This window comes from Acanthochromis polyacanthus, chromosome 12 (genome assembly GCF_021347895.1).
Source record: "Acanthochromis polyacanthus isolate Apoly-LR-REF ecotype Palm Island chromosome 12, KAUST_Apoly_ChrSc, whole genome shotgun sequence".
Classification (NCBI taxonomy): Eukaryota; Metazoa; Chordata; class Actinopteri; family Pomacentridae; genus Acanthochromis; species Acanthochromis polyacanthus.
In genome coordinates, this window is record NC_067124.1 from 14,468,662 (window position 1) to 14,523,010 (window position 54,349).

The 54,349-nt window shown below is 40.0% G+C and overlaps 2 protein-coding genes across 4 annotated transcripts; one reads left to right on the top strand and one right to left on the bottom strand.

Annotated features, from left to right (window-relative positions):
* Window positions 1-1,545: 1,545 nt before the first annotated feature.
* Window positions 1,546-10,748, top strand: cmc1 (C-x(9)-C motif containing 1). Its single transcript, XM_022205192.2, has 4 exons — window positions 1,546-1,663; window positions 2,072-2,164; window positions 9,806-9,896; window positions 10,077-10,748. Exons 1-4 carry the CDS (start codon window positions 1,627-1,629, stop codon window positions 10,195-10,197), a joined length of 342 nt encoding a protein of 113 aa, XP_022060884.2. The 5' UTR covers window positions 1,546-1,626; the 3' UTR covers window positions 10,198-10,748.
* Window positions 10,749-12,409: 1,661 nt separating this feature from the next.
* On the bottom strand, window positions 12,410-25,316 carry azi2 (5-azacytidine induced 2). Of its 3 annotated transcripts, none has more exons than XM_022205190.2 (8): window positions 25,153-25,316; window positions 23,334-23,564; window positions 22,432-22,548; window positions 22,019-22,124; window positions 20,079-20,215; window positions 19,668-19,732; window positions 18,101-18,225; window positions 12,410-14,711 (listed from the first exon to the last, which is right to left on the bottom strand). In XM_022205190.2, exons 2-8 carry the CDS (start codon window positions 23,550-23,552, stop codon window positions 14,275-14,277), a joined length of 1,206 nt encoding a protein of 401 aa, XP_022060882.1. In that variant the 5' UTR covers window positions 23,553-23,564; window positions 25,153-25,316; the 3' UTR covers window positions 12,410-14,274. The 3 variants fall into 3 exon arrangements, with proteins under 3 accessions (XP_022060882.1, XP_022060883.1, XP_022060881.1); XM_022205191.2 differs by having other exon boundaries at window positions 22,025-22,124; window positions 23,334-23,587; XM_022205189.2 differs by having other exon boundaries at window positions 23,334-23,587.
* Between the last annotated feature and the right edge of the window lie 29,033 nt (window positions 25,317-54,349).

Below are 54,349 nucleotides of genomic sequence, written 5' to 3' on the forward strand. Positions count from 1 at the left end.
TTTTTTTTTTTTTTTTTACAGCTTACAGCCTGCTGTACATATGGGCGTAACATAAAAAAACTGTGACATTTTGCTCCAGTGATCTCCTCTGCTATTTCATAATAACTTTTATCTGCCATAACAGGAAAAGCACATATGTTACCAATAACATTATGTTCTTTTCAGACCTTGAAACTGAAGTAAAAAGTCGCCTAGTGAGTAGGCACACAACAAACAACAACATTTCAGCATATTAAGCAGTCTGTACAAACACATGCAAACTTACAGGTTGAAATATTTTCACAGTTGAATCTAAAGCTCTTGGATACAGTCTCCACAAAAAGTACAGATTTGAAGTTTTACATGGGTTAGGGTTACATGTATTTTTTGCAGGAATATTGCATTTTGTTATGTTCAGGGAGTTATGTGCTTTTGGAGGAGTTACATGCAGGGACTACTATTGTTCTGGCAGAACCTTTTTTGTGGTGACGTTCCTTTGCAGCCATTGTTTCCATACAGATGCATTTTAACATGCAACTGTATGGGACAATGATTTAGCATATTGTCTCTGGAATCATAGTTATTCTTTTTAATATATGCAGAATCTGTTTGTGCATGTTTTTTTTTTAGGTTTTGCTGTAGATTTATCTGAAGCTTGAAGCTTAAATACTGCAGGGGCTTTGAAGAAATCTGGAAAGAAATGGTTTAAACTCCAAGACTGACCCAGAACCTGCATGAAAAAGAAAGAAACAAAAAGCTGGGTAGACGTACTGTGATGTCTCAACATGGTGGGTGCCCTGAGCAGAATAAGGGACATTTTTCACACAAATGTCTGTACATTGTAAATTGTAATGATTTTTATCAACAATGGAAAAGCAAACTAATTTAATCAATTGAGGATTATATCAAAAAAGGTAATTACACTGTATACGAGCTCTTATGCTTTACCTCTACACGTTATTGTTGCTGCAAAAGCAAACAGTGAAAGTGAGTGGCTCTGTTTGCCCTATAATAACCTGTCATGCAGAAAAAAAAGACAAAGGAAGAGACATTATGCCACCCTAATGTGAGAAGTAATCTCTGCCTGGTCGCATCTGTAAATTGTCTGACTATAGCACTTGTCAGATGACTGATTTAGGCATTAATACTTTAAATTAAAATAAGCAACCAAAACAAACAAACAAAAAAAACCCCAACAACCACAAAACAAACAAAAACCCCGAAATCCCTCTCTTGCATAAAAATGGAACAAGAATAACAATAACAACAATAATATGTAATAATATAATAAAAATTGTAATCTTGATCATAATTGTTATTGCTTTTAATAAATTATTTTAATATATATTTTTAAATGAATCTGTCTTGCCTGACAGAAGATAATAGCAAGAAGAAGAACTTAGGTTTATTGCTATTATTATTATTATTATTATTATTATTAGTAGTAGTAGTAGTAGTAGTGGCAGTAGCAGTAGCAGTGGCAGTAACAGTAGAAGCGTCATTTTGGCAGGTTAACTCATACATACAGCTGAGGTTGAGGCCGTGAGGGACTCTGGGATTTGTAGTCTCTTAGTCTGCCTCATTACGTCGGCGGAAGCGTTTTGAACGTTCGTGAGCGAGGTCACATTGGTTGAGTTTTGTAATGTTATGAGAATCATGGCCACAATGGAGGCAACAAACACAGGTATTAGGCATCGCTACTCTTTTAAATGCATTTCATATCGGACCTTAATGTTAAATATCGAAATTAAATCTATCGCTAAATATCCGGGTTGTGTCGCCGCTCATATTATGCAGTTCTATGTGGACTCATGTAGCTATAGCAGTGTTAGCTAAGTGAACTAAAGTGTCTATATCTGTGTGAAAGTAAATCATGAATAATTGTTGGTCTTTGAATAAGGTTCTGGGTACTTCACCTTCTTTAATCGTTTGACTGTATCCACCTTGTTCGTGTAACCGCATGGACGAAAACAGCAAAGATTGAGCCTCAGTTTGCACAAGTGTGAACCAGAAGCCTCTGATAGTTAAGAGGAAAAGACACAACCTGATGATAATGTTAAGGATTTGTTTCCTTGTGCTCGTGTATTTCCAGATGAGATTAAGCTGAGACATGTGGAGACAGATGTTCTGATCCCCAAGATGATGAGGGAGAAAGCCAAGGAGCGCTGTGCTGACAAGGTGGAAGGTGTGTTTGTGTGCATGAGGGGGGTGGCACAATGTTCCCATTGCTTTTATTTTCTAGCAAATTACTGTAGAACAAATGTTTTTTTTTTGAGTCACTCACTCTTATTAACTGATGTAGTTTATAGTACCAAAGCACTCTTTGGAAAAACAAACAGCCCTCAAAATTTAAACTTGATATTTAGCTTAAATCTGCTTCGAACAGACATTTTGATTTGTCACTGCAAGACAATTACAGGTGGAATTAATAAAATTCAGGGTAGCTCAGTTCCATTAAGTTTGTTAACAAGTGAACAATTATGCACAATGATACAGTGTCCCCTAAATGTCTGCTTTAAAAATGATCTTTAAGACACAAAATATTGAGAGGCATGTGTTGCATCTGTAATATTTTGACCATTAGTTGACTAAGAAATGTACTTTGTAAAGGGGTAAAGCACATCTAAAAATTTAACTAATGATGGGTAGATTCTATTTAACTGCTTTTATTTAAGGTATTTTTAATGCTGAGTATAAAGACTGACATGCTGACCTGGCATGTGCAGTATTGTCTATTATCTGTTCTTTAGCTCAGCTCACTCTTAAACACAGGCATGTTTATATGATGAGAAATTAGTTATTCTTTTAAAAATCCCAGCTCAATGAGTTTGTTTTTGTGGGTCTTATTAAACTAAACGGTGTATATATTCTAGAAAAAACACACACAAATTCATACCTTGCATTTTCTGAAATATCAAAATTTAATAAAAAGCAAAAACAAACAAACAAACAAACAATGACAAGACTACTATTTACAGTAGCAAAGCACTCTTTGGAAGGCTGAAAAACAAAGTCAACCCTTAAAATTTGAACTTTGTGTCAGAAATTAGAATGAATTTTAGCTTAAATCTCATCCAAACAGGCATTTTGACTTTTCACAGCGAGAACATTACAGGTGGAATTAATAAATATCAATGAGGGCTCAGTTCCATTCCATTTCCCAGTGACCTATGACAGTGAACCAATATGCGCGATAGTACAGCCTGCACTAAAAGTAGTGAAAAAATAGCCATAAAACCAGAGATTCTTAGGCAGGCAGGTGTTTATTTTTGGATCTTCAACTTTTTTTAAAAATAGTGAGTAAAGGATAAATAATAAACTATGCAACCACACTACTTCTTTTTAGGAGTTTGTTGTACAAAGCATTAATATTGAATTTAAAATCTGCTTTTAATAGCGTCACACCACACAGTCATTCTTAATATGAAGGCAGTTTATTTGAAAAACAACCTCAACCGTAATGCATGTTGATTTATTTTAATTCCAAACCGTTTGTCTGCGCCTGTAAAAATCTCACTTTTCATTTGGGAACTTTAAAGCTGCATTATTAAGGCATTTGACGTGACTTGTTTTTTAAATAATCGCTTAATACGATGCTCTCATATTGCTGCCCTTCATCAGTTTTGTAAAGATCAAACTTTTGGTCTCTTCCTTCTAAGTATTTTCATTTAGTCTTGTTCCCGTGCCTTGATCTTTAGACTCATTCTTGCTTAAATCGTCTTTAGGGTCATTCCAGGTGAAATGACCAGATATTCCCTGGGGGTGTTGCTGCACCATCTTCAAATTAGTCCTAAATTTGCATGTCAATAGATCGTCACAAAGGTACTTTCTATGCAAAATTGTAGGCCTGTAGCTCTGTTTCTGAGTTGTGGGGGTCTGAAATTTTCAGAATTTGGGCTATAAAAAGCCTTGCCAGCGTTTTTTTTTTCCATCTTTCAGTGGTTATTTCTCAGTCTCTAGACATACCAGAGAGCTGTGAGTTGGTAGACAAGGCCTCTGCATGTAGCTAGTGCCCCACAAACATCCCCAGGTGTTTCCCTACACTCTGCAGGCCATGGGGGCTTGCTAAAAATGCTCAAAATTAAGAGATACCTACTCACGAGTGGGGTTTGGGACCTTAAAAGTACTAGAAATACTGCACAGAAGTGTTCTAACACCCTTGGGTTCCATTCTACACAAACTTGTGTGATAACTTAGCAAACTGGAGCTTTCTAGGTACCTCAGTTTGGAAAATGGTTGATGCTACATGTACGGACCCGTACCTGTAGCATCTGTACTAGAGGTACGGACCCGTTAAGGTCACTGAAGAGCTGGCGCCGGTTAACTACTATTTGCTGCACATTACAGGCAGTTTATATGAATGACTTTGACGGCGAACATTGTATAATTTAACCAAAAATACACCGTCTCCTCTCACACTTTAGACATTGCAGTTTTTACGCTTTTAGACGCCGTGTCTAAATTGTTTGAAGTCCAGTTCCTATTAATTAGTTTACCGCGTTCAGTGGTGGAAGCGGCTGACGAACTCCATTGCAAATGTTCCCATTTAATTTTGGACGCTAATTTACAAGATAAAGTTAAGGATGTCGAATATGAAACAAACACTCGTGAATGGTGAGGAGCAGCTCTTTAATTCGGCATGAATTAAAAAAAACCACAAACTCGATTTACTGTGATATTGTGAGATTTGTTTGTGGTTATGTAACTTAGCCATTCAACAGAGTCCGCTAACATTAAAGTGACTGACGTGCAGTGTCTGTGTTGACAGACGTAGAAAATACGTCAGGGTTTTGTTTAGGTTGTTAATATGTAATAGTCTGTCTACTTTTGAAGGTAAAAAAAATACTTGTAGTTTGCTGGCTGTTAGTTCCGCCATTTGTTTTGTTTGCTGTTTGTGTTTTATTAGAACAGGGTCACGTGAATAAAAAGTTTTGCTATTTTTAATAGTAGTGCTGATTTCAACCCCCAAATCGCTGTCTGTGAAAAAGTCAGATAGAACTGATAACAGATTAACAGATTTTTAATTGGCTATTTTTGGTGGCAAAAATCTCAGTGTGGGACAGGTACCAGAGACCCCACATTTTTCTACAAGACAGTTCCATCTGTCTTCTATCACTGTACAAAAAAGCAGCAGGGTTATATTTGTAGTTACTGAGATATTCTTACTCAAAATGGCATGGGTAATGTCAAAATCGTTTTTTGCTTTTCAGTACTTTAAATTGGGATACCAGTAGTCATTCCAATGGTAGTATTATGTATGTTTTGTTCTTTTTGAAATGTTAGTTGTTAAAGGTGACTACCTTCAAAAAGTGTAATGTTATAACTTAGGTATACCAAAGTTATAACTTAGGTATACCTATAAATATAATAAATAACAGTGAGCTCATCAAACTGTCCTAATGACTACTAGCTGCGAGCTGCTACTACTACTTAAATTCAGTCGCTTAGTCATTATAATGTAGCTAATGAACAGTAGAGGAGAAGAACAGAATCGGAATCAGAATCAGAATCATTTTACTCATCCCTGAAGGGAAATTCAGTTGTCAGGGTTCTTATCTGTTTAATTTTGAATTGAATAGCCTGACTGCTGATGGCAAGAAAGGTTTCCTAAATCTTTCCAGCTTGCAGTGCAGGGATAGGAGCCGTCCACTGATGTTTCGTTGTTCATTGAGGCAGATGTGAAGTGGATGATCCATGTTTGTCAGAATGGCCTCCATCTTGCTCAGTGCCCGTCTCTCCACCTCATCCTCCAATGTGTTCAATCTGATTCCAACCACAGAGCCAGCTTTTTTAATCAGTTTGTTCAGACACCTTGCATCCTTCTGTTTTATGCTGCCTCCCCAGCAGACTGCAACATAAAACAGGGCACTTGCTACCACAGACTGATAAAACATCTGCAGATGTCTAGTGATCGAAGTCTTCTGAGGCAATAAAGTCGGCTCTGGCCCTTTTTGTAGATGAAGTCTACGTTTGTAGACCAGTCCAACTTATTATCAAGGTGGACACCTAAATATTTATATGATGTCACCATCTTGATGTCCACGCCACAAGTGTTCACTGGAAGAAGAGGGGGTTTGGATCTGCGGAAATCGATGATCATTTCCTTTGTCTTTGAGGCGTTGAGTAGCAGGCAGTTTTTGTGACTCCAGTCACTGAAGGCACTTATCAGATCTCTGTATTCAGCTTCATGTCCATTTCTGATACATGCCACGATAGCAGTGTCATCAGAATATTTCTGAATGTGGCAGGACTCAGTGCTGTATTTGAAGTCAGATGTATACAGAGTGAACAGGAATGGAGCCAGGACTGTTCCTTGTGGAGCCCCAGTACTACTCATTAATGTCCCAGAAACACAGTTCCCCAGCCTGACAAACTGTGGCCTTCCTGTCAGGTAATCTGTAATCCATGAAACACAGGAAGGATCCACTCCCATCTCTGTGAGCTTGTCTTTGAGGATGGTGGGTTGGATGGAGTTGAATGCATTTGAAAAATCAAAGAACGTGATTCTCACATAAACTCCAGGTTCCTCCAGATGAGACAGGGCATGGTGAAGCATGAAGAGGATGGCATCATCCACTCCAATGTGTTCTTTGTATGCAAACTGCAAGGAATCGAGTTTGTCTTTGACCTCAAGCCTCAGTAGACGTAAAACCAGCCGCTCCAGAGTTTTCATGATGTGTGAGGTCAGAGCAATAGGTCTGTAGTCATTTAGTTCAGCCGGACATTTGATTTTTGGTACTGGTACAATACAGGATGTATTAGAGCAGGCACCCGCCCCAGCTGTAGACTCAGGTTGAAGATTCTGTGGAGAGGTTGACACAGATGTGCAGCACAGTCTTTAAGCAGTCTTGGACATACATCATCTGGGCCAGCTGATGGTGTATGTCCAGTCTCTGAAGCTCCAACATCACCCCTGTCTCTGTGACAGAGACGGATACAGGTGCTGGAACGGAAGTGGCTGCAGCTGTGGAGACATGTGTAGGAGACAGAGGAGAAGAAGGAGGACCTATGGTGGGGATTTCCATATGTTGAGGAGAAGAAGGAGGAGTAGCAGTGGAAGTAGGTGTGTCCACAGTGTCAAATCTGTTGAAGAACAAGTTGAACGTCATCAGCTGTGATGCAGCCCAAGTTGGGATCATTTATACTTAAATGAGTTAACCTGTACTGCATGTGTGGATGCTTATATGGAAACTGCTGCTCTCAGTGCAGCAAGTTTGCAATAAATTCAGAGGAGAAACTGCTATGAACAGCTGGAAGAAACAGACTAAACTTTAGCTCCTGTTCACCTTTAATCTGACACTAATATTTAAATTTTATGGACATTTTAGTTTGTAATTTTTCTGACATTGTAGAGTAAAGTTGACTTAAAAGGTGTTTTGGCACAGAAACTGTGTCCTTTGGCGTGCTCTGTGTTGCTTTGGGGCCAGCATTGGCCCTGAAATCTCAAAAGTAAACCTTCCCCACATTTCTTTACACGGTTTGCAGTACTGTTGATTGTACAGACCTATTTGTTAATAGGCTAGTATGCAGTTCAGACTTGTAGCATGTTACTATCCAGTGAGATTGTTGTTACAGAAAAATGACCGTAGTGCTCCTTCGTACACGAAAGTAATAAGTTTAGATGCTGCCAGATTAACGGAAAGCAGTGCATGTCTGAAAGGCCGTTGTTTTGAAGAACAGGCCAGCTGGCATGACCGTGGTTACCACTTCTGTATGGAACTGCTGCCTGCACCTCTGCTCAAGTATGTCCTGTGTGCTGCAGCAACACATCGGCCTAGTAGTGACTCGATGATGTGGTTTCCAGAAATATGATGGCAACCTGCATGAGCCAGGGTTCACTGCTCACGAGGAGAGACAGTGCACACGCAGGCTGAGGTGATGGGACAGACAGTGGCTGTGTGGGTAGTGGAAACCCCCCTCACTATACAAGCTTCTCGTCCCACTCGTTTTCACACCTTCACCCTCCACCCTCCATCATCTCATGCTGTATGTTTGTGTCTGCGCTGGGCTGCTGCATGTTTCTCTGATTGGGTTTCACAAAGAAAAGTGGAAAAAAAAAACCCACCCCAACACAATCTACAAGCAGGTTTTCCTGTGTTATCTGTCTCTGCAGATATACCGCTACACATCTCACACTTGTATATTGTGGGCTTTGTTGTTCAAGCAAACAAGCACTACTGACCTGCACTCATCGTCTTTGAAGATTTACCTGACATGATTTTTCCCACTGCACTGATGATTCATGCTGGTACTCACATGTCTTTCAGAACCATTTGAACAGCCCACATGCTCATTTAACTCTTACTTTCATATTGACATCTTTCATACTGCCTACTGTTGTGTTTTTGCAAGACTTTGATTTGCAGAAATATAACTGGTTGTAAATTGAGCTCTTTAGATCTGTTTCTGAAATCTAAAATATGAAAGCAAAAAAATAAATAAATTCAAATGGCTGTAACTTATTTTAAGTTAGTGCTTCATGATTAATAAATCCTCCCTTTAAATCTTGGCATTTAATTTCTGTTATAGCTAATTATGTATCGCCTTATATTTTCCTTTTAAGCACCAAATCTTCCTAAAGGCTTTAAACCTTCTGCTTCTGCTTTCCACTAACAGTGAAATGACACTTCTGCGTCTTCAAAAATGGCAGACCAAACAGCTCAAAGTGAAGGTGGCATCACACTCGTCTTTAGAAGGGCCTCTTCTGACATAAGAATAGTGTCGTGGATTTGCCTTCGGCGTCGCTGCTGATGTGTGATCAGAAAGGCAACCCTCTGCAGCCTCCATTAGTACCATGGGACAAGGATGAGGCGTTTGTTGATTAGATTAGTCGCACTGTTCTGCTTCTCTAAATTGGTTTTGGAGGTTTTTTTTTTCACATCTGCATCCTGATGAAAGTGTCTGTGTGATAACCATACTGATGCCACTGATAAAGGTAATTATGATGTCAGCTGTTTGAAAGGGGACACGGGAGGGCAGTGGTTTTAATTACAGCCCTGAGAAGGAGCTTGCTAACAAGGTGAGGACTCGTTCTTCAACACCTTGTTTATGATGAGGACCTTGCATGGTTCACATTGGAGCACACTGTTAGTGAGGGCACCGTGTCGCTGGTGCACACTGGCTAGAAGAGCTTGTTTGTATCTTAAAGAGTCCAGTTTAATAGATGTTATGATAAGATTCAATTGCAGCCTATATAGGAGACAGAATTTGAACTTGTATGTAATAAAAATTAACACTAACTTGCAACCAGTAGGAGATATTTTCCAGTCTGTAAGAATGCTCTGAGTTCTATCTTGTCTGTTAAAGACACCAGGAGCCTTAATGTCACATCTGTCCTGCTCCTGATGAGGCTGTGATTTCTGGGAAAAGCTCCTCTTTCTGGCTTGGTTATTGTAAATAGCCCCGCCTATCCCCAAGCCTCATTTGGCTCCGTGATCGGTGAAGCACAACCTATATTTAATTCTCGAGGGCACAGACGTGTGCATATTTGCGGGTGGTGGGATGACTGTTACAGGGTCAATGTAGAAGCACGGCAACCGCAGAAGCAGCCAGTCTGTGGCCAGTACAGTTAGCTCAGTGCCGGTCTGAACAAGGAAACACGGGTTTCAGTCTGATAAGAGACTTCGTACTGAGGCCTGTGACCACGTTCCTTCACGTGCTGATAAGGCCCATTTTGGTTTGCTCGTTGATTCTTGTTTTATTTATGCAGGCTTTTCATTTTGAAGCATATTGTATTAATGCCGTTTTGTACCTTTGACAGCCTGTTCTCCTTTTATTCGGCTAATTTCTTCCCCTTTCTGCCGCCGTCTTCCCCACCTCCATGCAGCCTTCAACCACTGCTGTAAAGACTCGGGTTTCTTCATGGTGTTTAAGTGTCAAGAGGAGAATGCAGCGCTGAAGGAATGTCTGACGCTACAGTGAGTATTTTGCAGCACCTTCTGCAACACTTACCACTCGCACAGAAAGGTGGCTCCCCATGTGTTATTCCACCAATAGCTTCCACAGGGGGTTTACCCGCTGTCTGCCACCCTCCCCGTGTCACCGTGTCAACAGCATGCAGTCAGACTCTGATTCTTTTTGTTCTGTCTGCCAAACAGCTACAAGGACCCTACGTTTTTTGAAGAATGCAAACAGGAGTACATCCGAGAAAAACTGGAGTTTGAGAGGACAGGAATCCCAACCAAGAACAGGACACAGAAGCTTCCGACTAGCATGTGATAACCACTCGTCTCCGGAGGTGTGCAGCCTCAGACTGCCACTGAACCTGCTTCACATCCTGCACCAAGACAGAGTGGCAGTAAGCCTGTGTGTTTGATTTAAATCTGTGGAATTAATTCGGTGTATAGGAGTGGCATATAATCAAAATGTTTTTTAATGTTTGGTTCATTTGCAAAACATCAGACTGTCACAAATGTTTCAATTAAATTCCCTCACTTGACTGAATCAACAAGTGTAGTCAAAGCAGGAAGAACTGCACCATGATACAGCCAGACTTCTGGAAGAAAAGTGCAGTTCTTGGGCTTTGGTGGCCGCCGACTGCTTTGTCACGTGTTTATTTACATGCAATGACGGCAGAACTGGTTATGAAGAGTTGACTTTGCGGCTTTTGTTTTGCCGCGGAGCTTTAAAAAAATCACCTGCTGAAGAATTGTGTATTAATTTACAGTGAATCTGAAGACTCGGGGACTGGTACAGTGAGAGAATTCTGACGTTTAACCGAGAATGTGATCATGTTGGGTTGTAAATAATAAAATTTCAATAGCAGTAAATTATGTGTCGGTTGTACAACATGTTATGAATGAATGAATCTGCTCCTTCTTGTCAACATTAATGGGTACCTTTAGCTTATAATTTTGCTGCCTGCAGTGCCCTGTGTAAATAAATTCAATTTGCACATTTTCGTGCTTTTAAAAGTAGATCAGTATTGCTGAACATTTTCAGATTTAATGTGGTACTTTAATTGGTTTCTGTGTTTTAGTATGTTTTATATTTTGACATTGACTAGAGCCTTAAATTCAGATGACACTAACAAAACAACCACATTTACTGTTAATTCAATAATGGGTACAATTAACTCCTCTGTCGTCACACTGGCTTTACCTTTTTAAGCCTTTCATACCTTTGCTTTATGTACCGACTGTTCTGACCAGCTCATCTGCTTTGTTGTCACATTATGAGGAACAATGTTAGGGAGCTATCATATGGAGTTATCACTGTCATAAATAGCGTAAGTGTACTCCTCGCCTGGTTTTCAAGCATCCTTTTGGCAAGACGCTGAACCTGAAGTTGCTCCTGAGCAGGTGAGCAGCTTGTGTGGAAACTCCACCACCGTTGTTGTGTCTGTGTGTTTGTGACAGAAACACATTGTAAGGTTGTTTGCAGAGAACCCAGCTCAGGTTAAAAATCTCTATACAAGTGCAGATCATTCATTTTACGTTCTTAATGAACATTACAGGAGAAGTGAAGTGAGGGGCTGGGTTTTTAGTATTTTCAATCTTTTAAGAAAATAAAACCCCAGCTCTTCACTGAACACCTTTGCACTTGACATACTGCAAATAAACAACAAAAATCTCATTGCCTGTAGACACTACAGTCCTATTATGACTCTTGGACTTGTTTTATGGCACTTATCCAGGTTGTTTTCTCCTGACTAGATCTTTGCTTGTGCTGTATCCACTCTCAGACGTATGTCGCTTCAGATAGAAATGCTAAATGAAATTGCAGATTTGTAGAAATTATACTGAACTACAAATAATGGGGCTGCTTGGTGGTTAGCACTTTTGCCTGGCAGCTAAAAGATCCCTGGTTCACATCCTTGCCTGGAAATTGCATGTTCACCCTGTGCATGCATGGGCTTCCTCCCACAGTCCAAAAACATGCTGAGGTTAATTGGTAACTAAATTGTCTGTAGGTGTGAGTGTGATCGTGTTTTTATGTAGCTCTGATAGACTGGTGACCTGTCCAGGGTGTCTCCTGCCTTCACCGTAAGTCAGCTGGGATAGGCTGACTCCCATCTGTGACCTTAATGAGGATTAAGTGGTGTGTAGATAATGGATGGAGAGAAATGATGTGTGGGTATTTTGTAGTTACATTCTGATTTCAAGTGGACCTCAAATTTGCTTAAAATTGCTTATCTGGAACATTTTTATAAACAAAGTATTCTAATTTATAATAGTATGAAAAGCAGCAAAATTTGAAGTCGATTAATGCAGTGTTTGGGCCTTGAGATTTATGATAAAGATAGTTGTTCTGTTGCAGGGATATTAGGTGTAGCCCAAAAATCTCAACAGTGTCTGTAGACAAGAAATGACACCATTAGTGCTAGTTTTAACATGATTGTAGATAGATTTACTTGAAGTACGATGAAATTATACCAAAGAACTTTGTTGCTAAAAATGAGAACAGACACAGAGCAACCTCACACAGTTGCTTCCTTTCATTCATTTATTTGATCATATTTACAAACAGTCTGAAGTGCAGTAAATCTAAAATATAATCCATATCTACTGTACATTGCATTTTGGTTTGCAAAGTGTTTACAGAAGTATGAAACTACTGCTGTAAAATAAGATTTCTTAGAAATTAGGAACAAAAAGACCACAGTCATGAAACAGATTGAAGAAAAATGGGAAAAACAAAAAAACTTTTCGACAACCATGGGCCTTTGTGCTTTGTGCACGACATTTGTCGAGTCACAGCTCACATTTCTTCAAGTTAAAACATCAGTGTCCTGTCACCATCGCAGGCAGCTCTTAAGCACATCAGAAGTCTCGGGGAACAAGGAGGAAAAGCAAAACTTATGTTCTGGGAGTGCAAAACCACGTTTGGAAGAGTACTGAAGCCCACCATATACATTTATACAGATATGCACATTCTTTTTTCTGTCTATCTTGGAAACTAACATATTTGCGTTTGTACATCCTTCAGCTTTTGCTCATCTGACTCCTAAAGGCAAATCAGTGAGAAGCTTCCACCATCACTTAACAGCAAGATTAACATCAGCACAGTGCAGCGTTTAGGTACATTTTTTATTGTTCAAAATATCCACTAACCTTATCCCAACTTTATCAGATTTCCAAAACAGAGGAGTGTATGGGTTCTGTTCCACAAGTTCGTCAAATGAAAAGGCCTAAGTATCCGACAACGCACATCTTTACATCAACGTGTCCCTTTAAAGCCGAGGAAAGAAAATGTAACGCATAATGTTGTACAGCAGGTCTAAGAAAACAGGCAGGCTCAGGGAGGTTTGCTAGAGTTGTGAACTTAATGTGAAATCATAAACAGTTGAATCTTTTCTGGTGCAGATGATTGTGATGAATGTATTTCAGAAAGCAATACATTTTTAGATTAAAGTTATGATTTCTTTCACATTATACAACCCCCCCCAAAAAAAAAAAAAAATCTAAATACTGCATTCTCAAAAATGATTGACTAAGCATGGATAGATTGGCAGCCTACTTTGAGATTGTCCAAAAGAACTTCAACGAAAATAATTTTAGGAAAAAAAACGTCAAAGATTTCTTTTGGTAGCTTTTAAAGTTTGGAACAGAATTCTGCAATTATCCTACAGTTACTGTATGTCTGTCTCATCACGGTACAAAAACAAACACAGTCCTCACCTCGACACCTTCTTCACACGATCATGAGACAAACATGGGACTACATACCTTGTATAATTTACAGTGATCAAATGTAAAAAGACTTGCATTGGAGGGAGTACAGGTATACAAATTCTAGTACTATGCTGTGGCTGCAGTGATTACTGGCCACAGTTTATGGAGAAAGAGGCCCTTGGAGCCCTATTAGGTTTATTATGATGAGATACAGATACAGGCAGGCCAGAGATGCCCACACACTGATCTGCACACACAGGCACACTGTTTGATGTGCGTATATATACACACACACACACAAATTAAACTGCTTGTATGCATGCTTGCACACACTTATGCATGTGCATACAAGGACACATACACATGGACAAACTATTTATTCAGCTGAAGGTTTCCGATCAACGTTTTTCCTCTGCAAAGTCAGATATGTTCACCGATGCGGTGTGCAGGGTTGGCAAAATAAAGAGTTGACAGTCTTTACCTTGAAAAAAGGCCTCTTCTGGCCTCACTTAGATCCCACAACCAGTAAGTCCAGTCTAGTTCACCCCAGCAGAGTGGTCTCGTCATCTTAAGGCAGGTTAGGTGGTAGCTATGTGGCAGGGTTTGGAGAGTTTATTCATTCCTTCATCTGATTATTTTTGACCTAATTACTATTCATCTCTTCTCCCTGTCAAAGTTCATCTTAAAAGGGCTTGACCCACTCTGTGTTGGGAGGGCTCCGAGGACTGCAGTTTCCCATCGACGACGAGGAGTTGGACGCAGCGGAGTGTCCCTCCCAGAACATGGCGTCACTGGGTTTGGGTGGGCTGGGGAAGGAGCGGGAGCTGTCGTCCAGAGAGGCCTGGTTCAGGGGAGGCGGCGGCAGCACCACGGAGCAGGCGTCGCTGCCGACCAGAGCCTCTCCTGAGCAGCTCTGAGAGGGCCAGGGCCCATCGTACCAGCAGTCCTCCCTCAGACTGTCTGGCAGCAGGGCGCCTGACGGGCCGCTGACAGGGGGCCGGCCAGAGCACGAGGGGAGTGGGGGGGCACTGGGAGGACGAGGCACTGACGCCCGAGGAACTGGGTGGTTGTTGTTCTTTTCCACATCGTCCAGACACTGGATTGGAACTGTTGAGGCAGCTAGAGACAGAGAGAGGGGCAAAATGATGAAAAAAGGGAGGAAAGAGGAGAATAATAGGAGTAAAAAAAAAGATAGAAGTAGTTCTACAAATGCTTTAATCTTGTGATCACGCAGACTGTTGGCACATTGCGCTTCATCATTGCATTTCTTTCCAAGAATCTTTTTAAAACTATTTCTGTCACTGTGTAATATTTTTGCACCCAATTTTATATTCCTATAATAATTAAAGTAGTTGTACCTTTTTAGTTTTATACTATATTGTGCTTAGATCAGTTTCCATTTAATTATCACTTCTTATTACTTGCTCTACATTTGTACATATATTTATCTCCTATTCCTTATTATGTCATTGTTGCACTGACTGCTCTATGTGCCTTTTTAATCGCCCCCTGGGGACAAATAAAGTTTTCTGAATCTGAAACTCAATTGTTAAGAGTGCGGACCCCTGGTAAGGATTAATACAATCGGCATTCGAAACAGATTTTAGTCCTTTGCTTGTTAAGAAATTGCAGATTTACAAAGTATTGCTAAGAAGACTGTTTGTTTGCTAAAAAAAATGTAATATAGTTAAATTTCAGTATATTTAAACCACAATTGTAGACATATATTTAGAGCAAAGAGGATTATGAGTGCAACATGCTGAATAACAGTTTATTATCTCTATGTTTTATGATTAGCATTAACGACTTCTAAGTGTATTCAGCAGTTGTATGTTGCAGTGTTGAATCAGTCAATATTAGTTTGTCAGGTAATCTGTACCATTTTTAGTAGACAGTAAATTAAGTGATATACCGAGCAAATGCTGTTTATAAATTCATTTTTTGTTTCACTTTGTGTTTAAAATATGAAAACAGATTGATTATTTTTGTCTTTGGCACCACGGTCGCTCTTCTGTACTTTACACATTGATTAAACTTTGGTTTGGAGACAGACTAAATAAACTGAATAATGGACCTCACAGTGTAAAAAGCCAGCAGTAAGGTAAATCTCCATGCAGCAGGCTATATATTGTACAATAAAACCTCTGCACCATGTAATTTTCACTGCCTGGGATTTCAGTAAATATCCAAAATAATATCATGCGAACAAAAACCTAATCAAACAAAGCTGTACGCATAAACAAAGCCACTCTTCGATTTCATACAAAGCAGATCTACACACAAATCAGACGTCCTAATCTCGCACACTCGTCTCTGCTATCAAATCATCATCTTGAGCGAATAATAAAGTTTAAATGAGAGTATCTGCTCCGGCGTTTTTTCCCCCCGCCGCTCTCCATCCACACATCATCAATCCATCCATCCCTCCCCGCTATGCTTCCATGAGATGGTCTCCTGAGTCCAGGATTTGAATAAAAGTGATTCCAAAGGAGGAACATTAGAAGAATACAGATGCACAGTGTGACTGAATAAATACATAGCACGCTCTCCTCCTCCTCCCTCTGCCTTTCTTTACCACTCCTACTTCCCTGATTTCACTCCATCTGCCTCATCTAAGTTACAGGATTACCCTCTTATTCAGTGGAATAAACAGGCCAAGATTTATTTTCTTGCCATATTTCATTCTAATTTTCACCTCCTGGTCTCCTCTTCTGACATACGGAGGGGATCGACAACAGAGGTAATCTCTCCTGAGGTAGCGTACATCAGCCCAGAGGGAGGGAAATGGAAGGACAGACCGTTTCATGATGTCCTTTACCAAAATGTTTGAGTATTTTGATAATATCCACAGTCTTATCACACGCTCACACAGACTGCAATGAGGAGCAGCAGGAGAAATCTCCTTAGTGAGCAGTGCTTCTTTAGAAAAGCAGCGCCTTAACTGAGCAGAGGCAGTAGTAACCACCTCCTATCATTTCATTAGTATCTGTGTGGAAAAAGCAAGATTTAAATTCTAGGTGTTGTACTCTGAATGCTCATAAACTGTAAATCTGACTTTACTTGACTGTCAGGGTAAAGAAGCACATAATCCAAATTTGTATCCACACTGTATGCAATATCTATCTATCCATCTATCTATCTATAAAAATGAAGTCTATGTGTGTGTTTCTCTCTTAGATTGGCAACCAAATAACAGGATAACCACATTTAAAAAAAATGTTAATGAACTTAATATTTTGATATTTCTTTTCACTGGGGAAGGATGAAGGTGTGCATAAGGATTCAACAGTGTTATAGTATTTAACTAAAAGTTTTTTTCCCCCCTTTCTTGAAGCTCCTACAGGGGGCAGACCATGCTTTTCTGATTTATTCATGTAGGAACATTATTGAAGAATACAGTGACAGTAGGGCTGCATGATATTGGAAAAAAATTACGTGATTTAGTGGTTTTTTTATGACATATATGTAGCACAATATGAAAAAAAGGAATTTTCACTAGATGTCTTGAATAACTCAATTTTGAGAGAATTGTTCATTTTACAATAAGTGGGTTGATTATGCAGAGAGGTGCAATGGCATAGAAAATAAAAACTAATTCTGAAAAAGTTGAAAAAAGCTATCGGTGTAACACTGGCAAAGGCATCCGAAATCGTTTCATTTGACTTTTTCTTTGAATAGCATTCAGATCTGGCTTTGCACTCGTCTTACAGACCTTCGTGGTGTTGATTTAAATGGTCAAAGTCTCGTTGCCTCACGTAGTGACAACAAATGCAAAACACTAAAGACAGCGTAAATCCAAAGACCCTTAAAATCTGTTCTATCAGACAGCCTTTTTTGTCGATTAGCCATCGTAAATATGAGCCCTGCAAGTTTTCTTCTCGTGTCAAGCAGCTAGAAAAAGTTGTTCGTTAATGTGCCTTTCTTCACATTGCACCTTTTGTCATGTGATTACTGTCCATGCGCACATCTCAGTGTCCGTCCTGAAATTATGTAGTTTGCCGCTTTAAATTAAACTAAAGATTTACTGCATTTCAAATACAGACACAGTAATTTTTTTGTACATTAAGTTGATTTGAAAACTTACAGATAAGAATGTGCTGTGGCAGAAATGTATAAGAATAAAGAGAACCAAAAAACAATGGAACAAATATTATATATATATATATATACATATATAAAAAGGAAAAATTATTTTGCAAAAGCAAAATATCACCTGGGTTTTGAAGACAAAGGTATAACTGCCATCTATTTTGAGGCCCCCATGAGAAACTTTACCAAAAATTTCAAAGCAAAATTCTCTGCATTTCAGTAGTACCTTGTATGAACCTTCTATATAGAGTATAGGGGCCACAGGAAACTTCTGTGATGCATATATGGGGCTGGGTGTGAAAAGGCAGCAAGTGAGCAGAGCTGTGGGTTATTGCACAAACTGAACATAAGCATGGAGCGATTTACAGTAAAGTTAACAACCACAGTGATGCAATCCTGAGCACGTTTTTGTGTCTCACCTTGTCTTGTCTCACTGATCCATGGCCGGAGTTTCCTAATCAGGCCTGTTTGGTGCTTCAGCTCTGAATGGAGACGAGTGACCTCACCACACAAAGCCTTGTATGTCTGCTGCATGCTCCTCTCCCTATAGATGAACAGAATGTTCATGTTATGACATGTTATTTTTAAACATGTATTCCTGCTTTTCTGCTCGGCCTGTGTTGTTAGAAAAAGTCAGACAGGACCTCATAGGATAACAATTATAAGCTGTGCGGCACACTGTAGCACTCACACATGCCCTTTAGATTTTTATGTGCTAAAAATGCAAGATATTTTTGAAGACAGTTTATCTGTTCCTGACAATTTTTAACTCTCACCTGCCTGCTAAATTTCCAAGCTGTAAATCTGGCACTTAAAATGTTCAAAATTAGTGCTATCAAAAATTGTAGAAGCCTAATCTACTTCGCAAATCATATATATTCCTGGAGAGCTTGTTACCAAAAAGCCTTCTGTGTGATAAATGTCATGGTTTTTTTCTTTGCTGACACATTTAACACCACCTCGACAGTGCTGATGTCGAGCAGAATCACTTAGCAGCAGAAGTTCACATTAATATTTTGGAGACTTGCAAAAGAAAAACAAAAACTTCTCTCCCTTAATAACAACGTAGATGGATTAAATGCTAAACCACTCAGTAGCATTAACTGTTTTACAAACTAAGAGCATGCTAAAAATAAAATAAAAAAAAAACAACGGTGGCATTTGAGGCCTGCAACACTTAGAAACGGTCCTGTCCTTACCTTAAATAGTCATACAAAATCTCATTAACGCTTGCTTTAACTTCTAGCACCTGCCTCAAACAGGAAAAAAATGTGAAAAAGAAAACCTGCAAGACAAAACTTATGTTTTTTTGTGCTGCTGAAATCTAACATACAATTTGAATGTAGCACTAATATATATGTGAGGATAATTGACAGGGGTCCAAGTACATGGATGGTAACAGACCTTGCACACAGTAAGACAAGGGAATGAACTATTAAACTATTTCCACTGAACACATCATTGAGGGTGAAGCTGGCGATAATCTTACATAAACCTCAGTAGCTTTAAAAGTAACCTGCACATTACAGTTACTCAGTGGATGATGTGCAAATGTTTAAAGCTGCACCCTCCTCTAGTGGTCAGAGAGGATAAGTACAATCCATGGTGATCACATCTCACATGCTACAGTAGGTATTAGGCTGTGCAGCGTTGCATGGCAGTGACTGTACATGTATTTCAGATGCTGCATTTATGTGGTCATGGAAAGCATCACATTCACAGCCTTCAAGTTTAAGAGTAAATAAATGAATTGACTGATTAAACTGATTACATTTTATTTGATTCAAATTTGTCCTTGTGTATTCTGTAGTTTTCTGCAAAAGAGGTTACAACCTGACTCTCTCTAGTTACACATTTGAGTAAATAATTTAACACTACTGTATTGGATGAGAATGCACTTAAAGCAGTTCATTTTACACAAACAGTTTCCATCTGCGCTGTCTATAATGATGGTTTCTCTTCAGTAATATTCATAAAACACGGTACCTTGCATTATACTTTGCATCACAGGTCTGGTCCAAGTCTGGTCCGTTAAGGCCATGAGGTTCCTCCTAAAGCAGAGTTAAGTCATGCAAAACAGAGAGTGGAAAAAAGGCTGTTCCATGGTTGTGTATGATAACATATCTCCTCCGCTCAGCATCAGCTTACTCCCATTTTCCTCTTTTCTTCTGTCAGAAACTGTAGCATCTCCACCCTGCCGTCTTCCTCACCCTTACTCCGCTCCACACCGTCACCCTGCCTCGCTCTGACCCGACACCTCTCTGCTGTTTTCCCCTTTTTTATGTTATTCCACATCACTTCCAGAATCTGCACTTGTTCAGCACTGTTGTCTCTGGCTCCTCTTTATCTCACCTTTCCTTCTCTCCGTCTCCTTTCTTCCTTCCCACCTTCACTTACCACCGCGCCTCTCTCCAGCAGTCGACTGTTCTCCAGCGTCACCCTCTCCAGCTCCTCCTGCAGCTTGTGGATCTTTAGCTCAGGGCTGACCCGGTCCACCTGCCAGTAGTCCTGAGAGCTGTTCAGGCTCTTCATCACTGGGAACACACACACAAATGCAGAAATTACATTTAAATGTTTTTACAGGAATCTTATACATTGCACTCAGTAGACAAGGCACGTTATGGTTATCACTTACATAATGATGCCTGTTTCATATGTAGATAAGGCAACACGGACACAAACATTCTATTTTGTGCTTAAGGAAGAAATATTCAAGCTTGGTATGCAAGTAAAGTAGAACTATAACTGAAAATACTACCAGTAAAAGTCCTTCATTCATATTTGGCTTGAGTAAAAGCAAACTGCAATGCTTAATTGATTAGTTGTCAACCTTTAAATTGTTGTCATGATTGCGATAATAGATCAGTTTGGGTGATAAGAAACGTCTAAACTGTTTGCAGCTTCTTAAATTTGAATGTCTTCTTGTATCTTTATATAGAATACACTGATTGAAAACACTGATTAAGATATTTCACCATTTCCTGACGTTTTATAGAAGAAACAACTGCTGGATTATTTGAGAACATAATTGGCAGATTAATTGGAAATGGAAATAATAAAAAAAAAATCTGAAAATGGTATGTGATGCAATTTCAGAGTGCTATCATAATATATACATCACAGTATTGGATTATTTCTATTGATGCATTAGAATTTAAACTTAAATTGTTGTAGCTAGTCACATTGGAAAAATGTGTACAAGTTTTTTATTTCTTCAAGTACTTTACTAAGGAAAAAGTAGCTGAGTAAAAGCAATTAGTTACTTTGGTAGCGTGTCACACTTTCAATTTTGGATATCAAGGGGCAGCTAGGAGGAGGAGAATGTCTAGTTTGGGGATCTAGCTGCTTTCCTGTTTTCAAGTTTTGGTGGTTCTTTTGGCTTCAGCACACTGTGATCTCCTGAATGTATCAGGGTGGTTTGCAGCTGAGGGAAGAGAGTCAGCACTTCCAAGTCAGAAGTCAGGATTCTCTGTCGGGAAACGGTGTATTCCTCCCTCTGCGCTGAGAGCAAGGTGCTGCCCCAAGTCAAAGAGTTCAAGTATCTCAGAGTCTTGCTCACAAATGAAGGTAAAATGAAGCGTGAGACCGACAGATGGATTGGTGCAGATTTAACATTAATGCAGGTGTTGTACTCGACCGCTGTGGTGAAGAGGGAGCTGAGCCAGAAGGTAAAGCGTCCAATTTACTATTAACCTTCACGACTGGCTATAAGATTTGGGTGGTGACTAAAAAAAAAAAAGTCAAGCGGCTGAGCTTACCCTCAGAGGAAAGGTTAAGGAGTTCAGACCTCCACAGGGAACTCCGATTAGAGCTGCTGCCCCTTCATGCTGAAAAGAGCCAGATGAGTGCACCTAATCAGGCCGCCTCCTGGGCACCTTCCTCTGGAGGTTTTTTGGACAAGTAGGAGGTAGGAGACCCCAGGGTAGATACAGAACTCTCAGTGGAGATTACATATGCTATCTGGTTTGGAATGCCTCAGTATCCTCCAGGAAAAGGTGGAAAACTTTGCTAGGCAGAGGGACATCTGGACTACTTTGCCTTACCTGCTGCCTCTGTGACCCGACTCCAGAGAAACAGCAGAAAACAGACGTATGGACCCAAATTTACTGGCTTTCCCTCACAGACCAGATTATCAAATGACTTAAGTATGTAAATCTATTTTATCACCGCATTTCATTAAGATGATTCTTGCTCATACAAATATTTTCTTGTTCCAAAAGCACAAACATAGGTGAAGTAAATGCATAATATACTCCATGTACTATGTGTTTTGGCAAAGCATGGAGCACTGAGGGTACTGTTCAGCACAGAGCAGAAAGCAGGCCTGTGTGTTCTACCTGTACCTTGGCTGGTCTCCATCTCTGATTTCAACTGAAGCAGTTCCATCTCTTTGGCTTGCAGCTGCTCTGTCAGCAACCTCTCACTCTCACTCTTCTCCTTTTTCTGACGGAGGGAAAACGACAGGACAGTGAGACAGAGAGGGAGGAAGCAGATGGAAGAGTCAGTATTCATATCAGTGCACCAAAGTCTCTTTCAGTCCCAAGTCAGATCAGTGCACATGCGCAGTGTTGTGTAACAATATCATGAGAACTTTGTCTTTACTGAAGTTTTGAATCGAAACTACAGTAGAAAAATAGTTATAAGAACAAAAAAAATTATCTTTTTAATCTCCTTAAACATGAGAATAAGCAATGTTGTCACTGACAGCGGCATCAGCTTGTAAGAGGATCTAGTTAAACAGTGAACGCACCAGTTTGTTAAGCTCCATCTGTAGATCCTCCTTCTCTATATAGATACCTCGATAGGCACTGAAGGCCTTGTTCACGTACTGGGGACCCTCTGATGGGGGAGCATCTGGCCTAAAGAGCTACAGAGGTGGAAGAGAAGAGAAGAGAAGAGAAGAGAAGAGAAGAGAAGAGAAGAGAAGAGAAGAGAAGAGAAGAGAAGAGAAGAGAAAAGAAGAGAAGAGAAGAGAAGAGATCAATTTTGCTGAATTTAAATGTCTGTGGTAGGAAGTTACTTTCCTCCCACCACATCCTATCTTGATGGGCCAAATGGTGCCACAGTTAAAACAATAACAGAGGCTAAACATGTGGAAACAAGCTACTTCTTCACACGTGTTGTGCAGTATTTTCAATTTAGCCTACCATCTGACTTAGGACTCTTCCTGTTTAAATCTCTCTTTCTGTGCTTTTCTGGAACCTTTGTTTTTTTTGTTTTTTTTAAAACCAACTCCAGGAAACTTCTCAGCTGTGTAGTGCTCCAACACAATGTTTGGCAATGCCATACTTTTCCATACTTCCTCTCTGTTTTAGACAGCACCAATTTATTTCTCATTGTTTTATTGCTTTGAGTATTGGCCAACATTATTAATGATGCTGGCATGCTGACTCTCCTACAGGCAAGTATTTTGCAGTGTGGTGCTGAATTTGCTGACTTTCTCTAAGCATTTGGTGTTTGTCTATAATTCTCATGTCCTGCACAATAAGACAACTCAGCGTTCATTCATCTTTGTCCATAACTCACCCTTTCTAAACCTAGTTCCTCAGCTGTTTAACAAACAGTAGAAGTAGTATGTCCTTCACTTCATTGTCCTCATGGTATTCCTCTTCCACCATACCCCCTTCTTTTTCTTTTTTTATAAATCTTTACCTTGTCCTCTAGCTGCTTAACCCTCTTCCTCAGCAAGGTATTCTCTCGTTCCGTGTCTCTCAGTCGTTTCTTGATGTCCTCATAGGCCGTGACCAAGGCGAAGTGGGAAGCAACAGATTCATCGCCGGCACACACCGATACAGGACTTTCACCAGCAGTGGTGTAGGCTGTCTCATGTTTAAGGATGCAAATGTCATCATCCACTGCCAGGGGCTCCATGCCTGCACAGGCCTAGTCGGTAGCAGATAAAAGATCTAGGGATAACATGAAGAGTCACAGTTTCATAGTAGTAAATCTCTTTCAGTTGTGATTTTGTATCGGACAAACGTATAATACGACTACTACTCCTTATTATGATACGCTTATTACAATTTTAATAATTACTATGAGCTGTTATTTTCCTGCAAACAAACACTGTCTCAGTGCTGTAGCTTTCTATTCACGACACAATTCACATCTGTAGGTGGCACTCTCCTCTACTAATCTTTACTAAAGGATGGTTTGTATGTTTTCAATGCAAACCACTGTTTCCTAAAAGGCCAAATCGTCACCAGAGTTTCACATTAAAAATGTATGGTTCATTGTCGCTGTAGTTTGAAAATCAAAACTCTTTGACTGTGACACATAAACAAAGCTGGTTGGAAAGGTTTGTAAACTTGAATAATATAAATACACTTCAGTCCGATGAACAGCCTATTTCACACAATTTACACAGATGTGACCATTTATTTGACAAACAAATGAAGGTGAGCCTGAACATGAAAATATTTTAACTGGAAAGCATTAACGTACAGCTAACGGTGTTCTAAAATGCAGATCAATGAGAGATCAACATGCAGATGTTGGGGACAGAAATGTCCAGACTTTGTGATTTCTGTAACATTATCATTAAATTGCTGTACATAAAAACCACACTATTTGTAAGAAATTACTTTCTAAAGTGTTACATTTAAAGATATACTGATGACACACAAGTACAGATTTAAGTGTCACACTGATCTGAATTTTGCCCCCCTATTTAAAGGGATGTGACAGCACAACTGACTATCAAGGAAATCAGTCAAAGGAAACTCCCTGACACAGATATGGACTAAACCCCACACATCCTGAATTTCTGCGGGTTAGTGGCTCGGCAGCAGAGACAGTGCAGCTACGCTAGTTGATGATGTCAGCATGCAATGATGCAGCAAACACAGAGGAGCCAAGTTTCTAACACTCAAGGCCAAAGCTTTAAGAAAAATAAGTTTTAGCAGACTAACAGCACAGGATGCTAGTTCCACACCATGAACACAAACCAAGAAAAAAAGACACAGGTAGTGCCGCTGACTTCAATAAACGCCTCCAGGTGTGAAATCGAAAGCGACCCCAACAAGTACTTAAAACGAAAGTCAACGAGAATTCAAAACAAGACGAGGGGAGACGTCATTTCGTTAGACTTCCTCCGATAAAACATGAGAGCTAACGGCTAACAGGGAAATCAGAGCAAAGAACAGACGCTATTTCGTAGAAAAAAAGCGATGAAAAGCAGATGTAAACAATCAATGAGTCTCATCTGTATACGATGCTAACGTTATGGTGTTAGCTTCCGTGAACACTGTTGACAACCGGCAAACTACATTAATACAGTTATACAATAGATTACAGAACGTGTAATACAACCATTAGACAATGACCCAGAGAAACACGAATTTAATGTCGATAGCTACGGTGATCAAAATGATCGATCTGTTATGATAAAAGCTAGCAAAGCTTAGCTAACGTCTCCTGGCTAGGTGAAGCGAAAGAAGTCGATTATTTTTCACTCTCCACTTTCACTAACCGTGTTAGACGCTGTCCTCAATTAGGTGTCAAATGTAAACACAGGATTATCATTTATTCTCGACAAAAGGAGACGTGTTTCTTGGAGAAAAACACAGAGACGAGGCTGGACACTCGCTCCGAGTCTGAACTGACAGGTGAGAAAACAAAAACTTCCGGGAGTCACTTGACTGCTCAAGTCCTTTCAAAATAAAAGCACAATGTAACTCGAACCGCGCAACACAGCTCACGGCAACTAGGTTGTGTGCAATTGACATTAGATTTAAAACTTTTATACTTGTTTGTAGATGAAGAGAAGTCTGTCTCCGTCGATATGACGTCCTCTCATAAGCCCCTTACATGTACCCCACCTAACCACTTATCTTTTCGTCGTAATGTGTACCGCCTGTTCACATTGAGGCACCAGAGGTAATACACCGACTGACTTTAAAAATAAGATGAGAAAATAGTCTGAGTTTTGTTGGAGGCTTTCGGATTTCTGTTGCAAAATGGACGAATGTTTGGTATTTTCCTGACAACAATGACAGAGTACAGTGGTTCAATATGGTATTTTAAAATACATGTAGGTGCAGTTCGGCTTAACCAGGACCGAACCACTTAACAGGGGGACCAAATACAATTTACACTTTACTGTCACAGCCTTAGGAGAAAAAGGAAAGGTAAATGACAAAAATGTAAAAGTAACATCAGAAAAACAAATGAGCGACTACACTGAAACGTCCTTGCATTTAAATGTTGATAAATGTAGGAAAAGCTGCCTTGCTTGCTAATTGATGGTAGTGGGCAAAGTGCTGCGGCTAGCATCATAGACATATTTCTGTTTTTGTCTATGGCTAGCATTACCAAAGTTAGCTTTGCTCACTACTGAAGATATATTTAGCTTTTCACCACTCTGCCAAAAACAAGCAGGCGAGCGTCTTTCTCACTGTCAGAAAACTAATAGAAAATAATTTTCAATTTAACCAAAACACAAGTTATCATATTTTCTATTATAGTTGAAAGAGCTTGGAAATACATCGATGTAGCTAGCTAGCTGCCAATTAGCATTCATCACCAAAGTAAAAAAAAAGCTAGACTTTTGTTTTTTGGTAGTATCTCATTAACTTTATTTTCCTTATTGCTTTTTGGTAATGATTTAACATCTATATTTTATTTATTTAAGTATATCTGAATAAAATGTATATTTACTAGGCACATAGCTCGCAAATATTCAGATTTTCAGTCTGTTGATTATTTTCTCAATTCGTTAATTTGATTTGTCTATAAAATGTTAGAACATGGTGAATAATGTTGGTCAGTATTTACCAAATCCCAAGATGACATCCTTGAATGTCCACAACCTAAATATATTTGGTTTACTTTTACAGAGGAAGAAAGAAACCAGGACACACCTGAAGCTATGAAGCTAAAATTGGCCTAAATAATATTGAGGCAATCCAACAGAATTGATGAATGATTTGAAACAATCTTAAATTTTCAACTAGCTGGATCAAATGAAATTTTCTAATTTATTTTTGGTGAATGACTACACAGCAGGAAATTTAAGTAAAGCTATGTACACAATAAGGAATAAAGACAATGGTTTCTAGATAGCAAATGACCAAACTTAAGCATAGCTGTAATGGTTAATCAAGACTTTCCGTAGCTCTGATAATAAACATTGTAATACGAAGATATTTAATATTTGTAAATTTCAGTAAATTTGTGTTAAGAAAATGTGACAGAAACATTTGTTTGCCACTCATGGTATATATCAGCTGACAGCGGTTGTCCAGTAAGTGTGTACAGTAGATGCATATGTAAAGGCAAACATGTCCTAATTAATATAACAGCTTTATAATGTCAGGGCTTCAAACAGTTCTCCATTTAAGAAAAAGGAAAAAAGCAATACTACCTTTGTGTGCTCTGATAACTTGCTAATTGTACTCCACTGTGCGTTTTTCAGAAATTTTTTTGCTGTGGAAGACGCTACAAAGATCAGGGACATGGCATGTGATGAGGAACCCGAGATCAGCGTCCAAAAGATTGATCAGAGTAAGTCCAACTGTTGCATATTGGCAATGGATAATGTGTTGTTACTCACTGCCCTGTGACTGTACCAGCTTTTCTTATCTTTATTTGAAACAACTTTGAATATTTACAGGCATATATTGTCTCATATTTACCTTATTCTGCACAGTGTCAAACTAGTATGTCATGTTTTCCTGCGGCTAATGTGGTTAAATGATGTGTAGCGACTTTTTCCATCATCATGCAAATGACAGCTACACATTTCTCCTCAGGACTTCAGTTTATTGTAGTAGTGACAGTGACATTAGGATGTACTTGCTGGCTTACATAAAAATTCCTCCCAATATTTTAAGAGTCCTTTATGTTTTCCCACCTTGCAAACCTGCTGTTCTTTCTTCAATCCCCAGCTTTTGCCATTTTGCAAATAGTATTTTGTTGCACATTGAACTGCTTGGTGTTTGTATTTGCAGTATTTTTTAAAGGAATCTGAGTTTTTGGTGTCCTCTTGTGCCCTGGAACTGTGTGGTTTACATGCCTGCACAAGTGGTGCAACACCTCAGAAGTGGAATTGTTGAAAAACGCCAAATGCACTGCGGATGCAGGAGTTCTGGACTACTTCTAGGTTTTTGTGTCTTATCATTGCAGTGTTATCAGAGGCTCAGCTGCTGATGAGAGAAATAGAGGAGATGCTCAAGTGGTGTACATCAATAAGCTCCTCAAACCAGAGACAGCGCAGAGAAGTAAGCTTACCGGCAGAAAGCGAACAATCAGAAAAACCTCACAGAACCATATAACTATGAAACAGAACACAGTAAAGCTTTAACCTACACCAACAATTGTTTTGTCAAATCTTTACCTTCAAGGAACTCAGGTGACCACATAGTTCCATCTGGTTTGTTATCTTTCTTCCTACTTTACCTTATATACAGTTCAGTTTTTGCACTATGGGCCAGTCAGAGATTTATTTGTTTAGCTCATTTCCTCTTGTCTTTATAGCCCACAGTAAAGCAGATGGGATTGTTACATTCACTCTATAATGAGGTCAGAACTGGTTAGGGTACACGAGTTTGCTACAGTTGCATAGCAACACAATTAATTTCCCCTCTCAGCTGCAAAACGCTATGTATATGTAGTGTGAATTTCCATTAACATAAATTATAGCTGACACAGAAGCTGCTTAACTGTGTTGCCATTTATTTGTCACTGTGCACCCCAAGCTAAGTCTCTCAGCTTCCTTTACATGGTCTTCCATCAAAGAGATCAAGGGACAACAGCTTTAAGCATTAAATCCTCATGACCTATTTCCTCAAGTGCCACTGGGGTCATCAACTAAATAAAACGTATCCCTAAACCTTAGTGCAGAATGAGAAAAATTGTATTTGCTTTAGATAAATACCCTCAGTGCAGCCTGCACTGACTTAGGAGCTGTTCTGTCAATCGGTAGATTTGCAACACCTTTGATAGCTGAGTCAATTTCATCTGCACTTGTTGACATTTACTTTGGATTCTGGCTGTAGTTCAGTTAGATGCTGCAACCTGCTAAGGTAGCTGTTGGCTCAGACCTTTCAATCTCTCAATAAAATTTTAGCTGCTGGAACGAGTTTAGCAATAATTAAGCAAACATTGGAAATAAGGACTATGTCTGAAATATTTTTCTATTTTTGCATTCACACATATGCAAGCTCAGGCACACACACACTGCAGTAGATTCATAAATTTGTGCTCATCGCTCTTTCTATAACTCATACTGTACAGGGCAGTCGTTAACAATGATGGATGTAGAAATGACCTTGTTATTGGTGTATGTGCTCGGGCACAGCGTCATCTAGTGTGCATGTTGTTGTGACAGACTCTGCAGGAGCGCCAGACCAGCATAGTGGATGATGGAGACACCTTGGTCATAGATGGCCTCAGGTTTGAGAGTGCGACAAGCAGCGAGGACCTGAGGACGCTGAGCTCACTGGCTGGTGCAGGACGATAACAGGGTGGCACATGACTGATGCTAGTGAGTTCATTACACAAGGTCATCAAGGTCCAGTGACCGACAGTGGTAACGGTGGCAGACAAAAAGCTAACAAATAACGCGATGATAGGAATGAGGCTACAAACTGTCATGTATATGTCCTTGCAACAGAGAGGCGGAGCAGTGTGGCATGTTCTAGAGATTGTATTGACCTTTTTTTGGATAAATGTTCCATTTGTTTCCAAATACTTCTATAAGGTTCAAATTACTGTTTCATTGTTGATTGTTTTAAAATATTTTATCACTGAGAACATAGTTTGACAGCTCTGAAATCCATATTTGGCAGGACACTTATGTTGACCATTTCATAATATGAGCATTGGATTTGAGTGTTGTATTTCTCATTCTTCTTTATTAGATAAAGTAAATTAAAGTTAATATTGTCTTGTTTAGGCTAATGGTGGTGTCTTCGCATAATTTGCTTCATTTTTGTTAGTTTTGTCCAACCCAAAATGCCATATTTTGCAGTGGCAGCAGTGCAACATGAGTAGTATTTGTGTGTTTTATTCCACTGACTTCCCTTTAACAATAGTGTTGGTCATGCACATTTTGAATGTCCTTCTATATACAACAGCACACTGTGCAGTGCAGTCGAGGACGTGGCTTTCTATTTGATTACATGGAGCTTTTAGAATATTTTGTGTCCTCTCTGTTTATACCCTAGTGTAGATCATCTTGCTCCCTAAAAGCATCCTCAGAGCTCTGATTACAGCAAACTTTCACAGGCTGATAGGCTTTCTGGTGCAGTTGGCATGAAGAAGAAAAATATGATGAGAAAATATTACAGTGCTATCCTTGGGTACTTAAAAGTTTCTGAATGCAGTTGAATAACCAGAAGTCAAGACTTTTAGTGTTCATGAGCACAGTTTCACTGCACTGGAGAGTGATTTTGACAGTACAATCTTATTTTTAAATTAGTTTTGGTATCATGTGCTTTTATTTTGCGTAAAGTTTTTTATATGTCTTCACTTGCCAGGAAATGATAATAATAAGTTAATTTCACCGCAGGAGAGACCTGACAGTCCCTGCATTGTCGTGGAAAAAAATATTTGTATATATCGGCATGGGCAATTGACCAAAATGAGCTGTAAAATATCGGCATAATAGATATAGCCAAGAATGCAATAATGTGCGTCCTCGAATCTTCAGTAGGTTGCCGTTTCTTTGTGGCATATTTACTGTGTCTTTACTTCACGGCTGATTTTAAAGGTGAAACTGGCTTTAAGAACATTTCACATAGTTTGAAATAAATGTATAAAATTGTACTGCCACTTTTCATTGGATATACTGTGACTATATTAGTGGTTAAAGCTAAAAACCTGTACAGGTAATTTTGAAAAACTAGTGCTGTTTGCAGGAACAAATGAAGTTACAGCAAACAGTCTTTATATATGCTTTGACATTACGGCGTCAAGAAAAGCAAACAGTCAGAACACTGTGCTTCAGCCATTTATTATCTATAAAATCCCTTAAAATGTTTCGGGATATCTCTATGTTGTAACAACCTGTTTGCATGAGTAGCACCATTTGTTTGTTTAAATGAAATAAAACACGGAAATCCCCCATTTTGTAAATATATTGTACAATAAAAGTCAATCAAAGATTAAAAGTTAAAGAGATACACAAATGAATCAGACCTGCCTTGCAAAGTGGAACGTACCATTGACTGTTTGGTTCTGAAATGAACAAACGAGAAAAGCCAGGAGATTAACAAGTGTCAGAGCATCAATGTAACCAATTAACAAACTCCCAATTAGAATGTCAGATGAACGATTAAACCCAGAAGTTTACCAAGCATTAACATACTAAACAGACTCACATAATATATGCAAATAAGGTCATTATTATGCATGTGCTAGTTCAGTGCCCAAATTAAGTGCTTGTTTGGAGCACTCGGGATATGTTTGCAAGCGTGAGCTCAGTGACAACATATTACAGAAATAATGGTCACTTGAAAAATCTAATTAGTTTTACATTTGGCTGTAAGCTATAGAAGTCTGCAAGGCAAAGACAACTTGAATCAAAATTAACAACCATTCAAAACTATGGAAAGAAATTCCCTTATATTTATGGGAATAGAGGAAAGGATTTAATAATGACTTGTTTGGATATATAATATGAAGACACAGTCACAGTGGGAATGCAAACACATGCATCCTGTAATCAGACAGAGTGGCAGAAAAAGGTAGAAAAGCATCCAGCAGATGCTGAATTGGTGATTACTGAAGTTGCAGCTTGACTCTTGATTGTCATGTTTTTGTGTTGCATGAATTATTTATGCTTAGCCCATGTAATTAGATGCTGGAAGGGAAAAGACTGGACCAGGAAAACTCAAGAATCAATCAGTTGCTTCGTTAATCATTTTCGACAACTTAAGGAGCGTAAACCTCTTCAAACTGATACGGCTGCAGTGTCTACCTCTTTACAACGTTTTGTAACAGATTGAAGCTGCTGTATTGCATATGGTCTTTTTGTTTATGATTGCAGTTGTGGTTTGTTTGGGCGATCATTTTGTGTTTGTTTTTGATACAAACATCTGCTGCCAATAAATCCAGACTGATGGAATCCGAGAGGCTTGAACCGACAGCCGAGTGCACGTTATGATCATTTTCTGCCAGAAGAGGATGCTGTTTCTTGTCATTTTATTCCGTCCCTTGTTCATGTGCATTCAGGTGATTACAGTGGATGACAATAAGACATTCAAAGGCATATGAAACCAGTTCTATAGAGGTAATGTGGCTGAAGGTTGAGCTCTTAGCATGTTGTCTTTTACAGCCTTGTCAAACCTTGAGTTAGAATGTTATCAAATTAGTGCAAAATACAGCCATGAGTGTGCTGACCTCTGTCTCTTGGCAAAGTGGAATGTATTATTAATCACCAGTGAGATATGTATAGATGGCGAGGTCACTCTATACCCTCTGTGATCCCTTTTTCTGCAATATAACACCCCATCAAGTACTACTGCACTACTGCAGTTAAAGTTAAGATCAATGATGCCAGTGGTATGGTCATATATCACACTGCTGTCTCAGAGTTGTTTCACACTGCTGAACTAAACTGCACCAACACAAATTACACCTACAGTAGACATAACCCCAGTATTTTTCTCTCTCTCTCGCCATTTCAAAACTCTGGGGAGGTTTGACAGCTGTGGATTGCATGCAGTGAAGCCGTAATGCCTGTCAATTGTGTGTGAAGCTGCACTTGGAGGGATGGTGTCATAAACTTTTGTCGGAGATGGGAGCAGGGGCTGGATTTTGACGAACACTCTCGAGGAGAAAATTGCTTGATCAAATACTGTATCACACTTTGTTCCTGGTGCGAGATGCCGAGCCTCAAAGTGCGATTTGCATGTAGGGTTCTGGAGACCTGCATTGGTCAGGGCGTTCTTGGCAACCCATGGGATATTTTTATCTCGTGCTTCAAAACTTTACTGAAGTGTGGTTGTCTGCTTACCGATTCATCACAGACCCTGAAACTGTGCCATGTAATCAGGAGCTGGCCTTCTTTATACAGCACAAAGGTCAGCCATATCCAAGGACCCTGTTTGTGTGTTTGGTACAGCAGAGGGCATCCCTGTAGACTGAACGAGCATAGCTGCAGCAGGGCATCCAAGGCCCTTCCTTTGTTTTTGCTGAGCCAATTAGAGAGAGATAGCATCTGCTGTGAAAGGGGAACAATGGCTTGTTCACTGCGTGTTTGAGTCTATGTGTGTGTGTGTGAATACACGTAAAGTTTGTGTGGGTGTGTCTGTAGGCTAGTTAGTGTTTGTGTGTGTGTGTCTGTAGCTACAGTATATGGGCATGGGGAGTATGTGTGTTGAATAGTAATAAGAGAGAGAGGAGTATTGTACACGGCAGAGGAGAGGAAACAAGAAAATGACTGCCCACAAAGTATGACAGACAGCATATGGCTTCATCTGCTGTGATTCAGTTAAGCCCCACACACACACACAAAAACAAACTCACGCACACACACAAAGCAAATCACCAGAGAGGCAAATATAAATTGGGAAGACTTCCTGCATTTATGAGTGAGGCACATACAATGCTTGTAATTAAAAAGTCACTGCTTTTGAGTGACAGTCTGGTGCATGCACAGTCAGTTCGTGTCCTCGCTCGAATTTCTGTGAAACTTTTTGACAGGAAGTGCGACGATGATTTCACAGTTGGCCATAACACTCCATCCTTCCAAAGGACCCAGAGGTCATTAACCCCTACCTGCTGCTGTCCCGAGTTATGCGGAGTTTGATGACTCTTCTTTTCTAGCCACGGAGCGAAAAGAGAGAGGTGTGTGTCTGTGTGTGTGTGTGCATGTGTGTTTAGCAGAGCTTGCTAGCACCCCTGTCTTGGCCAGCCGGCTCCACCATATGGCCACATTTATCATGTATCTCGCTATTCATTAAGACTGCCCTTGCTGGCTGCAGAGGCACTGCTGGGGGCCTCAACCTCACCTCTGAAACACTGTGGACAACTGACTGCAGTCCACTGTAATTTTAAGTGTGAATGCTGCAAAATCATATGTGGCCGAACACCTTTACCCAAAAGTTATTTTGCTTTATCAATGGCCCCTTTACACATGAGACGAAAAGGTCGATTAAAGTGTAGTTTCAAGCCAAGTATGAATAATTCAAATAAACTTGTTCACTGTGGCCAAAGATGTACTATGGCGCTGTGCATGGACGCCAGGCCCAGAAGTGTGTGGACAGTTTCACAGTGTACACATTTTATAGCAACTGTTTATCCACATTAACTGACATATCATTGGAAGGAATAATTAGAAGAAAAAGAAGGTGGCTCTTCAATTTTACAAAGAGATGCCACTGTTGGTTTACAACTGTTTGTGCTGCTTATACACTCAACAAAAATATAAACGCAACACTTTTGTTTTTGCTCCCATTTTTTATGAGATGAACTCAAAGATCTAAAACTTTTTCCAAATACACAATATCACCATTTCTCTCAAATATTGTTCACAAATCTGTCTAAATCTGTGATAGTGAGCACTTCTCCTTTGCTGAGATAATCCATCCCACCTCACAGATGTGCCATATCAAGATGCTGATTAGACACCATGATTAGTGCACAGGTGTGCCTTGGACTGCCCACAATAAAAGGCCACTCTGAAAGGCGTAGATTTGTTTTATTGGGAGGGTGGGTCCCTCCTCTTCAATAGCTGTGCGAAGTTCCTGGATATTGGTGGGAACTGGTACACGCTGTCGTACACGCCGATCCAGAGCATCCCAAACATGCTCAATGGGTGACATGTCCAGTGAGTATGCTGGCCATGGAAGAACTGGGATGTTTTCAGCTTCCAAGAATTGTGTACAGATCCTTGCAGCATGGGGCCGTGCATTATCCTGCTGCAACATGAGGTGATGTTCTTGGATGTATGGCACAACAATGGGCCTCAGGATCTCGTCACGGTATCTCTGTGCATTCAAAATGCCATCAATAAAATGCACCTGTGCTCTTGGTCCATAACAGACGCCTGCCCATACCATAACCTCACCGCCACCATGGGCCACTCCATCCACAACATTGACATCAGAAAACCGCTCACCCACACGACGCCACACATGCTGTCTGCCATCTGCCCTGAACAGTGTAAACCAGGATTCATCTGTGAAGAGAACACCTCTCCAATGTGCCAGACGTCATCCAATGTGAGCATTTGCCCACTCAAGTCGGTTACGACGACGAACTGGAGTCAGGTCGAGACCCCGATGAGGACGACGGGCATGCAGATGAGCTTCCCTGAGACGGTTTCTGACAGTTTGTGCAGAAATTCTTTGGTTATGCAAACCCATCGTTTCAGCAGCTGTCAGAGTGGCTGGTCTCAGACCATCTTGGAGGTGAACATGCTGGATGTGGAGGTCCTGGGCTGGTGTGGTTACACGTGGTCTGTGGTTGTAAGACTGTTTGGATGGAATGCCAAATTCTCTAAAACACCTTTGGAGACGGCTTATGGTAGAGAAATGAACATTCAATACACCAGCGACAGCTCTGGTTGACATTCCTGCTGTCAGCATGCCAATTGCACGCTCCCTCAAATCTTGCCACATCTGTGGCATTGTGCTGTGATAAAACTGCACCTTTCAGAGTGGCCTTTTATTGTGGGCAGTCTCAGGCACACCTGTGCACTAATCATGGTGTCTAATCAGCATCTTGATATGGCACACCTGTGTGTTGAGTGTATATTTAGTCATATTACTATTACTACACGCATCAGCTCAACTTTACATGTTAGTTGGTGAGGTTTTCTTTAACACAAGTCAGTGGCATTAGTTCGTTTTACACATGTTTATACAACGATATACAGTCACAAATCTGTATCTGGGCACATATGAAGGCCAACAGTGATTATTAAACAACATGTCGAGACATGTTTTTGTCAGTATTAAAATCAATAGTTTCTGAATCTCTTATCTAAGAAACACATTAAAAGCTTTTTTTGGGGGGGGGGGGCACCCAGATAGCTCAACTGTTTAAGCGGGCGACCCATGTACAGGGGCTTCCCTGATGCAGCGGCCTGGGTATGATTCCTGCTCGTGGCCCTTTGCTGCATATCTTCCCCCCACTCTTCTGCCTCTTTCCACTGCACCTATTGATAAAAAGCTGAAAAAATAACTTAAAGCTTTTTTCCCCAGCTTTTCAAGACAATATGTCTTGACATGAATAAGAAGAGAAATGTACATTTTTGATGTATTATGTTAATGAATGGTTTTCTGCAGCAACTACAAATACAGCTCTGATCAACACATCATTTTCAGCTAACTGTGGCAATGCAAATTAATTATCTGTACAGGGAATTTTGTTAGTTTGATCTCATAACCATGCAGCGCATCCGACTGTATTTATACACTTCACACATCATCTTTGGCTTTCTGAACTTGGTTTTAATCATTTTGTTGTTAGTGTTTTTGCTTCTGTTAAAATCAATAAAATATGGTTGATAGTGACTTCCCAAACTTTATATCTATTCAACCAGTTGGTGGCGTGTAGTAATAAGTGTTTGAGGAGTGCAAAAAAAAAGTTTTACCTGACTTGATTCTATGTGGGTTCATTTGCCTTCTTTTTAAATGACAGAGCTATTGCCTGATTGTCAGATTTCAGTTTAGTTATATTCACTTTAAGGTAGATAACTTTAAAATTTTTGTGAGCTCTCAAAACTTTGTACATGTGGAGCAGTGTGCTGCTTTGTAAATGTTTAACAAACATAACAGGTGGAGATCTTAAAGCTAGCACTAGGCTAATGTCGCATCCTCCCTTTGCTTGTAAAAAATTAAAACTGTCCAGTCAAAGCATTTCAGACAATAAGAAAAATAATGCAGATGACAGGAATGATCAGGAATGATCAGGAAAGATTTTTATTTAAAGATTAAAAAAAGGTACACATGTTCTGCCCACAAAGCTTGGAGAAATGTGGACATGCATAACATATCTCGCATGGTATTATGCTGACTGAAAAATAAAAACATATTTGCTATTTTCTCCTTTGTTGGATAGTGAATAACAGAAAGGCAGTGAGGTATGATGAGCAGTACAGGACCTGGCTGGAATTGAACCACGGACGTTGGGATTTACACCTTAACTAGTAAACCCATACCAGGATGCCTATGACATTATAATTTATATGGGAGTCATCATGCCATGAGCAGTGCAGGAAAATTGACTCTGTTGGAGTCTGGACACAGCCTGCTGGAGAGGAATTGAAGAACATAAAGCTGAGCTAAAGATATGGATGGATGTGAGCTGGCTCCAGATTTGTGATGAGCTCATTGGATGAACCCATTAGACATCTGGCTTTAATGAAATTGAACATGAAGTTGTAGAGACTGGTTGCGTCAGCTTGACATGGAAAAGACAGCTCCACATAACTTAAAATTTTGACCTCACCAAGGTGATTGACTCACATAAGTTGAGGCAATATTTGATTGGCTGAAATAAGTAGTTTATTTATTCATCTTGAAGGAAAAAAAGGAACAATTACAAATAAAATTGGGAATGATTTCAAATACAGAGCAAGTGTGAAAGATGATCTTCCTAATTTAGATTTATTATCCCAGATGTGTGGAAGAAAGTCACTGCATGTAGGCATGTAGAAATGATCAAGAAGATCTGCTCAAACCAAGCTTTAGAATGGGAAAGAGAAATGATTTTAGTGACTCTGAATATGAAATGGTTGTTGGTGCCAGACAGACTGGCTCGAGTGTTTCAAAAATGCTGATCTACTAAGATTTTCTTACAGGGTTTGGAGAGAATGGGCTGAAGGAAAAAAAAGGGGGAAAAAAAAACACCTAGTGAGTGTCAGTTCTCTGGGTGAAAAGACCATGTTGATGTCAGAGGTCAGAGGAGCAGGGCTGGACTGGTTAGAGCAGATAGAAAGGCAACAGTAACTCAAACAGCCACTTGTTTTCCAGAAGGTCATCTCAGAACACACATCAGGTCAAACCTTCAATCAGATGGGCTTCGGCAGAAGAAGACCACACTGGCTGTTGCTCCTGTCAGCGAAGAACTGGAAACCGATGCTACAGTGGTCACAGGCTCACCAAAATTGGACATTTGGTGTGAACAGTGTGAGGGCCTGGATCCGTCCTGCCGTGTATCAACAACTCAGGCTGCTGCATGTGGTGTAATGGTGCAGCGGTTATTTTCTTAAGCCCCTTTTGTACCAACTGAGTGTCATTTAAAAGCCACAGACTACCTGAATTGCTGCTGTTGTGTTGTTGCTGGCAGGGATGTCCTGATCATCTCCTTGATACTATGCACTTAAACTATCATAGATTAGCTTCAGCACCTGGTTGTTTCACCAGGTTGAACTTTTTAGTGTTTAATGCTGTAGCAACCATAAGAGGTGACCATTTCTGTCTTATGAAGCAGAGAGCAAGTGTAGCTAATGAAGGGGTCACCATGACAAAGTCTTTTGTGGCAATTAATGACCTCTGGCCAGTGCAAATATGTTAAGGCAAGCATGGATCAACCAGGGTAATGCTTTTATACACCTCATGGCACATGTAACAGTTGCTGTTGCAGTCTGTTCCACTTCTTCAAAACCTTAAAATGCAATATCAGCACAGACCAAATGTCCCATGTATAATTATTGATTGATAATGCTGCATTAATTGAGAATATTATTAAATTTACCATACGTGTGTGACAGCATATATGAACTAAGGATTGAGGCTTAGGTTTTGTCCCCATCTTAGGATCTGGATATCACTTAGTGCTGACAGTGTTAATCCCTGTATGACCACAGTGTACCCATCTTCTAATGAGTAATTTTAACAGGATAATGCACCATGTCACAAATCTCACATTCTAAGACTTTGTTTTTTTACTCAGGCAGCCTCCATAGATATCAGATATCAATCCCTTAAAGCACCTTTGTGATATGGTAGAACAGGTAATTCACATCATAAAGGTGTTGCTGCACCAACTGCAGGATGCTGTCATGGTGCAATGGACCAAAATCTCAGAGGAACGTTTCCAGCACTTGTTGACTCGATAAATAAAGGTAGTTCTGAAGACCAAAGGGCTCTTAACCAGATACTAAGTCTGTGATTTGTCCTACAGCAGCAGGACCGTTCCATTTGCTGAGGCCTGTGTTGCGACTGTGAGGCCAGCTGTTGTTTCAGAGTGTCCCTGTTAAGCATCAAAACATCAAACAGCAAGCATGACTTAGCTGCCCTCAGAAGATCAGACACTGTTGTTGTGCTTGTCATTTTTATCCCAGGAAGAAGTCATTGCATTTCTCCCCCACTCTGTCGAACACTCTTGATTTTCTCTTATCCTGCCTGTCCGTCTTCCTCTGTCTCTTCTTGATGGTTTGACAGCGTGACAGCGGTGCAGAGACATCTTCAGTCTTGTGTGGGGATGTCAGCAGGAGTGAGATGTCTGTCTTGGCACCACTGATTGCTCCGTGTGCGGGTGTTTATCCGTGCTTGTGTGAATTTGATGCTTGTGTGGATACTGTAGTTTGCTTATGTGTTGTGTGTTAAATGTATTTTGGTGCGTCCTCGTGTGTAATTTTGTATGTGAGACTCTGGCCAGTGTCAGTTAATTATTTCTGTTTTCAGTGTATAAGTGTGTAGGATGTAGTAGTATGAACTGCTGCCCCAGCTTGGTTTGCGATGCTTGATTTATTTAAGTGTACGTCACAGCATTCAAAGCTTCAAAGGAGGATGTTTGCCATTCCTTTGCTTTAGCAGGCTATAATTTAGATCAAAAACATGTTGGCAGATGTTCGTCTTGATTGGGGCACCTTTCTGAACAATGCCTGTGATGATGTGGTTGTTGTCGACACTAAAGTTGTGAGGCAGAATCCCTCCCACTAGACACAGTGGCAAAGTGGGACCCAGCATTTTTTTATACTGTCGAAGATATACATGCATGCTGTTTTATTCAGAAGAATTACACTGGGTACACAAATACTTTAAAATGTGCTGTATGTCAGATATGAACGAATACTAATAAATTGTGCTAACTTGTGGCAACGCTGAACAGCCAGTAAAGGGTATAGAAGAATTGGGATTTTGGTTATTACCTTACATAGCGGTATTTGAATGCAACCTTTTATTCCAAAAACCAAAATGCTATCTGACCTTTACAGGTGATAATAAATGTGTATTTTAAAGCATTGTGTATTGTGCAAAAACAGTGAAAAAGCATGGGCTTGGCAGCGTAAAATGACATAACTGTCGACTGTATCGGGAATTTCTGAGGCTAGTTTCAGGAAGGACACTTAATAAACACTAGAATCTGATCTAATATTGCAAATTATACTCATCAAAATATCAACTGTACTCGTGCTTTTTACTGTTTTTCCTCATATTTACACATTACAGTGCAATAAAAATACTTTGTCTTTAAAATCAATGCATGATTGTAATAAATAACAATGATTGTTATCATTCAGGACTTATTCATGCAGCTCTGTTCAGTTTCATGGAAATATTTTGGCTACAGAATCGATGATGTTGACCACCAGCTCCTCTGTCAGCAGCATCTTAAAGCAACACAAATAGTGTGACCATTGAAATCAGCACCGCAAAGCTCTGTTTGATGAGTGCAAAGTCAGATCTAAGGGCTGGCCCAAGCAGAAAAACGAACTTTTCCGAATTCCTTTACACTGTGTGAGAAAGCTGCACAGTAAAGTCACTTTTCAGCTTTTTAAAAACAATTATTTGCGATGCAGATGCATTCCCTTGCAAAACCATCCCACTAATTCTAAGATGATTAATACTTTCCAGCCAGACCAGTCAGTTGGTGAAAAATCCTCTGTTTTTTAATACTGCAAAACATAATGCAGATAAACACATTTTGCAGTGCCAGTTTTTCCCCAATTATGTGCAGGCCTAATTAGGTACCATAGATATTTATGGTATTTTCCAAAAGATTACTTTTTTCCAAGCTACAAGCATCCTGTAGGTGTTATAATCAGAAGCACCAGACGCATCTCACAATAAATGCAAATGTCCTCTAAACAATACAGTTGGCTCCTATAGCTGGTATACCTCAACGACTTTGTAGCTTAAAACCTTCTCAGCAATATTTTCTGGGTTCTTCTTCACAACAGCCAGCTGGCTTGCTAGTCTTTGTTTAAGGGGATTCTGCCAGGAGAAACTTTGTAGTTACAGAGCAGCTTGTCGAGCTCTGTTATTAGAAATAATAGCAGGGTCATATCCTCACTGCTTTCTTGGGCTCATTTTTTATTAGGGTTTTTTATTTTTAATTTTTTTTTTATTAGTTAGCCAACTGCAACTTATATTACACACCAGCTGTTCCAGTACTGGAATACAATTTTATGACACTTAAAAGTAGGAAAGTTAAGCAAAGTAACACTTTTTGGAATAGATTTTTTTTGGGGTAATAATGGTAAAGAATGCAGACAGCTTTTCAGTCTGCAGCAGTGGCCAAACTAACTGAATGTACAGTAAAGCAGCTGGCAGAGAGACATGTCGGGGCATACGACACCATGAGAGGATGTACGGACACAGATAAGGATGAGAGTGAAACCGTGACCTTGGCATCATATTAATGACAGACGTGATCACATATAACCTTTGATGACAAAAGAGGCTTTTATTACTGCAGAGAGGGGAACCCCTAAGAGGCTGGTATTGGAATTCTGGAAATGATTAACTAATCAGTTTTTATGTGTGTTTTTTATTGTGTGCAATGGAGTTTTTTAGTGGAATTCCCCCCCATGTCCTTGTATTTTTAGCTGTGGAATTACCCCTCAGGACACCTGATGCCTCCTTATCTAACACACACATACATGCTCACCGAGCCTTGTCAAAGTGACAGAGAATTATTTGTCTGCTGTGTCTCTTTGGTCCTGGGCTTGTTATTGGGTCACAAACGTGCTCCCATGTGTCATACTTCTATGACATATCACACTAATATGAAACAATATAGAAAAGAGGAACCTGGTGTCAGTCTCTGTGCTTTCTTCTTCATAGGAAACTTTACTTTTTCTATGTTTCAGGTCACGCAGGAGTAGAAAAACATCGCCATATGCAGTATTCTCCCAAGTACTGTAGATATCACAGAGGTTTTTAAATGCCACATTCATCATAGTTAAAAAACGCCTTTTCCAAAGTTACCAATGTTTTCAACATACCTATGTCTGAAGTTTAAACACCGTAATACTTTTGTAGTTGAAAAATTATTCTAGTGCTATAGACATGTCAATCGTTAGCTTGGAAAATCCAAACTGAATCTCCATGTAATCTCCTATCTCCATGTTAGGAGACAGAGGAGAGTCAGTTTGGTATTGTGCGAACTGAATCGCATTTCCCTCCCGGGACAGTTTGGTACGACCAATCATAGCACGGGAGGCGGGAGTTAATGCTGCGTCATCTTCAGCGCCTTGAAGATGATGCCGGAGGAGGAGGAGGAGGAGGGGGACCAAAGCGAATCTTTTTGTGGTCTCTTGGCGTTTTGGATGGCGTTAGTCGTTGCCTCTTTTCACTTGACGTTTCCGACGATGAGGAGGCAGTGGATGGCTCGCTACTTTCGGCTTCTTGCCATTGTTTGTACAGAGGAAAATCCCGTTCCAAACGTGTGAGTAAATTTAAGCAACTTTTACACATACACACCGACTTGGTTTGGCTCCGATTTAAAGTTATTCCTAACACCGCTAATCGTTTGGAAGGAGTCTTTTGTTGTGTAGCCTTTTAGAAAATAAGTGTTGTACTTGAGAGTACCCCATGTATTCGCAGATTTTTGTGACAAAAACGGCAGTAATCATTCACCGCGACGCTTTCTCGGCTGCATGCCATTGTTGTTTGGACTACATGGACTACAAGGTCGATTTGTTTGTGCGTCACATCCGTGTTACGCTGATTGGTTCTTTCTCGTTCAAGCTGCATTCGTTAGCCCCTCCTTTTTGAAATCGTCTCCTGTCATCACAATGCCAGACTGCCTCTATTTGCATTTATATTAATACATAAATAAAGTCAGTCTGGATTTTCCAGGCAAGTCAATCGTACAAGTTCAGCAGAGACATTTAGTATTTAACCTTGAGTGCCATGCAGCTTTGTGTGGAATATTGCCCATGTGATATGTCTGTTGTGTAAAAAAAGTCCTATTTAAACATACTGAACTACATATATATTCTTATGCCAACTCTGTGTCATTAAGTGCCTGAGGCGCTTCGATGTTGGAGCATATTTTCTATATGGGGCCCTAATCAAAGCCAGCTTCAGCCTGCCGGCACCCACACAGAGAGACTGCAGACTGGAGTATGATGTTATTTTCCAGGCTGAGCTAATTGTCTCTGGGGCTCAGTTCTCTCTCTCTGTTTGCAGTCGGACTTTGCACTGTTACACGATGTAGCCGCGGGTCCCTGGGAAGGCTCTAATGAAGAGTTATGAGAAGCTGGATGTCTCTTGGCTGTGGAGAGAGGGATGTAGGGAGGACAGTGAGGGATGGAAGATGGGAGTGAGGCAGAGGAGGGTGAGGAGTGAAGCATGAGAAGAAGTAAGGACAGAGAGCATGCAGTGAAGCAGCAAGATGGATGGATGAAGGGATAGAAGGCAGGATCGACTACAGAAAGAGAGATCCAATGAACTTGGAAGGCCCTGCAGGCCAAAAGCATGTTATAAAGCTCTGCTGGCATTACCGCGCATGTACATTATACAGACTTGACATGCAGTGTGAGGTGCTCTTCTAATAGAGGGGATTCGCTGTGTTTGGAAAAAAATGCACTGAATCATCTTACTACAGTCACATTATTTGCATCTTCATCGAGGAGATGATTGATTTGTGAGCAGAATATAGTTATAACATTTAGGATTTATTCATGCTGGTCAGCATTCCAGTTTACCGTCTACAGGGTACTAACGGGAGCTGTCCTTTGATTGGGTGTTTATGATCTCTCACCCTCAGATTCCCTCCAGGCATACCTGCATCCATGAGTCTGCTTTTAATTCTGCTCGTCTCTATCTACCTGATAAATATCTGCTTGTATGGTGCCTGTATGTGTGTGTGTGGATGTTCAGAGCTTCAAGCTTTCTTTGTGCCTGTCTTTTTCTTGCTTACTCTTTTGTGCCTTTTCCCTGTTTGTGTCTGTGGGAGGCAAGTATCTTGTTTTCACTCTGACCCAATGTGGGTTTTTCTGAAAAACATCTGAAAGATTTAAAAAGCAAATCTCAGGATTTATTCAGTCTGTTTTCTAACCATTTAATGCACAACGTGTTCCTGCATATTCTAGGCATGGTAATCAAAGTATTATCTCCAGGTTGTGTTTTTCATTGTCACCTTTTGCTAGCGAGAAAACCTTTGTGTGAAAACAGCACACAGGTGTTTATTTATGTTTTTTGATAAGCAGCCATTATGCACAGCATATGTGCAGTACAGTATACTGAATTTTCATTATAATTTGACATAACCTGGGTTCATACACTTCAGTGTGTAGGGTCTTGGAAGGGTTTGTTGCAATGTGTGTGTGGAAATGGAAACCCCCCCCCCCCCCCCGAAAAACAAGTAAAGAAAGTTCTGGCCAAAGCTTCTCTCCAAGACTCCTTGGAGGAAAAGATGAAACTATTTGTTTATGTTTTTTGTTCTGACATTAATTCAGTGTCATTGTTTCAGTATTTGCATAAGTCACAGCCTTTACTCGAGGAGTCTCCAGTGGCTATTTAGTTGGAATCCTTTTTACTTCTTCTATGTTTAAGGAGAGTCTCCTCTTAAATGACAGCGAGGTGGAGCATTTGGACTTCAGATGAGGTCGGCCGGGTCAAGCCTTCGGAGGCTGGAGAGGCTCTTTCTGTCCCTTTGCAGGGGAGAATCCTTTCTTTAACTTCTTCTCTTCCTTCTGCCTTCGGTCCAGCCTAAATGTCAGCCAGCCTGAGAGCGAGAGAGATGGAGACAGAGAGGGAGATCTGTGGTCATCTGGGAGAAAGTCATTGAAAGGATACACGATGACACAATTCCCCCATTCAATGTGATGAGCTATTGAAAAGCAAGATGACATTTTGCAATAATACACTTTAGAGCTCCAGAGTTTAGGAAGATTAAACATTATTCATAAATATGTGATGCCTGGCATTTATTGGTGTGTTCTGGCAAGATTTGCTGTCAAATCGTTTTCAGTTTCAGCTCTCACTTTCGGTTTTGTTCGTCAGGAAGTATACCGCACCTCGACAAAGTGGTGAACCATGACACTGAGCCGGTATAATCAGCTATAGAGTCACACTGTTTAGTCCCGGGAATGTAAAGAGTCACAGGGAGTAATATGACAGGATTTATAATGCACCTCCAGCATAATTATGAAAAATGATCTATTGTGTGTGTAAGCAGATGTCTGTGATTGAGGAGGTTATAGAAGACCAAGAATTGAGTTCAGGCTTCGGCTTTGTGTCCTACTTACAGTAGAAATTTTGCTACATCAGCTTGCACACCAGCCTGCAAAATCAGTTTTAGCTGATGAGAAAAATGATTTAGTTGACATCCTCTCCCAGGAGAGAGTGTTTGAAAACTCTGAAAACTGCATCTTGCACTTAATGCTGAGAGATGTGTGTGTGTGTGTTTGTATAGCAGCATTTGCTCGCACATGCAAGCACACATCAGGTGGAACTCTAACAATATAGTAATTTTGGGAAATCACATTGCTTTTTTGGGAACGGCAGGCTACATCGTGCTATTACGCCCGTCCTCTTTTCTCATCTGCCTCCGTCAATTTTTCCCCCTTTCACCTCCCTCTGTGTGTCGTCTCTTTCCATCATTCCCCCTCTGTCAGAAGAGGAATGCATGTTATTTCCTTTTATGTCCCCAAATCGGTGTGAAGTCCCCATGAAGGGTAGCAGATTAGCGCCATTTTCATCCAGATAATTTTAACAGCTGCGGCGATGGTGGTGCTGCCGACATCTGAAGCCTCTTGTCTCCTGAGAGACACTCTGGCTGTTGGTTGAATTTCTGTCGCTTCAGATCAGCCCAGCTGGAGAAACACTAAACAGCCACATTTTATTCGCTGCGGGCCCCCACGGATGTTCTGGCTTCACATTGCTGGAGCTGAAGTATCAATGAAGTATTGACTGTTGCATTCAGAAAAGGCAACAGTGAGGGTAGCAAGGGGGCTTGAGTGAAATTTTTACAGAAATGAGGGGGAAAGCGGCTGGTTGAGAGGGGAAAAAGGCTGCTGGTTTAGATGATCTAAGGAAGTTGTGGGTTAAATTGAAATTAAAATGTAGAAACCTTATAAAGGGGTCTTTAGAGGAGATTTACATGCAAACTGTGGCTCAGTTTTAATGTCATGAGGCATGTTAGCATGAGAGCAGACATCTGTGATACAATACAAAAGGTAGAAGGTATTGATATATTCACTTTTTCTTCCCCCGGTCATCTCCAAAGAACCTAGCAAATGCTGAGGTAATGTATGCTACTGCATGCTTTAACAATTCAGTGCAACGGCATGTTTTTTTTTCCCTGTCAGATAAATATGGACAATATGGAGAATATTTTTTTGAGCTAGCTTTATTTTTTGAGTAGTTTATGATTGCGAATGTGAGGACAGGTATCCTCTCAAAAGCATTAGTGCAAATTTGTCAGTCTCAGCCAAAATATAAAATCTGTAAAATGTCAGTAATATGGAAATGTAACTCATCTCCTCCGAGGAGAAACTGTTGGCAAATGCTCAACTTCTTTTGGATTCTGCAGCTTCTAAATAGCCAAAGATACTTTAAAATCAGTGGTTGTTAATGCTGGCATGTTCACATTTGATACTGTAAAGCATTACACAAATGCAGGGCATTAAAACTGTTATGTAGCTTTGTATTAAAAGGGATATATTGAGTGTTTCTGCATTTCTGATGGATGTGATACAAACAAAGGCTGTTTTTTTCAGCCCTGTAATCAGTAAACTCAGTTGCCGACCGCGAGCCAACGTCATTGGCAGATCTGCCGAACTGCCTGTGTGCTGTGTTTGCGTTGGGTGGGTATTGATTTTGTGTTTGTCCTGGTAAATACTGTATTTTGGAACCCGCTGCTCCACTGAAATCTGGACAGAGTTGCTGGATGGTAACAGAAGAGACGGAATGACACACATGGGAGAGAGGTAAAAGAGTGCATGGAGCAACAGTAACACCGCCAGGAGGAAAGAGGCAGAAAAATATGTGAGCTTGAGGACAAAAAAATGAGGAAGAGAGTAAAACAATAGAAGCTGTAAAAGATAAAGATATAAAACAAAAGAGAGAAGAAGGAGTGCAAATAGAAAGGGAAGTAATAACTGAAGAGGAGGATGAGGATTATTCAGATGTATTCCAGTCTTACTTGGAATAAAACTCACCTACAGAAGTGAAGACGAGATTTGCCGCCAAACCATCATCTGCCAGCCTCTCCTCCCACTCCTCCCCTCGCTGTTCAAGAACTTAATTACAGTGATAATTTGGCTTTGTTTGTTGTTGTCATTATTACATTCTCTGAGCACCGGTCAGCTAATGAAAACACAGACACCAGATCAGAGACATTATCAGGTCCCCGCCTAAAAAGTTCACAAAGAAAGTGAAGACTAAAGTAAAGAAAGCGTCAGACAAAGTGTCAGGCTTTGACAAGCATAATGAGCACCAAAAGCTTTCTGCATGCTCACTGATGCCAGCAGACATGATTAAGAAAGAATTAAAGTCAAAGCAAAAATAATAAAGATGAGTTGGTACTTAATCTTGGTTGTTGACTGTCCTGTGTCATTTTTGGAAAATGAGACTGTGCGAGATAAATGATCCTCTTAATGTTTGCTTTGTCTCTAATTAAGTGAAATTACAGACTTTCCTTCATTTAAACATCAACTAAAGACACTTCAACATCTAGGCAAGCATAATTACAAAGAGTAGCAGCATAAAGCTGTTGTTCCCCACGATGAGAGGAAGTGCTTTAAACACAGTGTTAGTTTTTACTTTGATGCTGGTGATTATCACAATGGTGGAACATATAGAGCTGGAACACAGAAATAAGCAAACAGAGCAGAATCCATCTGGTTTAATTGAAGTCAAAGGAAATTAAATGTAACATGATTAATTATGAAGATCATCAGTAATTATTGACTAATTAAAATGAAACTAGGTTATGGTCACTCTTTAAAGGTGGATTCTGTGATTCTACAGACAGACTGATGAAATATCGGGCAGGTAGCATAATTAGTTACCAACTGTCTCGCTCCTACTGACCCTTTTCCCTCCCAATCTTCCTCTTTCCCTCCTTTTCCTTCTGTCCTACACAAATGTATATAAACTTGGCCTGGATCAATCAGAGCCTCTTTGTTTTCCATTTACAGAGCCAGGGCTTTGTACAACCACTGGATCTTTTGTTGAATGCACAGATAGTGGACCATGAAGGTGTATTCACTGTATTTGGCAAAAAATGTATTGAATTTGTATCACTCCTCTGCTTTTAGGTTTAGACTGTCCTTGTTATCATAGGCAGCCTACTAGCCATAGTCATCACTTACCATAAATGCGGCACAAAGCAAACACATTATGTCACAATAGCATTGCTGCATCAGTAGAAGGCTTTTATTGGCCAGATATATCAGCAAACTCAATCTTCTTGCTGTCTCTACTTTCAAATTGTAAAGTAATTGTCCTGTCCTGTGGGTTGTAGAACTGCGTCTCCATGGATTAGTCCTGTTCTGACATTTCACATAGATGCTCAATTGGGATTTGTGTAGTTTGGAGGACGGCTCTACACCTTGAGGTCTTTGTTGTGTTCTTCAAGGCCTTCCTAAGCCAGTTGTGATATTTCTCATAGATATTGCTCTTGGGTCATTCAATCCAGAATCATGAATTTTTAGAAAAATTTCTGGTCTTTCCTCCCTGATTTACCTGATTGTTTTTAATTTTTAGCTTGATATGTCAACTGCTTTCCTAGATAATAATAATAATAATAATAATAAATGCCCATTAGCCTACTTTTAGCATGTTTATTCGCACATTTATAGTTAAGGTGATGTTTGATCAACAACATTTCAGGAACTATTACAGCTAAAAGACTGAAATTTTCACTGTTATTTCTCATCATCATTCAGATCTGTAATACTGGAGGACTACATCAAGAACATCAAAGTCATGACAGCTACAATTTTTTTTAACCTACATTAGTTAATCTGCCTGTCTAATATTGCAGATTCCAAATGACTTACATGATGAGAAATAACAGCAACAAATCCAAGCTTTTGTCTTTTCTTTAATAGTTTCTCAAAGATTGCCTGTGTTCAAACATAGCCTCAAATTTCAGTGTGCAAAAAGATGCGCTGACAGTGAGTTGAAAGACAGTTTTTAAAAACTGTTTATCTAAAGTTTTTGGTATGGCAAGCTAAAACTTCAGGGATACCATTTTAAAAATCCATACCTTATGGTAGAAATGTTTCAAGCAAATCCGACCATTGAATAGAAAGCCCTGATGAATTGAGATGGAATAACTCTCGGATTTGTGCATTAGATTGTCAGGAACAATGTTTACGTGGGTGGTATCTGTCAAAATAACAATCAAATGAACCAGGACCGGAATTTTCCCAGCAGAACATTGCATTGTAACAAGATTATGAATGTTATGCACTTCACCTGTCAGTGAGTTTATTGCTGTGGTGGATTCGTGTATGAATCTATAGTATGAGATATCTAAAGCTGTGAGTCGCCTCTTTCTTCATTCGTCAAACTTTAACCCTTTAACACTGACTGACCTGAACATGGGCTGATTGAAAATCCTGCAGCTGTATTTTAATGTGGTGTTGATGCATTTCGAATCAAATTAGAGAAACTATGCGCTTTTGAAAAACACAAGTCACAATAGTTTCTTCATTTGTCATAGGACCGCAGTGTCTTCTCTTCCTCTATAGCGGCACATACTTGTTGAATTTGCTTGTACTGCACATTATGTTCACTGTAAGAGTCCAGTAAACAAAAGTCTTCCAAGATTTAAGTATTTTTTAGTATAAACGAATGCTTATTAAGTTAAGAAAAAGGTTTCTAAGTTGCTTTGCACCTATTCCACTTCCATAAAGCTCATAGATCTGCAGAGAAAATAAGTCTGTGGAAATGGCCATTAATGCAGAGCAGGATTTTAAGTGAGACAAAAGGACTGCCACCATTGGAGACTGCATTAGTTGAAGTCCTGACTAGATAAATTGCAGACTAAGCTCATCCTGAAGCACCACTCAGTCTCTAGAACCCTGAGGAGGCATTCAAGTCTGCTGGGATGCCCCCCCTCCATTTATTAAATGATTTTGCTGCAGTTACATAGCTATATAAATGTCAGCTGACATGTGGGCGAAACTCCATTTAAAGCTTGTCAGGGAGATTTATCAGGGTATTAAAAACTTTTAAATGTGGTCTTTTTTTCAAGCTGTTGTGATGTGCCATACACCTATATCACTGCAGGAGAGGGGGGCTAGATTCTTTAGCAAATAAATAATGTGTGTTTACCTCCTGCACAGGCCACCACTGATCCATACAAAGTCAAATATTCCACTGTGCATTAAGTGGAACAAAGTCAGCGCATACCTGAATTGTATGATAATGTCTAAAATATCAATTTATTAAAGCGGCTGAAATGCTGTCCACTTTAATAAAAACAGATGTCATTTTCCCTTAAATAAAAGACAATTTGCACAGGAGAAAGTCGGTATATCATTGACCTAACCGTACACTCCACTAGTCTAGACCCACATGTGATACATATGTGGCTTTGGCTCCCTTTGGTGACAAATACATGCCCTCAGTCGACTAAGCACGAACGGGCCAAAATGAGGCCACCACTGACCCACACTTTCCACACCGATCACACTCATATGTTCCACAACGCTGCATCGCTAGTCGTCTGGTGCACAGCCTAAAATTATGACAGCAGTGTCACTTTTATAATCCTTATTTCAGAGTTTGGGCTGATGCAACCAAGTCAACTGTGGGGTTTCCGTTATGGTGTCTGCCGTGAGCATCATAAAAGTCCCTCTGGTGCCTTTAGAACACACACACACGCCGACACAACACCGTGTCTTCTCGTTTGCTCATGCATAGCCATAGATTGTACACCACTGGATTTATGGTGTGTGAACAACAGTTTTTATCTTTTTTTCTTTTTTTAAGAGGGGCTTAGACAAACAGTATTTGGAGCCAACTGATCGTTATGCTGTACATTATCCCATTTGCTGGAACACATTTCTCTCTTTGCCAGTAATGCTCGCTAGAACTTGGCAAAACTGGACTGAGGACCAGACACATGCTGTTTCCTAAATAAAGACACAAAAATATGTGGAAATAATGTTATTTCAAAAAGGACATACAGTTGACAGACTGGTGTCACTTCAAAAATGTATTGCTTTTTATCTCAGGTGACTGTTCTAGGCAAATACAGCAAAATAATATTTTCTGCAGATCCACGTGGAATAATTTGCTATTTTCTTATATGGAGTCACCATTAAGTGCAAGGTTTCGAGTTTTATAGTTGAGTACACAAACCTTTGTGTGCAAATTAACACAGGTGGCTGTAAAGAAGCTACTTTTACTCCGCCAAGGAATGGTGGAGTTGTATGATGATCACTGAATGTTTCTCTGTCTGTCTGTCTGTCTGTTAGCAACATTACTCAAAAACGGACTAGCGGATTTGGATGAAATTTTCAGCGATGGCTAGAAATGACACAAGGACCAAGTGATTAGACTTTGACAGTGATGCGGCTTATAATTTGGATCCACAGATTTGTTAAAGATTTCAATATCATTGCAAAATAGTGGCACAGCATCACTGTAACTATGACAACAAATGAACACTACCTCATCTGCCGGCTGACGATCACATGATTGCAATCCTACTACAAATCAACTGTTGTGGACTAATCAGGGCTTATCCATCAGAAATGATACAAGGAACAATTGATTAAATTGTGGAGGTGTTTCCGAGTCCCATTAATTCCCGCCACCTGCTACATATTTAGCTCATGTGATTTGGTATCCTTACATAACATACACATGCATGACACACACCTGTACTCAGCCAAGGCCGTTTTGTTTGTGGGTACATCTATATTAAATGGACACATTCTATGGTGATGTGATTTCTGCCACAAATTTGTTCAACATTTTTGACGTCAGAAAGGACACGACGACTAGCAGCCTTGGCGGAGCCCTGCGCTCGCTGCTTTTCTTGTTAAACACGCATTTTCACACAAACACTTCACCAACACGCTTCTTCTTGGTGGAAGGTAGTGTGGCGCTGAATAAACACAGTGTTCTGCATGTGTGTTTAGAAGTCCCATTGCTGTCTAAGGAGGACAAAAAATGTCTTCTTCCAAAATGATCCCAGAGACAAACTAGATTAGATGTTACAATGTAAGAATACAGGAGGGAAAACTGCAACAGCAAAGTGTTGTACACTGTCACGAATGTGCAGCAACTTAAGTTTAAATCAAGCAAATCTGTTTCTATATTCTGTCTTTGCTATTATCTCAAGATGTATATGAGGGCTTCCTGATCAAACAAATCAAAATAACCTCATATAGATGCCTTTCTGTGTCCTTCAGTATACACCAAATATATATGCAAGTATACTCACTACAAGTTTGTTCTTTCAATGACATTACACATCTAGTTCACAGTTCTTTAGAAGATGCAGAAATATGGATGCTGTAAAGGAGAAGTTACCCTAAATGTAGCAGGCGGATACCAAGAAACATGCTCCAATAATTATCATCACAGTCAGCAAAGTTTCTTACTTTTTTCATTGGTTGTGGCACTATATATCTGTTTGAATTCCCTCATGTCCTGTCAAGTAAATGATACTCCCCATATGATGAGAATTATGATAATTGCGTTTCTACTGAATAGTTCTAATAGATTTTTTATTTGTATTGTATTGATATGAATTACTTCCCCCTGACAGGAGCTCAGCAGGGTGTCTTGCTGTAATTATCATTCTTCACAGGTAGCGTGTTATGGGAACTAATCTTATGAGTCTTAATTGAACGTATCTGTAACAACAAGCACAGAGGAAAAATGAGGGAGGTTTGACCAAAGAGTTTGGAAACTATTAAAGCAATAAATTAGGGGATATTAGCAAAACAAACAGTAAAATTGAAATGGTGGAACTCATCACTTTTGCTCATTAAATGCACATTTGCTTTAGATTGATTGTTGTAATCAATAATTGCGAGGGGGGTGCAAGGGAAATTGGGCCAGCAGCTTCCTTCTTCATGACAACATGCAGATTTAGGAACTGGTGCTATTTGGCATGGGAGTGAGAACTTCTTTCAGATCTCAGACGCAATTAGTTTCCAAGCAGCGATTTTTTTACCTTCTCAGTGACACAAGAGAGTTGGTGAACCTGATAGTAAATGAAAATGAGAAGCAGCAGCCTCCCTTACTTCCCTGTGCCCGTTGTGTTTCCAGTCAAAGCGAGGAACAAGCGGCCTAAAGGATTTCTGGATAATGCACTGCGGGCGGTGAAGGAGGGTTTGAGAAGAGTTCAGTTTCAAAGCTCAGGCTGGTCAGTCTGGCAAATGCAACGCGTCATTTACACCCCAGTGACACGGTTTCACGTGCATGAACACATCAAATTTGATTGTGCTTGGAATGCTGCTACACTAGATGGGTTCGTCCATCCTTTTCAAACTGTTACACACTCCACCAGTGGAGCAGACACCCCTGCATCTGACTGCCTTGGCTTATTCAATTAATGCAGCAACATTTGATCAAATTAAAGTCCAAGCCTGAGAGCTTAATTAAATACAAGGGGGTAGGGAGATGCAGCTGTATGTGTGTTTTAGTATGCCTACACCTACACATTGTACAGTGTATTTGTGGACGTGCATGAATGGCGTGCCTGGTTCGGTTTGTGTGTTTATGCGTGCATGGCTGTTTGGGCGTGTGTGTTGTTTTAGATGGTTGCTAGGCAAGGGATGAGATAAAGCGTTTAACTGAGACACAGGAGATTTCCAACTTGCTCTTCCGTTGAGCTGCTGAATACACAACAGGAGGGAGTTCAGCAAAGTTCACATAAACCACTTCTGACTGCTCACTCAATGCTACATGAATATGGATTTGTGTTAGAGTTTTTTTTCCGTAATAAAAGAAAAGAATTAACTATTCAAAAAACACCTTGCAGCCAAAACAAACAGGCACAACGTAGGGGCACGTACGCTTCGACTGTCAACTTGACATCAACAAAGACGGGACGCGAGATCAGGCAGAAGTTAAGCTCAGTAATTTGCATGTAATTATTCAGAGTTAGCACACAACAACACAAGCTAAAATGGCCTTCTTTAGACCTATTCTTTGGTAATGTCAACTATATCGACATAAATAATTATAGACAACATATGACAAATACAAAGTAAGTCAACAAGCAAAATAGTTTTTTTTTTAATTCCATGAAAGGACAGTTGAGTTAACTTAAATGGTGAAAGTCTCTGCTGAGGTCTGCAAACACCAAATATTATTATAGCACAAGTTCTGGCTGAAAACTGCTCTTCGGGAATACGAGCACAGTCACTCACTGCCTGTCTCCCGTTAAGATTTCTCCATGGAGCTCCCATTTTCTCCATGGTAAAATGATAACTCTGGGGATGATCCTCAAACTGTCCTGTTGGCTACAGCAAACAGCCGGAGAAAGAATGGACACTTTGATTCCTTTTTGTTTGACCAGCAGAGCTGACAGTGCAGTTTTCTGGAATCCTTGTGGAC

Excerpts from the sequence above, each read along its gene's own strand:
- cmc1 (XM_022205192.2), top strand. The coding sequence starts at position 1,627 with ATGAGAATCATGGCCACAATGGAGGCAACAAACACAG. Across the intron at positions 1,664-2,071 it reads AATGGAGGCAACAAACACAG|ATGAGATTAAGCTGAGACAT; the intron begins GTATTAGGCATC and ends GTGTATTTCCAG. Across the intron at positions 2,165-9,805 it reads CTGTGCTGACAAGGTGGAAG|CCTTCAACCACTGCTGTAAA; the intron begins GTGTGTTTGTGT and ends ACCTCCATGCAG.
- azi2 (XM_022205190.2), bottom strand. The coding sequence starts at position 23,552 with ATGGAGCCCCTGGCAGTGGATGATGACATTTGCATCCTTAAACATGAG. Across the intron at positions 19,733-20,078 it reads TGCTGGAGAGAGGCGCGGTG|GAGGAACCTCATGGCCTTAA; the intron begins GTAAGTGAAGGT and ends ACTCTGCTTTAG. Across the intron at positions 18,226-19,667 it reads GATGCAAAGTATAATGCAAG|GGAGAGGAGCATGCAGCAGA; the intron begins GTACCGTGTTTT and ends GTTCATCTATAG.